Below are 72,089 nucleotides of genomic sequence, written 5' to 3'. Positions count from 1 at the left end.
ATACTAACAATTATTTCACATAAGAGACAACTAAATTCCAGGAAAACTAAATTTTCAAGACCAAAAAAGCTAGTAAGTATCAGACCTAGAATTTGAATCCAGGTATCTATGGTTTCAAAGCCTGGGTTTTTTCTTTTTTTTTTTCTCAATAGAATATGCTGAGGGTAAGTACATAGATTTTAAAAAAAATAGCAAACAAAAATGCTTTTAATTATGGAGATTATCCAATATCTTTTTTAATCCTAAAAGTTACATTTTATTAAGTTATAGTTAGTAAGCAAATTTGAGTCACTAGAAATAAAAATGTGCTGGTCACAAGAAAAAAGTGTTAAATTTAAATGTTTTCATCTTTCCAGGTTTGCAATTTACATTTTTACCAGCAGGTGGAGGTGTTGTTTCTACTATCACAGTAAAGATACTTTGCTTTCAGAACCTTTTCCTTGATGGAGGAGTATTACTGGTTTCTTGATAAAAATTGTATTTGCATTTTTTATTACATTATACATATCCTTTTAGAGATTTTCCGAATTCTTTCTTTATTTTCAGATCATTGAACGGATTTCTACTTACAACAGAAAGTATAAGGTCTACCGGAAAGTTCTACCTGTTTCTATCACAAATTTCGACATGTAAGCACATGTTTATTTGGCGCACGTGTGCCTCTCTATTTTTATCACTTAATGTATACATACTGACGTAGCAAATTAACTAAAACAAAGTTGATTCACGTTAGTCTTATGTGTGAAGCGATAGTGTACCCATGGCTACTGATAAAGTTCATTTACGCCACTGTATATTGTATATGAATTTCAACAAGGAAGAAATGCTACAGAAGCATGTAGAAATTTATTGAAAGTGTTTGGTGAAGGTACAGTTTCTGATAGGACATGCAGAAGATGGTTCAAAAAATTCGAAACAGGTGATTTCGACCTTTCTGATAAGCCACGTTCTGGGCGACCATCTTTGATCGATGACGATGTTGTTAAGACCATGTTGGAGCAAGATCCTTTTCTGACAACATCAGAGATATCAGAAAGGCTTAATTCAGCTCAGCAAACCATTTTGGACCATATTCGGAAGATAGGATTGGTGTGGAAATATATTATTTAATAAAGTTTATTGACAATAAGAAAAATTTGTATTTTGTTTTATTCCAAAAACGGACAGAACTTTCTGGTAGACCTTATATTTAGTAACCAATGAGAATTATTTGCCAGTGCAATTTTCACTCTTTCTAACCCCACCCCCCTCATTTAGAAAGAGAATGGCACACATTTTTTATTTCAGGGGTGTTCTTTCCAGATATTGGCCAAGAGTGAATTTTAGATAGTCTGGGTTTTACTTTAAACACCAAATAGCTATTTAAATTATTTTTCATTAAAAATGTTTTGTTTCTTATAAACATACTAAAGAAATACCAAAAATAATACATTTTTAAATTTTGACCAGGTTGTCTCTCTGCTGGCAAGAATGAATTCAATACTCACTAAAATTATTAACTTTTTTTAAATATTATACTGGGATTTTTTCCCATTTGTATCTATAAGACCACCTGAAAATAGTATTTAAAAAGTGAATCTGAATATATAGATAACAAGTTATCATATTTATTATATGGTTTTATTATATATAATATTTTTATAATTCTCAAACCCTTTTTGGTTAGCCAGGAAATACAATATGTTCTATAGTTTTCTTATAAAACTGTCTCTCTCAAAGTTTCTTTTTTAATCCATTTGGACATTATCTTATTTTATTTTAAGGAGTTAAATGTAAAAATAATTTTAATTCATTTTTTTAAATTTAATGAGTTGACATTGGATAATATAATCATATACATTTTAGGTATACATCTCTATGATACATGATATGTGTATTACATTTTGTGCTCATTATCCAAAGGGGTGGGGGCTTTAACATGCAATACTATGACTTAATGTCCTCAAAACTTATCATTTGCCTGACCAGGTAGTGGCACAGTGGATAGAGCATCTGACCTGGGACGCTGAAGACATAGGTTCAAAACCCCAAGGTCAATAACAGGCTCACCAGTTTGAGCGCAGGCTTACCAACTTGAGTGTGGGCTCACTGGCTTGAGCACAGGATCGCTGGCTTGAGCATGGGGTCATAGACATGACCCCGTGGTTGCTGGCTTGAATCCCAAGGTTGCTGGTTTGATTCCAAAGTTGCTGGCTTGAGCAAGGGCTCAATGGCTCATCAGGAGGCCCTCCCCCCACCCCCTGTCAAGGCACATATAAGAAAGCAATGAATGAACAACTAAGGTGCTGCAACTGAGTTGATGCTTCTCTTCTCTCTTCCTATCTGTCTGTCCCTGTCTGTCTCTGTCTCTTTCTCTTGCTAAAAACAAATAAAAAACCCCACAACAACAACAAAAAACTTAGCATCTAATTGGTGAAATAAAGCCTAAGTATGAAAAGAGTTAACAAGTAAAACAATTCAAGATTTTAATAAAAGTCAAAATATTCAGCTTCCAGAAACATTTATTGGCCTTTTACTAAATGCCAGGAACTATTTTGAACTCCAAAAATTGTTGTTGGGGTCCGTGGAGAAGCTCTTTATTTCTTCAGGGTCTTAAGGACTTTTGTAAATAGAATTGTGATTAATTAATTATATTAAAATATGGTTCACTTTTCTCCCAGGCTTTTTATATAGAAGAGTTTGGTGTCTGAAAATACAGAATGTAGATCCCACCCTTTCACTGCCCCTCCCAGTTGATGCTTACAGCCAATAAATCTGTAAAGAAATAATATGGAGTGTTCAAATTGTTACCAGAATGCACACTGGGAGTGACCAAACAACACTATCTGGAATTTTTGTGCAGCACAATGACAGCTGTGTTAGCAATTTAGAAAGTGATGGATTGACATAATGTTATAAAGCAATGTCTGATCACAAGTGACTTGCACAATTTTATGCCCAAGCTGGTTTAGTTAGAGCTAGGTCCGTAGTGAAACAGATATCAGAATCATCCTACATTGTTTTTCTGCAGATGACACTGCTTTTTGTTTTACAGAAAAAAGTCATTAAATAGGACTCTTTCCAGCTCTGTTTACATCTCCTCACACCCTGTTTTCACATCAACATTTATCTGTTTTTCATACCATCTCTGGGAAAGGGGCCCTTCCGTTTTAAAGATAATCTACCAACCTAGTCTCTTCATCCTGTTCTGTAGAGCACATTAAACTCTTCTTCCTCCTTTATAGCTAAAGAATTCAAGGTTCTCTCTTCTCTGGAATATTCTCTCTCCCTCTTATGCCTTTTAAATGCCCAGCTCTCTCCCTGGTTTGCCTCTCCATATTCAAGCACATAGATACAGACATCTCCCTTTGTCTGATTCACAGTCATCCTAAACTCTGTCAGCAGCTGAACTCACCGTCTACCCCACCTCCCCCAAGTCTGTTTCCTTCTCTTGTTTTCCCTATTTTGATTAATGGCTGTACCCAGCTGACACCCAGATTTCCTCTGCCTTTGCATTTTAAACCCATCGGCGATCCTATTCTAAACCCATAAACAATACCTGTCTGGACCACAGGCTATAAACCAGCAACAAATATTGTATATAATGCCTGTAATTTCAAGGATAGGATAACATATAAACATAGATTAAAATTTCATCAATAAATATGTATTGGGTTTTACTATGTGAAAACCAAATTAACAGAATGCCAAATCTAGATCTAGACTGAATTTTTATTTCTCCATTATCTACATGGAGTGTCAAGAAACAATTGAATTAAGGAAAAATGAAGAATGATAAAACACTAAATTTAATTACTTGGCTTAATTTTTATTTTCAAACATTTCTTTCATGTATGATAAGTTAATAATCTGAAATTGAGTCACTTGCTGATGTAAACTAAAAATGGAAATGTTTATTCTCCTGAATTCTTACTTTTCAGCTCCACAGCACTCAGCTGGCTGGCCAGAGCCAGTCCTGGGAAAGCTATGAAATAAAGTAAGTGGTTTTAAATATTTTAAAAATGATTTTATCTGGCATTAGGTGTCAAAGCAAAAAATTGCACTGGACAAATTTGAACAAGTAAGAAAGACTTTATTCATAAGAAACCAGAACTCAGTCTGAACTCAACTCCACAGAAACAAAAAGTAGTGTTTCTTTTAAGAGGTGGTGAGACCTTGGCTGGTTGCTCATTAGTAGAGTGTCAGCCTAGCATATGGATGTCCAGGGTTTGATTTCTGGTCAGGGCACACAGGAGAGGCAAACATCTGCTTTTCTCCCCCTCCATCTCCTCTTTCCTTCTCTCTTCTTTTCCTGCAGCCAGTGGCTTGATTGGTTCCAGAGTAGGCCCTGAGCATTGAGGATGGCTCTCTGGGTCTGAGCGTTGGCCTCAGGCAGAGGATAGCTGGGTTGAGGAGAGCATTGGCCCCAGGAGGGGGGTTGCTCGTGGAAGGGAGGTTGCTGGTCCAGGCACATATGGGAGTCTGTCTCACCATCTCCCCCCCCCTCTCTTAAAATAAAAAAAGAGGTGGAGAGAGGGAGAAATCATAGTTCATCAGTGTTTGTCAACTGGCTTTAACCAAAAGAAAAGAAACAGAGCCAGAAACCCACTGAAGTGAGACTCCTGTCCTTCTACAGATGGAGGTGCTGGAGAAAGGGGTGCCGTCTTCCTTTCTTGCTGACAAGATTTCACAGGAATGGTATCCAAGTGCTTGGGAAAGACATTTCTGGGTTGTGAAAAGAGCAAAAAGCTTTTTAAAATATTTACATCTCAAAAGGGCAAGGAAAGAATTTACAGTGATCAGGTTCCTAAAGTAAATGTTCTAAGAAAAGCGAGGTGGAGGGTAGTGTCAGGAAAAGCCTTTGCTAAGGGTTAGTCATGCTGGAGGGGCATGTGAGGCTGCCTTGGTGAAGGGGGTGCAAATTCCTTGACTTCATTTCAATTTGCCCTAATGTCTCTCTGAGCCCATTTTCTATAGCATATCTTTGTGGTTGCTCAATATTTGATTTTGGATTTAGAGAATCTATACTATAATAGCTCTGCTTAAGTTTTAGAATGACTTGTCCTATTACTTTTTAATTAAGCATACATCTGTCAATGGATTTGTGTTTTTAATCAAAAGGGTACAATAGAGCAGTTAGTTGCTAGAAACTGTGTAAAACTAAGCCACAGTATTCTTAAAAGACATTGATCCTATTTTGACTCTTAAATTCTGATGTAAGAACACTCATAAAAGACTGCCGTGAACAGAACAGGCAGAGATAACACAAGCTCAGACACACAAAAGCTAATTATGTACAGTAAATGGTTTGAATGTGAGCCAATAGGAGATTGGGGAGTAAGCCTATTAAAGCCATTATAATAGAAGACATGAAATGAGACAAAAGAAATGAGGGATGGAAATGTAATGCATGGAAGGAAAGTCATATGGGAGATTAAGAAAATTACATTGCTATTGTATTTTGTTCTAGTTAAAGTGAATGACCTTCTTTGGCAATGGTTCATGAATCCAGTCTTTATAAGAGAACACAGACACGTACAATGGCATACAGGTCAGCTCCTTTTGGCTTTTTTTCTGTTTTTTTTTCCCCCGATTCTTTTCTTCTTAATGCTTATGTAATTACCTACATTGCAGATATGCAGTCTAGTCTATGCACATTAAACCTTAAAGAAGGGAGATGCGATAAGCTATACTTATCTAGCTGGACACTTTTCCAAGATCATATCCTTTTTACAATCCATTAATGTATTGGATTTATACATTAATAACTTTAATTGATGAAGAAATGTGTTGTTATGATACCAGACTAAAGGGGTCCATTTAACTGCATGTATCAAAGCCTGATAAGACATGAACAAGACCTTGCAGCAAAAAAAGTGAGGGTTTATTTCAGGATGTGGCCCATGATGGGAAACAGGTTAGCTAGTGCTCAAAGTACTGGCTTCCAGGGTATGGGTTTTCTAGGAGAAAAACCATTCAGCATGGTGACTAAGGGAGGTAGTCTGTACTGGTTGATCGGTGCTAGGCGAGGGGTAGTTGATCGGGCATCTGGTGCTGATGTCAGTCATGCTGTCACTTTACCTGGTTTTGCAGCTCTTTTGGGCCAGGAGCTAAGACACAACAACATAACTGTGGCCCACCTGTTACCTCTGGTTTGACTGGAACTCTGCCTCTGTGGGCAGCAGACCAGAGGCTTTCCTCCTAAGACTCTTTGATGCTGCTCAGAATTTCATTGTCCTGAGGGCTTAATGATAAAGGAAGTGGTTGTACAAGGGAAGAAGAGGCAGGTGAGTCAGAGTGCTGGATAAGGTCAGTTTGAATCAAAAGGAAAGAAAGGAGAAAAGGTCTTATTACAGAAATGAAATTTCTACATGGTTACAGTCAGAGCATTTTCCCAACTTTCAGTGAACTGCTAGGCCCAGGAGTACTGGCCCTTACTTTGTGGCTGTCTCCATGTTGGTGGAAGGTGAAAATTGTAATCAATTCTCATGCTCCTAAATATGAATAATATGATATATTAGTCCTATAACAAGACATCAGTAGACCCTGGGGATAGGGAGGGGAAACAAAACATAACTTTGGTGCCATCTCTGATCTGTCCTAGATAAAAGATTGTCCTAGAATCAATTCCATGTTAATGAATGTGCACTTAACTCTCAGAGGGTGGGAGAGAGCACATACCTCTCTATCAGAAAGTGATAGGAGAAGGAGGCACAGAATGGGGTGAGTTTGATGCACTGCTATGTTACATAGTAGTTTTACAGAGATTAGATACTGGTCCAGGGATTCCCCAACTTTCTTAGTTCACAGCAAACTTAGTGCTCAGGAATTTTTTTATGGCATATCTAGACCCAAGGAAATGGTAAACAGTTGTGTTTATTAACTAGATAGGTCCAATTTTTAATAAATATTTATTTTAAAAGTTAATAGTTATTTGAAAAAAGAATACACCTAATGTGAAAAAAATTATATTTTTATTTAATTTTAAATGATTAGAGTTACTAGTGTGTACATCGCTTGGACACCTTGCACCTCCTCCAACCTGAGAATCAGACCAACGCTGCCATCCTCGTTCCTATCCCACACTGATTACCATACACACTTGGCTCTTTATCAGCATGGTTGCCGAAAACCCAACTTTCAAAGATATGACATCAGAGAAATATCTATAGTGCAGTCAAATAAGACTAAATTCCTCCAGCTAACAGTTTGTAGAGAGTAAAACAGATAATCCAGTGTTGCTGTGTTTTCTTAAAAATTTAAATATCCCACAGGGCCTTCTTGAGTTGACTATGGCATGAATAAGGGCAAATACAAACGTAAAATAAGAGGCTTAATTCTCCCTGTGTAAAATAAAGACACATTTCTCTTTTTACTTTTCTTAACAAGTATTTCCTTTAGAAAACTTGTAACTTCTTTCTGTTGGGAGGGAGTTCTGGTTTTTCTTTTGGGGGAGGGGTGGATTCTGTTTTTAATTACGTTTCCCCAAGCTTTTGGACTTAGTCTCAGAATATGATCCTAGACACAAAGAATGTAATCTTTTTCAGACATTTTTACTTTTTTATATGAAATGGTTTGTATGACACAACATTACCACAACCTTCTAAACGTTGGAAGGCAGGTGTCACATTCCCTTTTAAAAGTTATTTTTAGATACAAAGAGCAATCTGACAGGCATACTGTGTGTTGCCCGAAAATGACAAGGTTAGTACCGAGGCTATATGTAAATATACTGCTCACAAAAATTAGGGGATATTTTATTGCTTCATATTCATTTTGAAATATCCCCTGATTTTTATGAGCAGTATATTTTTTACATTGTTTTAGCAGACTTAGAGTATGTGGTTTCCAGAGAGTCAGATTTGACACCTACATGCCAGACTCTCATCCTAGTTCCCTTAGCTTTATGAAAGAAGTGTTTTTAAAAATTGACTGACAAAGAGGATATATGATTAATTTGTGAGAAAAAAAAAGTCTTTGTGTGTGTTGTAAGATTTAGGAATCATGGGCTAGTAAGGTTCTAGGCTAGGAAGTTTCCTTTTGGGAGATTTTACTTTATGGATACTTTTCTGTATTAGTTAAATTATAACATTGTTATATGACAACTGAAACAAATAAAATATCCTTCACCCTTTCACTATTCCTTTATCCATCTTCCCATCGCCTCACAATCTTACTCCCCTAATTAATGGGGGTGACAGTGCACATTGGCTTCCTTTTGCTTTTCTGCGCACACACACACATTCACAAAGAGAGTTTTCTTCCTTAGCCTTTACAAAACTAGAAAATGCAATTGTGTTATACAGAATTTTACAATACAACCCCCCGACTTTGATTTACTATATCATGGGCATAGCCAAAGTCTCTAGATGATCTACCCCAGTTTTTAACCAACCTATAGATTTCTAATGGATAAATACCATGATTAATTACTATTATCTCCATAATTTAAAATATAATATGGCAGACCAATATCTTTACATAGGCTTGAATGCAAGTCTGGTTAGACATGAGGGATAAATTTGATAATTTAATCTGTCAGTTTCCAAGAAACTAAATAATTTTACATGGTAGTATAAAATACGTACTATCCGGTATTTTTCTGAAGTGAAAAACTGGGAGACAGAGAGACAGACTCTCGCATGTGCCCAACTGGGATCCACCCGGCATGGTCACTGGGGGGGCGATGCTCTGCTCAACTGGGGTGTTGCTTGATTGCAACCGGAGCCATTCTAGTGCCCGGGTCAACTTTGCTCCAGTGGAGCCTTGGCTGCGGTAGGGGAAGAGAGAGATAGAGAGAAAGGAGAGTGGGAGGTGTGGAGAAGCAGATGGGCGCTTCTCCTGTGTGCCCTGGCCAGGAATTGACCTGGGACTTCCACACACTGGCCCAATGCTCTACCACTGAGCCAACTGGCCAGGGCCAAGAAGCATCAATTCTTCGTTGAGGCTCCTTTAGTTGTTCATTGATTGCTTTCTCATATATGCCTTGACTGGGGGGCTACAGCAGAGTGAGTGACCTCTTGCTCAATCCAGCGACCTTGAGCTCAAGCCAGCGACCTTGGGTTTCAAGCCAGCAAGCTTTGGGCTCAAGCCAGCAACCATGGGGTCATGTCTATGATCCCACGCTCAAGCCAGAGACCCTGTGCTCAAGCTGGTGAGCCCGCACTCAAGCAGGATGAGCCCTTGCTCAGTCCGGCAACCTCAGGTTTTGGAACCCGGGTCCTTTCCATCCCAGTCTGATGTTCTACTTACTGCGCCACTCCCTGGTCAGGCAATGGTGCACATATCTTTCCTGATAAATGTTTTAAATTTTTTCAGATGTATACCCAGGATAGAGATTGCTGGGTCATATGGTAGCTCTCTTTTTAATTTTGTGAGGAACCTCCATACTGTTTTCCATAGAGGCTTATCCAATTTACATTCCCATGAGGGTTTCCTTTTCTTTTCTTCCTCCAACAGTTATATCACGTCTAATTGATAGTAGCCATTCTAAGAGGTGTGAGGAGATATCCCATTGTGGTTTTGGTTTGCATTTTCCTTATAGCTAGTGAGGTTCAGCATCTTTTCAAACTCAGCATATATATTACTTATATAAAGATTAAATTACAGTTTAAAAAAACCTCTCAATTCATTTAGGAAATTAATATTTTCAGGAAAAGAACCCATTGACTTACAAAGAGTTTGTGTGTTTTTCAGTGGCATGTCTAAATATTTTCCTTCCATTACACTTCCTAAATTTGATGTATTTTTCATAACATATCCTCTTTCACTCTCTTCCTCCCACATAGTTATAAAAAAGATACACAGAAGTTGATGGATCTCAAAGTGAATCATACAGTGTGAAGATTTTCTGAAAGTTTTGATTTGTCTACAAATTTAGAAAGATACTACCAGTATGGCTGGCTGCACATGATGTCAGAATAATCAGCTAAAAAAGGAAAAATTTAGTAATTCAAGGGAATGCAAAAAGTCTTTTGACCCATTGCCAAGTTTTTTCCATCTTGTATAGACACAAACTCTGTGCTTTTTAGCATTTATACAAAAGTGCTTTAGATACATTTCTATGGAATGGTTAAATATAACTCAAGCTTTTGTATGCACACAAACACACATTCTCTCTCTCTCTCTCTCTCTCTCTCTCTCTTTTTCTTAAAGAAGTCAAATCCTGAGTTTGAAAAGTTTCTTGATGACAGTAATAGAAATACATGGGAACAAATATTAATTTATTTTTAAGACAGACAGGAAGAGAGAGATGAGAAGTATCAACTCATAATTGTGGCACCTTAGTTGTTCATCAATTACTTTTTCATATGTTCCTTGATGGGGGGGGGTTCCAGCCTAGCCAGTGACCTTAGGCTCAAGCCAGTGACCTTTGGGATCAAGCCAGTGTCCATGGGGTCATGTCTATTATCACTTGCTCAAGCTGGTGACCCCTCTCTCAAGCCGGAGGAGCCTGTGCTCAAGCTGGAAATCTTGGAGTCTTGAACCTGGGTCCTCAGCATCCCAGGCTGATGCTCTATTGACTACGCCACTGCCTGATCAGGCCAGAACACTATTTTTATGCTTAGGAGCACAGTTTACATTTTTTTTTATTAAAAACTAAATACTGGTGGCTTATAGCATGAAAATAATCAGGGGTTGGTCAGAAAGGCAAGCTTTGTGAGTCACTCATATGGGATACATTTTAGCTCAACCTGCGCCTTAATAGTTATGAGCTCCAAAGGCCTTTGTTCAAAAATCTGTCTGTAAGTAACCGTAAAACACTGTGAAAATCAAAGTAATTATTCTTTCTTTGTTACTTATAAGCAGCATTAAGCTATAAGGCTGAGAAAATGAGAAATAATCTACTACAGTTATCACTGAGTTCATTTAATATCTAGATACCAGAAGCTTTAAATGTTAAACTAATCATAAGAAAAGAGTTCATTACACCACTAAGATACTACCATGAGAGATAATCTCTGAAAAGGGACCTCACAGTCTTTTCTTGCTGGTAGTAAGTTTCTGATAAGCTTTTATTGTATCATATTTCCCTAGCCACAGAAATGCTAGGCACCCAGAGCTGAAGTATGACACTGATTAGAAGAGCAACACTTGCTATTGCAGAAATGGCTAACTTTGCAGTGACAGTATTATTTTAGGTTATTGCTAAATTACAAAAAATTAAAACAACAATTTTTATTAAATAAAGGCAAGGGAAAGTCATTCGACCAAATGACTATGTTATTATGGGGTGTGTATAATTAATATAATAACTAAGGTCACAAACTAGCTTTCCACAAAATACCTTGTTTTCAATAACTTTGAATTAAATAAAACCTAGTTTTTGTTTCAGTTTTTGGACATTTGTTCTCAGACTTTCCTGAGGATAAAGCTTCTGAAAGTAGAAGAAGAATCTTTTCAGCACTTATTAAAAACTGAGGTTTGGGGGGAATGTCTACTTTGTCACTGTTAATTCACTGGGAAACAACATTTTTGTTGCATCTACAAAAACACTTGTTCTTACCTAATTTGAGTGTGCTGATCCCAAATCTGACATTAGTTTTTCTCTGTAAGATACAGTTTTTTTGCAATTCAAGATTTTAGGTTTTTATCTTATTGTAAAATTTTCAACATTTAGTTTAACATAATGAAGTAGAATGTCTTCTTGGGCATTATCTTTGTGAAAATATAATAATTTATATGATGCAGTAAATACACTAATACACTAAAAGATATGATTGCATCAGATTTTGTCTACAGTTTCAAAATAGAACATCTTAAAACACTTATTTTAATCATAAAATTTGCACAAAACTTATTTAAATTCTATTCAGGCAAAAATTTGCGTTTGTAGCTCTTGCATTTGTGTACTTGTTGAGGACAATCTTGTTTGATGCTCCAGCAGTAGTCTGCTCATCACTAACAGCTCCAAGATTTTCGGGAAACTTATCAAGATGACTGTTCAGTGTTAGATTCGGGGAGGTGTGCTGTGGCTGCCAGAGTGTAACTATTGAAGGAGCAGGAACAGGGAGGTGCTGATAGGGCCCCTGTGAGGCTGAGAACAAAGAATATCAGTGTGCTGTGGCTGCCAGAGTGTAACTATTGAAGGAGCAGGAACAGGGAGGTGCTGATAGGGCCCCTGTGAGGCTGAGAACTAAGAAGATCAGCACAAAGGAGGACAAACATCCTGCATTCTATTGGTCAGAAACCCTTATCAGAAGTTTATGTTTGAAATTCGCCACTAAGCTAAACCCTGCCCCTGTTGCTATGCTACATGCGACCTCCCTAGCGAATAGCTAACTGCCACATCTGCTTCTGTATAATGCTTGCTCACTTAGGATATATATAAGGACCTAGTTGTAAGCACCAGGCACGACTCTCGTTTGCAGCTCCTTGTGAGTACGGTGTCTCCGGACATCTTGGGAGTTCGCCCCTGCGCAGGTTAAACTTGGCCAATAAAGTACGATCTAAGCTCCTGAAAGTCTCCGACATTCGTTCTCGTGCCTGGTGGATGCAACATTCAGGAAGTGAATCTTAATGCTCATGTTACATTCAATGTCGCAGAAAGCCAACAGCATCCTTTGAACCAGAAGTTCATAGTTTTCTGCTTTTTTTGTTGCCAAGGAAGTTCTTTGTAACTGCCACAAAAGACTGCCATGCTGCTTTCTCCTCCTTATTCATCTTCCTGGCAAATTCTTCATCACATCTGAGGGTTCGAATTTGAGGTCCATCGAATGCACCTGCTTTTATCTTCTTGAAAGACAAGGCAGGAGAAGCAGAAATAATATTTTAAAAGCTTTCACTTTCTCTATTCAAAGCCTGAACAAACTGCTTCATTAAGCCAAGTTTGATGTGAAGTGGGGGAAAATGATCCTGTCTCGATTAACTACAGGTTCATTCACAATATTTTGCATCCCTACTTCCAGAGCTTCACATTTTGTCCATCCTTCTGTGTCCAGTGTTTCTCCCGAGCTTGGCTGTCCCACAAACACAGAAGCAAGTATACTTTGTGAAACCTCTCTGTTACCCTAGCAGGAAATTTACTATTTTAAGATCCACACAAATGATCCAGTTATGCTCCTCATACTTCAGAAAGTCAAGGACAATTTTTATATCATTATAATCTTCTTGAAGATGAGTTGAATAACCAGTTGGAACTGCTGCATAAACATTACCGTTGTGTAGGAGAATACATTTCAAACTCTGTTTAGAGCTGTCAAGAAATAGCCGCCATTCTGTTGGACTATAAGTGGTAACACCTGGCTGGCTGAGAAGACTACTGATATCATGACAGTAAACAAAGTGTTTGTCTTCGGGGAAAAAAGTCCACAAAAACTTGTTCACACTTCCTGAAATGGGATACTTACCTGACTGGTGAAGTACATTCTTTTCTTGAAGTCTGGAGGCTAATAACTCAGCTGCTTTCTTTGATAGGAAAGAAAGCAAATCTCATACTAAGTCATTCAATTCGGGTTGGCTAAACTGCTGAGGGGTAAATGACTGCTTGGCATCAGAAGAAGACCCTTCAGATTCTACACCCATTTCCTCAGGCATTTTATCAAAATACACTTGATCGCCATGTTCACTTTCTTTATCCTTAGAAGAAATAGAACCATTGAAAACTGGAACCGGGAGTGTCTCAGAGTGTGGGATAGGTCGTATTGCTGAAGGAATATTAGGATATGCGATCATATGCCATTTTTTCTTGCTGATGCCCTTTTTATGGATCAGACAGAAATAACAGGCACTGCTGTGGTCCTTAGGTTCATGCCAAACCATGAGAATACCAAAAGGCATTCCTTTGCATTTTCCTTTTGTCCAGTCACAAAGCATTTCCTCACAATTATGGCACACAATATGAGGAGCCCAATTCTTGTCTTGATCGCCAAGGGGAATAAAGTTGGTAATGTATGCACGTGTCACAAATGATAAAATATTGCGCCTTTGACATTGAAGTGTATAACAGCCACATATATAACAGAAGGTGTCAGGACTATTCTTACATATATGCCTACTTGAAGAAGCCATGATTCAATCTTAAAACAAAGTAAGAGGGTGTTTTTATCAGATAATAAATTTTTATATTTAAAAACAACTACAATTATGTAAAAGTGATGTTTGTAAAACATTAATTGCCTTGTGGTTATGTTTCACTCAAGAGTCATTGCCCTTTAACTTCAATTTAAAAACCAATGCATGCCATTAACTGTAACAAAAAAAATTAAAATTGCATAAAAACTAGAGCATGCACTAAAAAACGGATTTCAGATTTGGAATCAGTGATGCAGAAATATATGGAAACAGTTCTAAAACTTCATGCAACAGAAAATGAAAAAAATTTGTTCCCTAATGAATCGGTACATTTCCTTATGTAGCCACTCTTAAATCAGTGATGGACAAAACTTAACATTGTAAAACCAAATATTCTATAAACCTTTGGTACATCTCCAAATTAATGTTAGAAGCAAATTATCTTGGTTAAATAATTCTAATATTGCAAAACTGGCATAATCCTGTTAGTATAATGCCAATAAAAATAACAATTTAGTAATATCTAGTTCTTCAAACATTAAGCTTATTTTTTGGGGGGGAGACTCTGTTCTTATTGTCTCCTAGTTATCAGTTTTCCTCCTGTTCCCAATATTGCTGTTTATGCTGTGTAAGGGTCACCCCTCAGTTCTTGAGTTCCAAACATGTATTTCTTTTTTTTTAATTTTTTTATTTTAATTTTTATTTATTCATTTTAGAGAGGAGAGAGAGAGAGACAGAGAGAGACAGAGAGGAGAGAGAGAAGGGGGGAGGAGCTGGAAGCATCAACTCCCGTATGTGCCTTGACCAGGCAAGCCCAAGGTTTCAAACCGGTGACCTCAGCATTTCCAGGTCGATGCTTTATCCACTGCGCCACCACAGGTCAGGCCCAAACATGCATTTCTGATGGTCCCATTAGCTTCACATACCCAGTGCTACCAAAACTGTAGAGTCTACACATTGCTCTGCTTTCTGACTATATTTCTTCTATTACTTGCTTTTGAGTGACACATATTAAAATCATCTTAATTCTTTGGCCTTTTTAGCATCCCTTACTGTACTGAGATATTGCAATGCCCTGCCACAACCCCTCAGTCCATCCCACGGATGTTACCACAGACAGGTGCCATACGTGCTGGCATATGGGAAGTCTGTGGTCATGGAAGCAGTTGTCACCTATGTATGAAGCAAGATAGAAGTGTCAGCGAGTTGATTGGTTATAATTTAAACTAGCAATTAAAATATATGAAATATACAGACTGGAAATACTTTAATTAGTCATCTAAAAAAAGTTTTTTTGGTGATTTTGCAGAAACTACATAATCACAATTTTATAGACTCAACTACTGATTTATGGAAATATTAGAAAAACTTACAAAACAACTATCAGAAAATGAAAAAAAATTTCAGAGCATCCTCACAAGGCTAGCATAAAACATACCTTTCTTTATCATATGGCCCATTCTTTTAAGAAGATGTGGAAATCCCTGCCTTGTACAAATTATACAAATTACACTTCTTGTCCCATAAATCGAGTGAATGGGTCCCCTATCCACTTTGTTCCTTTACCAGAGCATTATCTGCCAGTCATTTTGTTTCATGACATATTTATTGTGAGCTTGCTATTTTCTATGTGGCTTATCTATGACCTATTAGAAAACTCCCTAGGCAATAAAGCAAGGTCATGACTACAATGATGATGGAGCACCATGAGTGGGGAGAAGAGATGCACATTGGAACTTTACCCACGGTGCCTGACACAGATGTCTAGCCCAGATGACTTTAAATCTCCTATACTGCAGACAAAGTAAGAATTCTGGGCTCCTGGTACAAAGCCTCATAGTGGTCCAGGAAGGAAGTATGTAAGGGACTTCTCATAAATCATTGTCAGGGACAGAATGTTAATATGTAATAAGTGTATTGGCCATGCTTTAAGGTCTGCTATTGACCTGGTCATGAATGTGCCTCAGAGTTTCAGGATAGAGAACGTGCATCCCAATTTCTTATCTCATCACTGGCACTTAAATCAACAAAGTTTAGATATATTCAGAACCTGCTATGTTCTTGAAACCAAAGCAAGTATCTTCATATGTAGTAACTTTTTTGTCCACACAACCTATTGGGGTGTATTTAATAGGTGAGGAAATGGAGATTTGAAAAGGTTAAATGACTGCTTTTCAATCTATAAAATGAATGGATACACTCTAGAGCTGTATAGACAGTATTAGAAAGAGTCTACTCCTTCTTCCTTGCACATAACACACACACAGAAGGTATCGTTCTTGAGGCAGCCTTAGACCCAGTAAATAATTGTTCTGAACAGCTCTATAACTAAGCATAGAACAAGAAATGTTTCAATACTTAGAGAAAGACCATGCATTGTAAAATTTACTTTGTATTAGCAGAAACCCTTGGTAAGTAGAAGACCATAAAAAATTATCTAGGTTATGTGACCTTAGACTATTTTAATAGTCTCATAAGTAAACTGAAAGAGCAATATTAAATACATCAATTGTAATCAATAATTGCCTTTTATAACTTCTCTTCACAAAATAAATCAGAAGCAAAGTTATTACGTAAACGATAACTAGCCCAGCACTGCCAGTCTGGGAATTTAGAATGAATGGCAAAGGAACACTGCTCTCCACTCCAGATGCCTCTTCATCTTCCTCTAATCTCCACTTGACCTTTGTCCACATTCTCAATCCACTCTCTTGGCTTTTATCACTGTGGGCAAATATGAAGAGTTGGGGAGTGTTGAACAACCCTTAGAGATACTCTACAGGATTGCTGTCCTCTCAAAAGAAAATTGTGTTAATTCTATTCCTTTTCGTTTGCTTTACTTTCTGATATCCTGTTTCCCAGTATTGAGGTTTCATAACCCTATGAAAGATTTTGTTCTTTTTGTTTCCTTCATCATACTTAAAAGAATCTCTTTGTTAGACTAATGCTTTTCAAAGGACAGAGAAGAGACTTGGCTGCAAGATTTTGTTTTCCTATCCTGCAAAACTGTCTTAGCAAAGAAATACTGAAGATCTGGTTACAGCCTTGAAATTGGAGAAGGATAAATTATAGAGTTCATTTACATTAACCTGTTTTTTCTTACTCCTGACAACAAAGTTGCTTGAAAATTTCTTATTCAAAACTTAAAAAGAAAGGCCTGATGATTTGCCTTTCTTTTTTCATGATTAGATACATTATATTCTGTGGAATTAGGTAGTTAAAAAGAATACTAGGAAATAGAAATCTCAATTAATGGTACTCTTATTTTTAATTAACTATGTCTTTAAATAAGAGTCGCTCTTAAATGTAGTCATTATTCTTTATTTCATGGTGAGATTTAAAGAATTTAAATGTAGCCATAGATCAGAACCTGGATGCTTGCATTCTACTCAACTACCCTTCACTTAGAGTGAAATTATGAAAAAAAATAGTGGATTTAAATAATTAAGTATGATATTAATTCTTTGTAATAATGATTACCATAATAATGTATTCATTCTTCGTTTTGAATATTTGACCCGTTCTTTTATATGCTATTAGTTATCTGTAATTTTAGGAATCCAAGTTCTTGTTCTTTCCATTTTCACAATATTCTAATGCTTAGAGAAACCGAGTTAGAATTATGTACTGCTTTCAAAAATGAGGCTTCTCTTTGTGTAGCAAAAAGGTAGATAAATAGCAGGGGAAAGGGTTTTTTCAAAAGCTTCATTATAGTATAAAAATAACAGAACATAAGGTTTCTGGAATATTCTTGACATCACTTTCAATCTTTAAAGGATTATTCTAGTAGAAAAGTCTTAAAATTAATGAAAAAATAAAACAATTTTAGTTTTAAGATGCTGAGAAACTTCTAGATTCTTGCTGCTTATCTCTGTCATTGATGTTTTACAAGAATTATATGGGAAAATGGAGCTTAATTTTTTTTGGCAGGGATGAGAGGAGGGAAGGTAGTGAGACAGACTTCTGCATGCACCCTGACTGGAATCCACCCAGCAGCCACCATCTAGGGCTGATGCTTGAATCAACTGAGCTATTTTTAGTGCCTGAGGCAGACACTCAGATAAAAAAATAGTGCTTAAAAGCCACTGACTGCAAGAGGGGAAGAATGAGAGAAGGGGAAGAGGGAAGGAAAGAGAAGCAGATGGTCACTTCTCCTGTGTGTCCTGACTGGGAGTTGAACCCAGGATGTCCATATGCTCTATCCACTGAGGTAGCCAGCCAAAGCCAAATAGCTTACTTTCTATATTCAATTGTTATATTTTAAACCAGCTCAACAGTGAATAATTAGATTGCCTTTAGAATAATATGAATCAACTTTGTGTTTTTTTCCATAATATCACCATGGTACAAAGATGACATGGGATGGCCATTAAGAACAAGGACAAGTCTTTTTTTAATCTAAAAGCAAGGGCAAAGTGTCTTCTTAATGCAGTGGATAGCATGTAAATGTCATAAAAGCAAGTACAAGCCTTCTGAGAATGAAAAATCCACTTTAACCAAATCAAATTTTCTACCTCATTTTACCATCATCTAGCTTTGAAGTCATGTGCTTAAAAACCCCTTTTGCTCATCCTTAGTATTCTTGAGTTTGCATTTTATCATTTGAAATTTAGAAGCTAATGTTAAGAAAAATTGAAGCAAATTTTTAACCTTACAAATAAATCCAGCTATTTGAATATATATATTTTTATTCTGTTGGACTATATTATTTGTTTGGTTTTTCTCTTCCTATTAAAGTCTAATCCTTGTATTGATCTTTGATTTATAGGTTAATATTTGCATTGGTTTTCTTCTTTTTCATCTTGATTATAGAAAATAACAGAATTATTAGGCATTGTACTAACATTTTTCTCATGAAATAATATTTTTAGAAATAAGAAATATACTGTGAAATCATGTAATAGGGTTGAACATTTGTATTTTGATACTTGTCTCTTCAAATAAAAGTGTTTCTTTTTTTCCCTTTTGATTTGAGTGAGAGGAAGGGAGAGAGAGAAAGAGAGAGAGAGAAGCATCAACTCATTGTTCCACTTAATTGTGCACCCATTGATTGCTTCTTATATACATGCCTGACTGGAGCTCAAACTGGCAACCTTGGGATCAAGCAAGCAATCCCAGAATCCAGCCAGCAGCCTTGGCACACTCTAGGACCACACTCTATCCACAGCACCACGAGCCAGGGCGAAAAGTGTTTCTTTACTTTCAGTAACTTTCCTGACTTTCTGTACAATGCTTGAACTTGTAAGGAAGAACAGAGCTCTCATGTCCTCTCACTCTTACTTTGGTAAGTGAACTTCCAATACAGTAGACTAATTCAAATTCAGCAATTTAAATAGTTTTTTTTTTTTTTCATTTTTCTGAAGCTGGAAACAGGGAGAGACAGTCAGACAGACTCCCGCATGCGCCCGACCGGGATCCACCCGGCACGCCCACCATGGGGCGGCGCTCTGCCCACCAGGGGGCGATGCTCTGCCCATCCTGGGCGTCGCCATATTGCGACCAGAGCCACTCTAGCGCCTGGGGCAGAGGCCGAGGAGCCATCCCCAGCGCCCGGGCCATCTTTGCTCCAATGGAGCCTTGGCTGCGGGAGGGGAAGAGAGAGACAGAGAGGAAAGCGCGGCGGAGGGGTGGAGAAGCAAATGGGCGCTTCTCCTGTGTGCCCTGGCCGGGAATCGAACCCGGGTCCTCCGCACGCTAGGCTGACGCTCTACCGCTGAGCCAACCGGCCAGGGCTTTAAATAGTTTTAATTTAGGTATTTGGTAATTGATTCTTTTGGGTGTGATACCATATTTCAAAAAAATTATTGTCATCCCAAGCTGTTTGCTGGGATGCCATGTGGTGCGTATGATGTGGGGCTTATGCAATGGTCTAGTGGATTCAGAAGCCAAGGTCTGTGGAATCAAGTGATTTTACCTGAGCTCTGCTGTGGAGTAACTGCTCCTGCATATTCCTTGAATTAATGACTATTGTGGTGATCCATGGGTGTTTGTTACGTTATAAGATAAACTAAGAGATATTAAAAATTTTAAGAGTTTATTTGAGCAAAAATTGATTCCGATCAAGCAGTGCCAAACAGGAGTAGCATGATACTGCCCCATAGACAGGAGCTGTGGGAGAGACTTTTATAGTAGAAAAAAAAAAAGAAAAATAAGACAATTATTGATTGGCTAAAGCCTAGTTAGGTGTTTGAAATCTTTTGTCCTCAGGTTTTAATTTTGTAGCCATAAGGCATTATTGGTTAAATTTTGGTCTGCTTACATAAGCTGCCATGGCATTAGTGCCACCTTAGTCTAATGGCCTCCTTGGCTAATTAGTATAACAGGGCATTATGCTGAAATTTTCTATTGGAATATATACCTCCCACGTTTCGCCACCAGTCATGAATCCCTACACATGGCATTCCCTTGATTCCAATCCCTTACACTTATGATAATCCACTGTATCTCTTTGCCAGGTACAAAAAAACTATCAACACCCCTCCATAGCTCCCACAGTCTGGGGTCAACCTTTGGCTATTTCTCTAACTACTTGTCTTCTAATATGACATGATCTTGACATGCCCTGTTGGATGTGACCAAATGCAAGTCTTTCCCTAGAGCCAGGGTAAGCAAACTACTATCTGTAGGCCAAATCCTTCTGTCACCTGATATTGTAAAGAAAGTTTTATTGGAACAGAGCCACACTTATTCATTTGCGTCTGTGGCTCCTTTCATGCTACACAGGCAGAGCTGAGTAGCTTTGACAGAGACAATATAGACCACCAAGTCTATATATATATTTGAGAGAGGCAGCAAGAGAGAGACAGGAGCATTGAGCTGCTCCTGTATGTGGCCTGACCAGGGAATCAAACCAGCAATGCTCCAGGATGTTGCTGCAACCAAGATATACAGCCAGGGCTTAATTTTTTTTTAAATTTTTTTATTGACAGAGACAGAAAGAGGAAGGTGGAGAGAGTAAAGGAGTAAGGGAGGCATTTATTTGTTGTTTCACTCAGTCGTGCATTCATTGATTGCTTCCCATGTCAGCCCTGACTGAGGATCAAACCCACAACCTTGTCATTTCTGGACAACGCTCTTAACCAATTGAGCTAATTGGCGTGGACCATAAAATATTTAATATCTGGACTTTTACAGAACAGATTTGCTCACTCATGCATTAGAGGCTTGCAGTCTTACCAGAGTATCCTGGGTTAACATGTCACTATCTTCTCTCCCTCTAATTCTCAAGATCCACCATTCCCAGCAGGAATTTTTAGAAAGAAGAAATGAAAACATAAGTTGCCCTCTCTCATCACCTTCCTGTCTCCTCTATTTACCATCTCAGGGGACATGGGGTAGGGGTGGGGTAGGGGTCATTCTCTTCTTGTTTGCAAGGTGTTCCCTTAATATCTCCTTTCTGTAAAGATCTTTACACTGCTTCCTATCTTGAGTACTTAGTGGCAGGAAGAGATTTGGATGGAGAAACAAACTTACAAAGAGGAGAATATAAATCAGGAGATGTTTAACAAACAGTGTACTTGTTATACATGGCCTGCTTTTATTTTCCTATTTGTGTAAATAAATGCCAATAACTAGGCACTTGAGTTGTTACTTTTTTTTCCCCAGTAATGCTAAAATATTCACTTGAATTTGTAATTATGAACGATCTAGATAAGTGGAAAATAAATCAGAAAAACATTATAAGATTAATATTGTGATATTGGAAAACATATGAAATGTACAAACTGTGTTTCTACCATACATGGAGTTCTATGAGCTCTTTCTGTTCTTATACATTTGGAAATAGATTATATATATATAATTTCTATTTCTATCAATCTAAATTGTATCATGCCATACAAGTTGGAAATGAATATTCATCTATATTTAGAGTAGGTAGAGAGATGAGAAGCATCAATTCTTTGTTGTGGCTCCTTAGTCTCCTTAGTTGTTCATTGATTGCTTTCTCATATGTGCCTTGATGGGGTGGGGGGGCTACAGCAGAGCGAGTGACTCCTTGTTCAAACCAATGACCTTGGGCTTAAGGCAGTCACCCTAGGCTTCAAGCCAGCGACCTTTGAGCTCAAGCCAGAGACCACGGGGTCATTTCTATGATCCCACGCTCAAGCCAGAGACCCTGCACTCAAGCTGGTGAGCCCACGCTCAAGCCAGATGAGCTTGTACTCAAGCCGGCCACCTGGGGGTTTTGAACGAGGGTCCTTTGTGTCCCAGTCTGATGCTCTATCCACTATGCCACTGCCTGGTCAGGCTGTTCTTATTTTTTCACCATAATTTTATGCAACACAGGATCAAAACCAACATTCACAGATATTAGGTCTAACTTAAGTAATTTTTTATTACTTGTTAGCTAAACATGGCCAGCTTTAACAGTGAAATTCTTAGGAATATTGTGTGGAATTAATATTTTTAAAATCCATAATTAATACTCTCCCATAAAACATGTTTATTTATGTTATTCTACCTCCTATCAAAGTGGATTCCTTGCTGTTTACATTATTATTAATGAGGGTATGGTCTGGTCATAATTGTTATATCATTGATTATTCACGTATCTTATTTGTATTCTTTTTTTTTTTTTACAGTGACAGAGAGAGACGGACAGACAGGAACAGAGAGAGACGAGAAGCATCAATCATCAGTTTTTCGTTGTGATACCTTAGTTGTTCATTGATTGCTCTCTCATATGTGCCTTGATCATGGGCCTTCAGCAGACCGAGTAACCCCTGGCTTGAGGTGAGCCTTGCTTAAACCAGATGAGCCCGTGCTCAAGCTGGCAACCTTGGGTCTTGAACCTGGGTCCGCCGCATCCCAGTCCTACATTCTATCCACTGTGCCACCGCTTGGTCAGGCTCTTATTTGTATTCTTGAAATTATATAAGTTCCCTGGTTTCCAGGATTTCCATGGTCTGATTAAAAACTATTTTGATTTGTCAACCAAATGTTCTATGTTCATCTCCATTATGAAAGTTCAACTTAAAAATGATTTTAAAACTTTGAGAAGTTTATATACAGCAAGGGCAAATATCAAGAACATTGATGAGAATATTTTTGACCCCTAAATTCTATGCTTATTTGACGTGTGTGCATGTGGAGATGTGCACATGTGTATACACATGCAGGGAGCTGAAGGATAGCAGGAAAACTGGTGATGGGAAACTGAGAGACCCTGAAACAGAGGGTCGCCTAACTGCCCTGCTCTTCTACCAGTTGTACTTATCTAGCAAAACACCAACCTCTTTTTTTTTTTTCTTTCTTCCTTTTTCCGAAGCTGGAAACGGGGAGACAGTCAGACAGACTCCCGCATGCGCCCGGCACGCCCACCAGGGGGTGATGCTCTGCTCACCAGGGGGTGATGCTCTGCCCATCTTGGGGCTTCACTCTGCCGCAATCAGAGCCATTCTAGTGTCTGAGGCAGAGGCCACAGAGCCATCCTCAGCGCCTGGGCAAACTTTGCTCCAGTGGAGCCCTGGCTGTGGGAGGGGAAGAGAGACACAGAGAGGAAGGAGAGGAGGAGGGGTGGAGAAGCAGATGGGCGCTTCTCCTGTGTGCCCTGGCTGGGAATTGAACCTGGGACTCCCGCACACCAGGCCGACACTCTACCACTGAGCCAACCGGCCAGGGCCACTAACCTCTTTTTTATCCGAATTTCTAACTACTCACTACCTGCACCCAACCAGCTGAATGTAGCTGCAGAAAACTATCCAATTTATGGGTCACATTTTTAATTTAAGACCATACATCTCAAGTGACCAAAACTGTTCCTCAGGTCAGGATAAATTAAAGATAGACTAATTCCAGGAGGGTCTTGATGTTAGAGTGGAAGCTATCCAGTGGTCAGATGGTGGGCAAGCCTTGAACAGGAGCACCAGTTACTCAATCGTAGTGACAGAAGAGTGGGCAGAGTGTCCCCTCACTCTCTCTTCCAAGAAAAACTCTTTCCCTCATGACTATCTCATTCTTAACCTCTACTTAGTCTCCCCACTCCTAACTTAGTTTATCTCTGATTTTGCTGAGAATATTGGAGCAATCCAAAGAAAACTACCTTATCTTTCCACCTGCAAATCTGCACACCTACTTGCTTCATTATACTTTTGTCCTGCCTTTTCATTTTTTTATTTACCTTTAAAAAAAACCCTCCTAGATTCAGATGGTGCTTTTAGCTACTGTTGCATGATCTATTTTATGTGAAAATCTTCCAAAGACCTAAATATACTCATTCTCTTCCCATACTCACTTCCTATTCTCTCCACAACCCTCTGCAATCAGTTTCATTTCCACTACTTCATTAAAAGTGCTCTGTGATCTCTATCTTTGAAACCCACAGTGTTCTTTTTCTACATCTCTTAAAAATATTTTAACACTATTGGTATATATCACCTTTATAAATGTTTTGTTTCTTTGGCTTCTGGGCTACAACCCTCTTCAGAATCCTGTACACTTTTTCTCTTATTTCATTAGTAGCTACTTTTCAGATTTGTTTTCTGGTTTCTCCTCCTCTCCTGCATCACTAAATATTGGAGCTTTTGATGCTCATTTTGTCTTTCTTTTTTAAATCTATTTATACTCACAGCCCGCATGATCTGACCGAATTTCATAGCTTCAAATACCATCTCTATACTTGTAATTCCTACTTTATATCTCAAGCATTCACTGTGTTCCTGAACTCAATAACTGTAAATGCTTGCTTGACTTTCTGTACTTAAATATCTAATAGAGCTCTCTGTCAGACTTTATTATCCTAAACTCATTCCCCTAAAAACTCGATAGTCCCTCAGTATCAATAAATGCCTTCCATTTCACAACCAAATCATAAGCAGTAAAGTCATCTCAATTTTAAAAACATACTCATTTCCACTCTCAATTCCTATACTGCTACCACACTGTCCCAGACCCAGCCTCTCACCCTAGTACTATAATAGTTTCAGCCCAATTAATTCACCACAGAGTTTCAAGTAAGTCTACTAATTGAGGAGGAAGATGTAAGAGTGAGGCCAAGGCAGGAAAATAAACTTAGAGGGGACAGGGTCTTTTGTGATGACATTTATTAACTTCTGGTGTTATATGTATGAGAACTCAGGCTATAAGATTGTTTTTCTGACTTAACTTTAGATTGAAAGTTTTGGGTATTACAAACTATACTATAAGCCCTAGAAAGATATAAGACAAAAATTCCATGCAATGACAATTTTCAGTGTTCTAAGCAATTTAAGTCATAGAGTTGAGTGGAAGAAATACTACTTCATTTATATTACATGCAGGAAGACAAGGCCTCTGGGAAAGTAAGATGCAAATGTGAGGTATCACTTTAAAGTTAATATGAAGTGTGGGCAGTCTGTTGGAGAAGGTCATTACGAAGATGTGAAGGCTGGTTTGACTTGCAAACTGGGCTGGGGCAACCGGAGGCTCCCCACTCTCTCTCCGCTGTGCTTGGAATGTGCATTCACCACACTGGAAGCCGCCCAATGACACAGTCTTGAGACAGAAATGTGGTGATCCAGACTAGGTACCTGATTAAACTCGGTTAATTCTTCTATAAAACTTTTTAAGATTTTGCAGATGAGTGCATAAATCTCCTTGCCTATGGCTTCATGAGTTCCCTTGCTTATTCAATCTGCCCCCTACCAACCTGCTTTTGTTTTTGTCTCTCCCTGCCCCTGATAATGGGCCAGTCTCAGATTACACCTGGGAAGCTCCCAAGGAGGTTGCCACCCAATGTCAGTCTATACATTTCATACATTTTCACTTATGTAGAGTAACTTTTCCACTGTAAGGATGATAGCCTCACACAGTTACACCCAGTGTGTAATATCTGCATTTCTTAGAAAGCTCTGCTAGCCCAGTTCCCCCTCCAGTGGCAGGAATGGTTCTGATCCCATCTATTCACATGCTGATACTTCCACACATTCCAATTTATTCTGAATGATCCCTCTCTCTACTGGAAACGAGTCAAGATAATGAGAAATACAAAGCTCTATTTGCTAGATCTCTGATGAGGATTGTTTGGTTGAATCGCTCTGATGTCTGGAGGCAGTGGTGAAGAAATCAATGAGGGACAGCTTCGGAAAACGTCCCGGTGACTCTCTGCTCCTTCAGCGTATATGAGCACTGAGCAAGGAACTCGGACTTTTCCTTCTTGACTTCATTTCCTCCTATAATCGTAAATAGTGTCTTTCATTTAAAGCTGCTTTACTTCTCGTATATTTCTCCTTGAGCTTCTTAGACTAGATAATGGATGGCAAGCAGCCATGACAGAAATAAAACTGAAAAACAAAGTACAGGTATGTGATAAGAACTGAATTGCAGGTAACAAAAAGCATCAATAACATTTATGAAAAACGAGGACATATTTTACTTCAGAAACTAAAGAGGAGGGAATTTTGTTATTGGAACAGCTCATCCCCATGGCTGTTACCATGTATGCTGTCAATGTAAAAAACGTCCAAACCTGGAGAGAATTTTTATGAGTTTATTTGAGCCAAGCTCACTATTGCTGGGAAGCAAAATCTCAATGGATTGAGAAAATGCTCTGGAAAATGGCAGTTTTGCAGTTTATTTTATACATTGGAATCAAAGGAGGAGACATAAGGAAGAGGACATGAAATTTATTGGTTGTAGATTAGAGAGACAGGAGAAAGCAAAGCAAGGAAATCTATGGGATTGAATAAAAAATAAAACAGACACACATTCTTCTTTTACATTGGTGAGTATGGGATAGTTAACAACATTTACAACACGTAGAGATAATATTTGGACAACAAGATAGAAACGAGGGACTCTGGTCCCATGCTCTGGTGCAGAGCAGGTGCCCTGAGGAGGCTGGAAAAGGACATTACTCCGCTATTCCAAGGGTATGTTATCTTAGATGCAAAAAAGGCAATAGACAGTCTCAGTTAAGTTGAAGATTGACCTTTGTCAAGAAAGCTACAAGCCTGGAATGTGACTACTCACCATGACTTGCTTTTAGTTAGGAATTTTTATGTTCAGACCACCATGCATGGTTACTTTAAGTCTCTGAGGTCGCAAAGTTTGCTATGCAGGTTTCCCCTGAATTTGTCAGATTTAGCATGTGGCCCATGTTTTATCCACAGTTCTACAAAGAATAACCAGTTTAACCTAATAGCTTAATATTACTTCCAATTAAGAAACTGTTTATAGCCTGACCAGGCAGTGGCGCAGTAGATAGAGTGTTGGACAGGGATGTAGAGGACCCAGGTTTGAAACCCCGAGGTCACCAGCTTGAGCCCAGGGTTATCTGGTTTGAGCAAAGCTCACCAGCTTGGACCCAAGGTCACTGGCTTGAGCAAGGGGTTACTTGGTCTGCTGAAGCCCCCCAGTCAAGGCACATAGGAGAAAGCAATCACTGAACAACTAAGGTCCCGCAGCAAAGAATTGATGCTTCTCATCTCTCTCCCTTTTATATTATAAATAAGACTGTCTGTCCCTCTCTTTGTCTCTCTCTGTCTCTGTCAGAAAAAAAGAAGAAACTGTTTATAATAATCTTCTTTGTAGCAAAGTACTGTACTCTTCATTCATCCAATAGTATTTATTTGAAATTTATTTTTTCACTTTAATATTTTGTTTTATATCATTCATATCACAAAAAAATTTGACCATTATATTAATCCAATAATAATTTGTTATGGAAAGTGAAGAAATCTTTAGAAAACTATAGGAATTTTATAAGTAAGAATTGTGTTATTTAATTTATAGCAAATTTTATTTCATAATGATGTATAACTAACACTATTATCTGTGTGATATATGTGTATGTGTACATGCACGTTTTATTTAGTGACATTTATACACCTTATTATACATGTTTCTTTTTTAACTTATTTGCATATTGCGTCATTATGTTTGTTTCATTCTTTTTAATATTGTGTCATATTTCACAGTAATGGCATACCACAGATTAAATAATCTACTGTTGACCAATATTTTTGATTAAGCTACTTTAAAAATATTTTTCTATTATAAACAATATTGAAATATATATATTCTCATAGGTATGATATTACACCAAAGGGTGAGTAGATCTGTAGGATGAATTATAGAAGTAGAATCGCCAGTAAAAAGACTGACTACATTTACATTCTGGTAAATACCGACAAATGAACAAACAATGATATTCTTGTAGCAGCAGGTGCTCCTGTTATTCAGATAATCTGTGGAAGGCAGGTATGAACCAATATGAACAAGGAAAATTATTTTATCATTGATACTGTGTTTAATTATATCTCTACCAAAAATATGTAAGTGTCAACACTTCCTCATAACTTTGTGTATTAGTATCTCAAGAAACAGAACTAAGAGAAGAATACATGAAAAAGATATATAGAGATATATATATCTTTAAATATATATACATATATATATATAAAGGAATTATTATACAGATATAAGGATTATAGAGGCTAAGAAGTCCCATGATCCCATACTCTGCTGCTGTTTGCAAGCTGAAAACCCAGGAAAACCAGTAGTATAGTTCTCGTCAAAGTCCAGGGGTCTGAGAACCAGGAGCACTGAAGGTGGCCATCTGTCTGAGGGCAGAACGTGACCAATATTCTAGCTTGAGCAGTCAGGCAGAGAGAAATAGAGATACAGAGAGAGAGAGAGAGAGAGAGAGAGAGAGAGAGAGAGAGAGATTGAGAATTTTCTTCCCCTCTGCCTCTTTTGTTCGATTGAAGCAGATTGGGTAATGTTTACTACTTTGGGGAGGGCCATCTACCTTACCAGTCTGCAGATTCAAATTCTAATCTCTTCCAGAATCACTCTCACAGGCACCGCCAGAATGATGTTTAGCAGGATAACTGGGCACCCTGTGCCCTAGTGAAGTTAAGCACACAATTAGCCATCACACCTTGCAACTTAAAAATGAAATCAGAGATTTTTAAGGGATTATACAGCAATAAATAGTAATATTGATTAGGACTTATTCACTTACAAATAACAAATAGTTTGAACTCTAATAAACAAAGAAAAATAATTAAAATGAAGTAAAACAAGATTTATTGGGAAAGAAAACTGGAGGATACTTGAAGAAATAGTTATCGAAAGCAGGAAAGCACTGTTGTCTTCATAGACTCAGATGAAGAAATGTATGTAACAAGGGTCCTCTCTTTGTATCTCATCACTTCTTTTCTCAGTGTGCCACCTGCATTCCCTCAGGCCTCTGTGCTGGATAAGGGGGTGACCTTGAGCATCAGCGGGGCTTTGTCCTTTCAGTGCACATCCTGAGAGGAAGAAGGGCTTTTTCATCAACAACTACAGAAAATTCACCAGGGAAGTATTCCATTGAGTCTGGTCTGTGTACCTTGCCCAACAAACACTTGGCTGAATGTGGACTGAAGAGTGAGGTGTTATCATTGGCAGCCTTGTTCATATCGGCTCATATTTATCCACCACGGGTTATCTGGAGAATAGAAACTCCGGCTGCTGCAGAAGTGTCAGTATTTGTTCGTGAGTAGCTTCTTCTTGCCCGTAAGGTAACATTGTATGGCTGGAACAAACTTCTTGAAGTCAGGCTCTGGTCTCTTTATGTGCTATGATTTAGAGACAAGGGAGGAAAAGAATGCTTGTGGGTTTATAAGAGGGAGAGAGGGAAACAGAAAGAAAGGCAAGGTGGAAGGAGAGAGAGAGAGAGAGAAGACAATGAGGCAATACCAATAAATAAAGAGAAGAAGGAGAAACTGGACAGAGCAAAGCAATGAGGATCTCTCCGGAAGCAAAGAAAGAAATGATGGGGATGGCGGGGACTAGGGGTTTAGGAGGCCCAGTGCAGGGTGGAGGGATTGAGCAGAAAGAAAAAACAGAGAAAAAACTTGGAAACCCAGACAACAGTATGGTGATTGTGGGGGAAGGATAGGTTATAAGGGGGATGAATGGTGATGGACGCAGTCTTGACTTGGGGTGGTGAACACACACCGTACAGATGATGTTTTGTAGAATTGTGCAACTGAAACCAGTATAATTTTGTTAACCACTGTCACCACAATAAATTCAATAAAAAGGACAAAAAATAGAAAAAAATGATGGGGGTGGAAAGAATATGAGTTGTTAACAAATTCAAGCTACAGACTAGCCTCAGAGATCGGTGCCTTAGCAAACTTGTATGTCCACAGAAAGTTTTTACTCTACTTAGAAAAACAGGGCTTTAGATAAAAGCATTGCTTATTTGGACGAACAGGAATAACATTTTACTAAAATCAGTTTTGAATATTGCTGCCTGACTGGATATAATTGAAAATGGTTAGATGTTTTGGAATGTTTAATGAAATATGCTCTGAATGGAATCCCTGTAGCATTTTATATAAAAAGTAAAGCTCCAAGCACATTTTGTACTTTTGACTTTAAAACCACACATGAAAAAGGGAGAAATGGCCTGCAGATCAGAATTCTTTGCCTGAGGCCACATAGAAACATGACAACATATAAACCGGCAAGCCTTCTCAAATTTAAATCAATTAAAGGATCAACAAAACCATTCCAAGGGGTTGAGATCTCGCTTCACTAATTGACTTAATTTCCAACTGTCTAATGGGTTCCTTAGGATGACATATACAGTGTGTCCGTAAAGTCATGGTGCACTTTGGACCGATCACAGGAAAGCAACAAAAGTCGATAGAAACGTGAAATCTGCACCAAATAAAAGGAAAACTCTCCCAGTTTCATACCTATTCAGTGCAGTTTGATGTGGGCTCACGCAAAAATTTTTTTTAGTGCTCCTTAGGTAGCTATCCCATATAGCCTCTACAGACTCGTCACTGACTGATGGCCTACCAGAACGGGGTTTCTCCACCAAACTGCCGGTTTCTTCAACTGCTTATTTCACCAAGTAATGTTATTCCTATGTGGTGGCGCTTCATTATAAACACGCCAACATTCACGTTGCACTTTGGTCACAGATTTGAATTTAGTGAGCCACAGAACACACTGAACTTTCCTCTGTACCGTCCACATCTCGACTGGCATGGCCGTGGGCTGCTCCTCTGTATACACGGTGTTACGTCATCATCTGCGCATGCACACATGCTGCCACATCATCCTGCAGAAACTGAGAGGGTTTTCCTTCTATTTGGTGCAGATTTCACATTTCTATCTCTTTTGTTGCTTTCCTGTGACCGGTCAAAAGTGCACCATAACTTTATAGACACACTATTTACCTAGTGGTTAATAGGAGCTCAGTTTCCATAATTATAAATGTGTTGCCTCCTAGAATGGAGACTGGAAATCTGTGTGGCATTTGGCTTTATTGACATTTTGACAATGAAATATTTCTGTATAAATGTACTTTGGAACATATTGCAGCAAGATTTTTGGCAGGGTGTTCCTTTTCAAATATCAAGCTTAATCCTACAACATGTTTTGTATCACAATACTCTGCAGCGAAAACATGGGCACTGTTTCCTTATAACTGATTAGATGACTCCTAGGTATGACCATCTGTATCTATAGTACCGATAATGTCTTTTTTATTTGAAACGGTTGTGACTTCCTTGAAAGCAGGGAGATTATTTTATATTTCATACACTTAAAAAATGTTCAGCATAGATCTAAGTGTATGGCATTTGCTTTATATTATATATTTGTTGACTTGATTTGGTATATCTTATTATGGCTGCCTGCAAGATGGTGTGAGTCAGCCTACAAAGTGATTTCTTTACAGATTTTCAGATTCCCAAACCCTTCTGTCCTTAACCTTTCTTCCAGAATACCCTGTATGTTATCCCCGACTCTAATCTGGGCCAAAGCCTTGAGGAGGGCCTATGAGTGTGTATGTTATTGTTTGTTCTTTCTTCTTCTCTCTCTTTTTTTCTTTTTTGTTTATAGGGTCACATTTTGTGTATGTGTGTATTTTCCCTGTGCTGAATCACTGAGACTTTACATTATATTCCTGGAAAGATGTGTTGTTTATGGCTTCCTACTTCCTCATTGCTGTATTCTTATTCCTGAATCCAGGCTCATGGCTCTGAATCATATTTTTCACATCTAATTTGGTAAAGCAAGTCACATGTCTGGGCCCAAAAATCAGACTGAACTGTGTCCCTTCAAAATTCATATGTTGAAACCCTCACCCCAATGTGGCTGTACTGGAAGATAAGGCCTTTAAGGAGATAATTAAGGTTAATTGAGGTCATTAGGGTGAAACCCTAAACCAATATTACTAGATGCCGTTATAAGAAGAGAAAGAGACACCAGGGCTGCACACAGAAAGTGAAGACACAATGAAAAGACAGCCACCTGTAAGCCAAGGAGAGAGGCTTCAAATAAACCAGACCTGCTATCACCTTGATCTTGGACTTCCAGCCTCCAGAACTGTGAGAAATATATGTCAATTATTATTTTTTTAAATTTTATTTCTTGATTTGAAAGAGAGCGAGACAGAAACATCAATCTGTTCCTATATATGTCCTGACCAGGGGTCAAACCCACAACCTTTGCATATTGAGATGATGCTCTAACCAACCGAGCTATCTGGCCATGGCTAAATATCAATTATTTAAGACACCCGTTTATAGTATTTTGATATGGCAGTCTTAGAAGACTGACACAGGTAGGATCATCAAAATTTCAGAGCAAAAAGCAAAGATACAGATAGGCTATTAATATCATTCATCTACAAAGAAATCCATAAAAATTTATTTTAGAATATACTTTTTAGTATACCATAATATGATGTATAACATATAAAGAAAAGTGTACAAATCAAGAGAATAAAGTATGATAATTTTTTCCAAAGTGAACACATGCATGTAGTCATCATCCAGACCAACATATAGAACTGATTTCTGTGTGTGTATATGTGTATTTTGTGAGATAGCAATCAATTAATAAATACAGCAAAATTTACTAGAAAGTTGTGTGTTATTTATTATTCTTCATGCCAAGTTTGCTATAACTTTATCTTTATATGGTTCTATCTGGATGACACATTCTAATCTAGTACTCTTATCTGCACCAATATCAAACAGTCTTAATTACTATAATCTTACCAATGTTTGTTCAGGAATGTCTTAAGTGTCCTTGCTTCTTTGACTTTTATAAACACTTAAAAATCAGCATGTAAATTTCCATAAAACAAATGGCTTGTATTTGAACTGGGGTGGCACTGAACCCATAAATTAATTAAGAGAGACATAATATCTTTACAGTATTGATGTTTTTGTTTTTGATTCACAACTATTTTATTTGTCCACTATTTATTTATTTATTTATTTTTATTGATTTTAATTTGTGTTTACATAGTTACAAGTGTTCCCCCGAATATATCTCCCCCCTAGTGCTCCTTGATACCCCTTTTCTCCCTTCCCTTACTGCCTTCACCCCTTCCCTCCATGATTTACTATCCTGCCCTCTATCTCTCTGTGTTATATGTATATACATTCACTAATGTCTTTCCTTTCCTTGTTCCCCTCCTCTCATCCCCTTTCCCTCTGCCTGCTCTCCCTCTGGACTCTTTGACCCCTTATCTGCCTCTGTTCAGTTTCTCATTTCACATTGTTTATTGGATTCCTCATATGAGTGAGGTCATATGATATTTTTCTTTCTCTGCCTGGCTTATTTCACTTAGCATAATAAACTCCAGGTCCATGCATGTTATTGCAAAGGGTAAGATTTCTTTTTCATAGCTGCATAGTATTCCATTGTGTATATGTACCACTGTTTTTTAATCCATTCGTCTACTGATGGACACTTGGGCTGTTTCCAGATCTTGGCTATTATAAACTATGTTGCGATAAACATGGGGGTGCATTTCTTCTTTTGAATCAGTGATTTGTTATTCTTAGGATATATGCCTAGAAGTGGGATAGCTGGGTCAAAAGGCAGTTCGATTTTTAATTTTTTGAGGAATCTCCATATTGTTTTCCACAGTGGCTGTACCAGTCTGCATTCCCACCAGCAGTGCAGGAGGGTTCCCTTTTCTCCACACCCTCACCAACACTTGTTATGTGTTGTTTTGTTAATGAGCGCCATTCTGACAGGTGTGAGGTGGTATCTCATTGTGGTTTTAATTTGCATTTCTCTAATGATTAGTGATGTTTAACATTTTTTCATATGCCCATTGGCCATCTGTATGTCCTCTTTAGAGAAGTGTCTATTCAGTTTTTTTGCCCAATTTTTGATTGGATTGTTTGTTTTCCTGGTGTTGAGTTTTACAAGTTCTTTGCACATTTTAGTTATTAACCCCTTATGGGATATACAGATCAATGGAACAGAATAGAGAACTCAGAAATAAATCCACACCTTTATGGTCAATTGATATTTGACAAAGGAGGTAAGAGCATATAATGGAGTAAAGACATTCTCTTTAACAAATGATGGTGGGAAAATTGGACAAATACATGCAAAAAATGAATCTAGACCACCAACTTACATCATTCACAAAAATAAACTCAAAATGGATAAAAGACTTGAATGTAAGTCGTGAAACCATAAGCATCTTAGAAGAAAACATAGGCAGTAAGCTCTCCAACATCTCTCGCAGCAATGTATTTGCTGATTTATCTCCACAGGCAAGTGAAATAAAGGACAGGATGAACAAATGGCACTATTTCAAACTAAAAAGCTTTTACACAGCAAAAGACAACATGAACAAAATTAAAAGACAACCCACACAATGGGAGAACATATTTGTTCATTTTTTAATGTTTTAATTCTACTCAATGATGGTTTGTAAGTTTATGTTTGGTGGTCTTACAGGTCTTTTATCAGTTATTACTAGATATTTGATCATTTCATACTAGTTTAAGTTATGTCATTTAAAAATTTAAATTACCTATAGAGTCTTGGATTTTTTTTCTAAGTGTATATAATCAATGACAAGTTATTATGTTTGTTTGGTTCGTTTTTGTATTATTATATATCCTTCAGCATAATATTGAGTGAAAAGAATAACAGTGGTCAGAGATGTCTCATTCACAATTTCAGGAAGCAAGCTCTCAAAAAGTCACCCTTAAATCATTAAATATGACTTGTTGTAGGTCTAAAAGATACTCTTTATATATAACTAAACTACTTCTGTTTATACTTTGATAATAGTTTTTGTATTGAATAAATTTCATTAAATAGTTCTTGTGTCTATTGTCAATAATATGATTTTGTATAATCTAATGAGATGATAAATTGATTATCACTGTAATTTTCTACTACCTCTAATCCTTGGAATAAAATCCAGGTGAAGATTAGATATTCACCTGACTTGTGGTGGCACAGTGGATAAAATGTTGACCTGGAATGCTGAGGTTGCTGGTTCGAAATCCTGGGTTTGCCTGTGTACTTGTCCACTGGTGTGAGACTTTATTCATCAAAATGGCCCAGTCCTTCCTGGCTCCGTAGTTTTTCTACCATCTGCCCGAATCCAAGGTAAAGCAGCCTGGCTTGGGTCAGCAGCATTACAGGAATCCATGAGAGGAAGAAGAACACTTCAACAATTTCTTGATGAATAGGTTTGGAAACCACACAGTATGTCTCTAGTTGCATTCCATTGGCTAAAACATGTCTCATATCCTCCTGTACACAAGGTGTAGGAAAAGCTTCCGTGTTTGGACAGGAAGATCTACAGAGTCAAATTGTAGCTGTAGTGGGTGCAAATGGAAAGAGAGTAAAACTCTCTACCACAAATAATCTTACCATTCTACCACAAATAATCTTAAAACCATTCTACCACAAATAATCTTAAAACTTCAAGCCTTGCCTGCTTTTGTAGGCCCTTGATGTTGTCAAAGAGATTAAAAAAAATTTTTTGGTAAAATTTTATTTACATATATTTAATACATAAATATATATATATATATTTATATTTACTTAATTTTTAATTATATTTTGGGGAGTGACATTAGTTAGTAAAATCATATAGGTTTCCAGTGTTAAAGTATTTTATCTATATTTTTGTTCTTATCCTCTATAGTTTAATCCTCTATAGTTAAAGGTAGAAATCCTACAATAATTTTAAAATATGAATTTTGGAGGAGGTGGTATAAAAAAATACAGGCACAGTGAGTAAAACCAATGGCCATTGAAATAGTAATCAGTAAATATTGTGCACACACCAAAGGACAGCTCATGAACTGGGAGAACTCAAGTCAGAACAAAGCACGAAGCTCAAGGGTTTATTGTTACAGAGAGGCTCATATAGTGAGAAAGAAGTGACCGTTTATTCTTCACAATGGTTGGCTATTCTATTGAAGGTTTTTTAAGTGAAAGAGAATTGGTTAGTGGTTACCTCATATCAATCATAGGGAACAGCTTAAGTTTTGCATCTATTTTCCAGAGGCATAAACAAGAAATCACACAGGTCAAGGTAACCTTGCAGAATAAGCTAAATCAGCTGTGTTTGTATATATATCTAAATTGTTTTTCTTTGCTCAGGGAATTTTCAAGACTGGTTTCCATTTGTTTTTTAATTTAACAGTAGAAGGAGTACTTATTTGCACTTTGGAAAAGGTAGGCATTGTGGGGAAAACGGCTGTGTTCTGCTTGCTGGCTGGTTTACTGGCTGCAAGCACTTTTCCTGATTAGTGCGAGGGTGCGATTCAGCACCACGTGTGTAAGGTCTCTGTAAGGTTATGGATGCTTACTCTCAGGGTGGATGGTGGATTGTGGATTGCCTGCCCACCATTGTGAGGGGTTGTTTTTGCTGTTTGTTTGCCTGAGGAGAGGTTTTCTTCTGCTGGTTTGCTTGTCCACCACTGTGAGACTTTATTAAACAGTCTGACCCACCCCTTTCCGGCTCTGCAGTTTTTCTACCGTCTGTTCAAATCCGATGTGGACCTGCCTGGCCTTGGCAAGTAGCATTACAGGCATCTATACCAAAGACTGTAAGTGGTATAAACTCTTGAAACAAAGTTCAAATGCTTTTGATTTCCTTTGTGTAGGATGAATGGGAGAATTAAGATAATTTAGCAACAGCTGCCTAATCAAGATAGAAATAGGCAGTAAGAAGAACATGGCAATCATTGTCATGAGAGAAAATAGAATATAAATGGGGAGTCAAGATAAAGCAATAAATCTGTGTCCAACATCATGACTAAATAGATGAACTTATATGTTAAGAACGATGGTAGACACAAGGACATGTGGAAGGTAGAGTTCTTTACAATGCCAATGCTCATGGTTTTTGCTATTGCAATGGAATTATTTTCTATGGATAAAGAGCCACAAAGAGGCAAATCACACATCCCTAAAACTATATAGCCTGAATTTATCACAGTATTTTTTTCACAACATCTCTGTTACAATATTTGACAAAGCAGCTTAATTCTTGACAGTGGCCTTTAATGAGAGTAAATTAGAAGTTATTTTTCTTATTAGATTATAACAAATATACAACTTATTGAAATATTTGTAAATTGTGTTTTAAAATAATTCTTAGTTAAGAAATCTAGGATAGAGTGACGTCACGGAAATGGCGCCGTGAGCAGCGCGTCTGACAGATCTCCCCAAAATCACAACAAATTTATCAACTAGAAACAGGAAAATTTATCCTCGGAGCATTCCGGAGTTCCACACAAACTGAAAGCGAAAGGACTGTTATCACTTGAATCTGAGAGACGAGGGTGTGGAGGAAGCTACCGCAGGGACGTTCATTCAAGCCACGAGGGAGTGCGCCTGTGGTGGTGGTGAGTCAGCCCTCACTCGGGAGCCGCGAGCAGCCGCAGCGAGCAGCTGCGAGCAGCAGCCGCAGGCGCACCCGGTTCAGTTGCAGAGTGAGCACCGCCCACACTCCGGAGCGGCGAGCAGCCGCCGCTGGCGCCCGCCCGGTCCGGTTGCAGACCGAGCACCGCTAACGTTCCCAGCGGCCCGCGCACTGCGAGTGAGAGTCGCCAGCCACCGGTGCCCAGAGCACCCCATTCGCGCGTGTACCCTGGGCATTCCACGCGCCCAGAGCACCCTGCTGGCCCGCACACCCAGGGTGCCCCATCATCCTGTGCCCGGTGCGCCCCAGCCGCCAGCAGCGGGGGGAGCGGGAGAGGCCCCAGGGCGGTATTCCCTACTTGGGAGATTCTCTCTGCGGGCGGGGCACCTCACCCAGCCATTCAAGCTAACAATCAAGCGTTGGGGGAAGGGCGCGCGCAGGCAGCCTGAAATACCTTCGGGAGCACAGCTGTGACCCAATTACTGAAATTAACTTAACCCGTGAAATCTGCGCACCCTCGGTTCTAATTGATAAGATCACTCTCAGTTCAGCGACCCAAGACAAGAGGCGTGATATTTTTTAGTGCCTCTCGCTAAAGGGGCGGGGGCAACTTCTGATTGATAGAACCTCCATATTCAGGGATAAACGCTAACAAGAAGGACTTGGCAGATAATAAGATCTATACTACACTAGTCGCAAGCAGAAACTAGTGCCTCTTCTTCCCAGCCAAAACAGGCTACAAAGTGTGGAAAGCCTGGGTTGAGAGGTCCAACTGAATGCTAGGCGCTGAACAGTCACCTTGACAACAATTGACTCCCACCCCCGCCTGATTACACTGGAGGCCCTGTCTGCCAGAGCCTTTCCCAAAGCCTTGCACTGAGTGGGGATAGAGTGGGGATTTCCCAGCTCTTTGAGCCTCTTACTCCCCAGGCAGAAGCAGTGGCAGCCTTATAGCTGGATCACCAGGCTGCTAATTCAGGAAGGGGGGACTAGGAGAGAGAATCCAGGAAAGCAAACTCTCTCATCGTTGGACCCTGCAAACGCCAACAAGGCTTGACTACCAGCAAGACTAAAGCCAATTATATGACATTGCCATAGAATCCCATCAACTGCAAATCCCTACCTAAGTGTGACACAGGGGCAGAGCCTGGGGTACAGAGTCACCGACCAGGAAGAGGGAGAGAAAAGAAAAAGGAAGAAGTTAACATCTCAAAATCAAGAAAAATCCACAGACTTTACAACTTGTTCCACTAATTTTTTTTGTTGTTGTTGTTGTTTGTTTCTTCTATCTTATTGCCTTTATTTCCTCCACCTCGGTCCTTCTATTCTCTGCCCATCATAGGCTTCCCTTTTCTTGAACTACACTACCCATAAGTGTTACATTTTATTTCTCTTCTCCATCTCACCCTCCTTTAAGGTTATACTCCAAAACACTTAACTCTCACTCTCTCCTCTTTTGTTTTTTTTTTGTTTTGCTTTATTTTGTTTTTTTCTCTTCCTTTTTTATTTCTTCCTTCGTTTTTCTCTTTTTCTTATTTTTTCCTTTCTATTCGTTTTTTCTTTTCTCGTTTTACTTTCCTCCCATTTAATCCTCAATCATGAACAAAATAGTTAATTTGGGACTCAAGGCTTTTTTGGCTTTATTTTTCTTTTTCACTTTTGTTTTTGTTTTTTTCTTGTTTGTTTATTTTTGTGGCATTTTGGGTCCTCCCAACCCAAGGTCTCCATTGTATTTAGTCTTCGCTCCACTTAATACAACAGATTTTTACTTATTATTTTTATTTTTTTCTTCTTTATTATTCCTTTTTTTGTCCTTTTTTCTGGTTCCCTCTTATCCCTCTCATTATATCTCTTAGTTGACCATCACTCACAAGCAAATCATCTTATGCTTGTCTAAGATTTCCTTCCTTTTTTTTTTTTTTTTTTGCATTTAGTAGGTCCCTACTCCCCTTTTTTTGCCCCTTGAACTCTTCACCGCAAATCAGGCCCTCCATTATAGGCACGATATTTCCCTGAGGAGGGGAGAGGAGGGAAAGAGAAGAAAGAAAAAAAGAAGGAAATAATAAATTATTACTGTTTTTTTTTGTGGGGTGTTTTACCCTTTTTTTTTTTTTTTTTTACTTTTTACTCTTTATTAATTCTAATTAGTGCTATCAACAAGACCACCCTCAGATGCCGATAAGAAAGAGGAAATCGAATATTATGGATACAAAAGAAAGAGAGGTAACACAAATAGATGTGGAAAAATCTATGGAGAAAAGACTTAACATATTGGAAGCCTTGGAGCTAAATGACAGAGAATTTAAAATAGAAATCTTAAAAATACTCAGAGATATACAAGAAAACACAGAAAGGCAATATAGGGAGATCAGAAAACAACTCAATGAACACAAAGAATATATTACCAAGGAAATTGAAACTATAAAAACAAATCAAACAGAAATGAAAAACTCAATTCACGAGCTGAAAAACGAGGTAACAAGCTTAGCTAGCAGAACAGCCCAGATTGAAGATAGGATTAGTGAAATAGAAGACAAACAACTTGAGGCACAACAGAGAGAAGAAGAAAGAGACTCAAAAATAATAAAAAACGAGAAAGCCCTACAGGAATTGTCTGACTCCATCAGAAAGAATAACATAAGAATAATAGGTATATCAGAGGGAGAAGAGAAAGAAAATGGAATGGAGAATATACTCAAACAAATAATAGACGAGAACTTCCCAAGCCTGTGGAAAGAACTAAAGCCTCAAATTCAAGAAGCAAACAGAACACCGAGTTTTCTTAACCCCAACAAACCCACTCCAAGGCACATCATAATAAAGATGACACAAACCAATGACAAAGAAAAAATTCTCAAGGTCAGCCAGGGAAAAGAAGAGTACAACATATAAAGGAAGGCCTATTAGATTATCATCAGATTTCTCAGCAGAAACTCTACAAGCTAGAAGAGAGTGGACCCCAATATTTAAAGCCCTGAAAGAGAGGAACTTTCAGCCAAGAATACTATACCCATCAAAGCTATCCTTCAAGTATGAAGGAGATATAAAAACATTCACAAATACAGAAAAGATGAGAGAATTTATCAACAGAAAGCCCCCACTCCAGGAATTACTAAAGGGGGTTTTCCAACCAGATTCAAAGAACAAAAGAAAACAACACCACAAGTAACAGCTCCACCAAGAACACAATAAAACCAAACTTAAACTGTGACAACAAAGGAAAAAAAGGGGGGAGAGAATGGAGATTAACAGTAGCAAAGGACGATGAAGTGCAGAAATACTTATAAGATAGGGTACTACAATGAATATGGTAGGTACCCTTTTCTTTACTTAATGGTAACCACCCTAGAAAAAACCACCACAAAAACACTTGACTTAAAAAAAGGTAGCAACAGAGGAAAGAAGTATGGAACACAAACAAACAAAAACAAATGATAGAAAAACAAAAGAGAAGAATCAAACTAGATACAAAACTAACAGAAAGCAATTTATAAAATGGCAGTAGGGAACCCACAAGTGTCAATAATTACACTAAATGTAAATGGATTAAACTTACCAATAAAAAGACACAGAGTAGCAGAATGGATTAAAAAAGAAAATCCAACTATATGCTGCCTACAAGAAACACATCTAAGCAACAAGGATAAAAACAAATTCAAAGTGAAAGGCTGGAAAACAATACTCCAAGCAAACAACACCCAAAAAAAAGCAGGTGTAGCAATACTCATATCTGATAATGCTGACTACAAGACAGAAAAAGTACTCAGAGACAAAAATGGTCATTTCATAATGATTAAGGGGACACTGAATCAAGAAGACATAACAATCCTTAATATATATGCACCAAACCAAGGAGCACCAAAATATATAAGACAGCTACTTATTGACCTTAAAACAAAAACTAACAAAAATACAATCATACTTGGAGACCTCAGTACTCCGCTGACGGCTCTAGATCGGTCATACAAACAGAGAATCAATAAAGATATAGTGGCCTTAAACGAAATACTAGAACACCTGGATATGATAGACATCTACAGGACACTTCATCCCAAAGCGACAGAGTATACATTTTTCTCTAGTGTACATGGAACATTCTCAAGAATTGACCATATGTTGGGCCACAAAGACAATATCAGCAAATTTAGAAAAATTGAAATTGTACCAAGCATATTTTCTGATCATAAAGCCTTGAAACTAGAATTCAACTGCAAAAAAGAGGGGGAAAAACCCACAAAAATGTGGAAACTAAACAACATACTTCTAAAAAATGAATGGGTCAAAGAAGAAATAAGCGCAGAGATCAAAAGATATATACAGACAAATGAAAATGAAAATACGACATATCAGAATCTCTGGGATGCAGCAAAAGCAGTAATAAGAGGAAAGTTCATATCACTTCAGGCCTATAGGAACAAACAAGAGAGAGCGGAAGTAAACCACTTAACTTCACACCTTAAGGAACTAGAAAAAGAAGAACAAAGACAACCCAAAACCAGCCGAAGAAAGGAGATAATAAAAATCAGAGCAGAAATAAATGAAATAGAGAACAGAAAAACTATAGAAAAAATCAATAAAACAAGGAGCTGGTTCTTTGAAAAGATCAACAAAATTGACAAACCCTTGGCAAGACTCACCAAGGAAAAAAGGCACAGGACTCAAATAAATAAAATCCAAAATGAAAGAGGAGAGATCACCACAGACATCATAGATATACAAAGAATTATTGTAGAATACTATGAAAAATTATATGCCACCAAATACAACAATCTAGAAGAAATGGATAAATTCCTAGAACAATACAACCTTCCTAGACTGAGTCATGAAGAAGCAGAAAGCCTAAACAGACCAATCAGCAGGAAGGAAATAGAAAAAACTATTAAAAACCTCCCCAAAAATAAAAGTCCAGGCCCAGATGGTTATACTAGTGAATTCTATCAAACATTCAAAGAAGACTTGGTTCCTATTCTACTCAAATTATTCCAAAAAATTGAAGAAGAAGCAATACTTCCAAACACATTTTATGAGGCCAATATAACCCTCATACCAAAACCTGGCAAGAATGGCACAAAGAAAGAAAACTACAGACCAATATCTCTAATGAATACAGATGCTAAAATTCTAAACAAAATACTGGCAAACCGAATACAACAACATATTAAAAAAATAATACATCATGATCAAGTGGGATTCATCCCAGAATCTCAAGGATAGTTCAACATACGCAAAACGGTTAACTTAATACACCGTATCAACAAAACAAAGAACAAAAACCACATGATCTTATCAATAGATGCAGAAAAGGCTTTTGATAAAATACAACACAATTTTATGTTTAAGACTCTCAACAAAATGGGTATAGAAGGAAAATATCTCAACATGATAAAGGCCATATATGATAAACCATCAGCCAACATCCTATTAAACGGCATAAAACTGAGGACTTTCTACCTTAAATCAGGAACAAGACAGGGTTGTCCACTCTCTCCACTCTTATTTAACGTGGTGCTAGAAGTTCTGGCCAGAGCAATCAGACAAGACAAAGAAATAAAAGGCATCCATATCGGAAAAGAAGAAGTAAAGGTATCACTTTTTGCTGATGATATGATCCTATACATCGAAAACCCGAAGGACTCCACAAAAAGATTATTAGAAACAATAAACCAATACAGTAAGGTCGCAGGATACAAAATTAACATACAAAAGTCCATAGCCTTTCTATATGCTAACAATGAAATACTAGAAAACGAACTCAAAAAAATAATCCCCTTCACGATTGCAACAAAAAAAATAAAATACCTAGGAATAAACATAACAAAGAACGTAAAGGACCTATATAATGAAAATTACAAAGCATTGTTAAGAGAAATCGAAAAAGATACAATGAGATGAAAAAATATTCCTTGTTCTTGGATAGGAAGAATAAATATAATCAAAATGGCCATATTACCCAAAGCAATATACAAATTTAATGCAATTCCCATCAAAATCCCTATGAGATTTTTTAAAGAAATGGAACAAAAAATCATCAGATTTATATGGAACTATAAAAAACCCCGAATAGCCAAAACAATCCTAAGGAAAAAGAATGAAGCTGGGGGCATTACAATACCTGACTTTAAACTATATTATAGGGCCACGATAATCAAAACAGCATGGTATTGGCAGAAAAATAGACACTCAGACCAATGGAACAGAATAGAAAGCCCAGAAATAAAACCACATATATATGGTCAAATAATCTTTGATAAAGGGGCCAACAACACACAATGGAGAAAAGAAAGCCTCTTCAACAAATGGTGTTGGGAAAATTGGAAAGCCACATGCAAAAGAATGAAACTCGACTACAGCCTGTCCCCGTGTACTAAAATTAATTCAAAATGGATCAAAGACCTAAATATAAGACCTGAAACAATAAAGTACATAGAAGAAGACATAGGTACTAAACTCATGGACCTGGGTTTTAAAGAACATTTTATGAACTTGACTCCAATGGCAAGAGAAGTGAAGGCAAAGATAAATGAATGGGACTACATCAGAATAAAAAGTTTTTGCTCAGCAAGAGAAACTGATGTAAAAATAAACAGACAGCCTACTAAATGGGAAATGATATTTTCAAACAACAGCTCAGATAAGGGCCTAATATCCAAAATTTACAAAGAACTCATAAAACTCAACAACAAACAAACAAACAATCCAATAAAAAAATGGGAAGAGGACATGAATAGACACTTCTCCCAGGAAGAGATACAAATGGCCAACAGATATATGAAAAGATGCTCAGCTTCATTAGTTATTAGAGAAATGCAAATCAAAACTACAATGAGATACCACCTCACCCCTGTTAGATTAGCTATTATCAACAAGACTGGTAATAGCAAATGTTGGAGAGGCTGTGGAGAAAAAGGAACCCTCATTCACTGTTGGTGGGACTGTAAAGTAGTACAACCATTATGGAGGAAAGTATGGTGGTTCCTCAAAAAACTGCAAATAGAACTACCTTATGACCCAGCAATCCCTCTACTGGGTATATACCCCAAAACCTCAGAAACATTGATACGTGAAGACACATGTAGCCCCATGTTCATTGCAGCACTGTTCACAGTGGCCAAGACATGGAAACAACCAAAAAGCCCTTCAATAGAAGACTGGATAAAGAAGATGTGGCACATATACACTATGGAATACTACTCAGCCATAAGAAATGATGACATCAGATCATTTACAGCAAAATGGTGGGATCTTGATAACATTATAAGGAGTGAAATAAGTAAATCAGAAAAAAACAAGAACTACATGGTTCCATACATTGGTGGAACATAAAAATGAGACTAAGAGACATGGACAAGAGTGTGGTGGCTACCAGGGGTGGGGGGAGGGAGGACAGGGGGAGAGTTAGGGGGAGGGGGAGGGGCACAGAGAACTAGATAGAGGGTGGTGAAGGACAATCTGACTTTGGGCGAGGGGTATGCAACATAATTTAATGACAAAATAACCTAGACATGTTTTCTTTGAATATATGTACCCTGATTTATTGTCATCCCATTACCATTAATAAAAATTTATTAAAAAAACAAACAAAAAAAAACAAACAAAAAAAGAAATCTAGGATATTTGCTTTGTACAGAATTAAAACGAATATAAATATATTCTAGTGCATACTCTGAAGACAAAAATTTTTAAAAAGTCAAGAAAACATGTATTAAATAAGAAAACCAAAATAAATTCAATTGTAATAATTATGGCAAAGAGTAAGTGATCTAAACTTTTGCTTAATGGTAAAAAAAAGTCTCAGATTTGATTGTATAAAACAAATGTAATTCAAAATCATGGCATTTGCAAGCTAGAGATCTTGAAAAAAAAAATTAGGTAATTAATGAAAGATATAATGACCTGAATTCAATTAAAATAAAATTAAGGAAAGCATGGATAACAAATAACAAATACGATAACAAAAATATGTAAAAACAAACAGAAGTCCTAATGTTTAATAATAGAAAATCAAAATATAGAAAATGAAATTTCTATAAGCAAAATAATTGATATATATATAAAATTGGGAGACTAAATAAAAACGTTGAATCTGTGACTGGGTCATGTATATAAAATTTAAATAAGAATCTGCCATATTATAGCCCCATATTAATTTTTATTTAATTAAATTGATATAAATAATTCAGCAGAAAAGTAAAATCTATAGTTGTGCTGCAGTCAATAGAATTTTTCATGTGTGTGACTGTTTACCCCCATGACTAAGTATTGTATCGTAGGCCACAAAGAAAAGTTCAATAAATATTTAAAAATACTGAAGTAAAATATATATAAACCAGAATAATGAAGAAACTGTGGCAAATAAGGACACGGAAGGATTATGGAGTAGATTGTGGAATCTTATTCCTTTTAATATTTTTCAAGATCATCGCAGATAGCCAGCATGAATTAAAATATATTTTTAATAATAATGTAAAAGCACCACTTTTTATCACAAGCCAATTAAAAACAGAACTGCAATGAATATTTTCAGTGGAAAATTATATGAAATCTCTAATTTTAATGACATAGTAAAAAGGAAAATTATAGTTATATCTTAGTAGAGCTCAGTTAAGTGCAGTTTTGCAAGTGAAAAATATAATTGTCATCTTTACACAGAAAATATCAGAATGACAAAGCAGCGATGAAGAGATTGCAACAGAACTTGAAAGTAATATGTAGTTTTAATTTCATTGAATATGTCTTCAGAACTACAACTGACAATGGTTTTGATATTGACTCTGAATAACAAGAAAAATGTATCCTCAAAAAGATCAGAAAGATCTAACTGGTAAGAGGAAAAGGTAAATTTTTCTATATTAGATGGGAATGAGAAAATATTTCTGCTTTTTTTTTTTTATCATAATGGAGTACAATTTTTACTTATCTTAGACTGTGCTTGATATTCTCTAAGGCAATTTAGAGGCTTAGATTTTTTCTTTTCTGAATTATTTGGTTGAATGATTCATATTTAAATATATCTTGAGTAAAATTTGGAAAAAAAAATGGTTGTGCTAGTTATTCCCTGTGGAATTTGGTAAAATGAGGGGGCCTGTTGAGCTTGGGTTGGGAGGAGGGTGGACGGGAAAAGGAAACTGTTCTCTCCGACCAGAGTTGAGAGCAACAGCAGACAGGTTTCTGTAGCTTCCCACTGACGTAGGTGCATTCACTCTTCACCTCCAGTCACACCTGCCTCCGCACACCATTTTAGTGGTTATCTGTGGTTAAGCTCACGTTTCTCCCACTTAAATTGTCTTTCTGCTCAGTCTTGGCTTTATTCTTCATCCTCTACTTACTGCTTTCTTGCTAACCCAATTCAGGCTTCCTCTGAGAAAAAGGCAACATGAAAAGACAAGACACCAGGATTACACTTTCATGTATTTTTAGAATTTCCTGAGCCAGCTAAGAATTTGCAGAGTGACTTTTTCAGACCCGTTTACCTTATGGCTTGAGGAACGTTGGTCACCAGTATGGAGCCAGAACACCAGCAACCTCATGCTTATGTCTAGGGCAACCATCGATGTATATATTCCTATTATTCTCCGGTTTATTCGAGCTAGTGTTTCTATATTTCCAGTTTTGGTAAATGAAAGTTCAAAATGAAGAATATGTGATAATAAAACTAATGGAAGAAAACTAAAAAAATATTCAGGAAAATGAATGATATCTAAGTGTTCTGTATTCGTTAGCCAATTATCATTTTGATATCAATTGCACTGTCATACCCAATTCCTAGCAAAGGACATGAGGTGGGCTCACTCTGCCGCCTCTGCAATGAAATAACAGAAATATGCACAAGTGCATCTTAAGTTTGACCTAACTTGGTAACTTGTAAATTTTGTAATATAAATATTATAATTGGCCCAGTGGTCTCACTTTTCAGAGTTTGTTCTTTTAACTAACTATTACACCCCAATAAAGACATCAGTTGAGACTGGAACTAGTGTTTTAATTTCCCAGAATATCTCCTTATAAATTACTTTCAACTTCTTTAAGCCAAAAATTTCTACAATACTACTTGCTTTACAAGGATTATCTAAAACAAATTTTCTTCAGAGGATTGATATTTGAGATGAGTAGAATTCCTATTTATAGTAAAATAATTTCTTTTCATATATTCTTCTATTTCAAGAGCAAGTCATTTTTTTTGTTGTTATTGTTGCGACACCTTGGTTGTTCATTGATTGCTTTCTCATATGTGCCTTGACCATGGGCCTTCAGCAGACAGAGCAACCCCTTGCTCAGTCCAGCGACCTTGGGTTCAAGCTGGTGAGCTTTGCTCAAGCCAGATGAGCCTGCACTCAGGCCGGCAACCTCGGGGTCTCGAACCTGGGTCCTCTGCATCCCAGTCTGATGCTCTATCCACTGTGCCACTGCCTGGTGAGGCGCAAGTCAATTTTTTAATTTCACTTCCAGATGTCTCTAGTGATATGCTGACCACTGTCAAGCAATTATCATAGTGATAAAAGTCTAAGAATTATCTAAGATGAGGTGATAGCTCTGCTGACTTCTGAAGTGAGCATCTATACTCTTTACTTCTGTTATAACCTTTACATATTCTCTTAATAGTAGGCAATAAATACAAGGGTCAGAAATCACTTATTGAGGTGGAGATAAAAACATATCTTTGTTGTTTATGAAAATCCACGTATCTTGAATCAATAGGAGATTGTAGTAAGAAAACATAACATTTTTAAGATTGTGCAAATTTATAGATTCAAAGGAAATTAAAAATGCCACTTCAAGCCTAATAAACAGTTTAGGTCTTTTCCATAGTTTGATGACTAGTTGGGGCAAGTTGAAGAACAAGAACTATTTTTTGCCTTGAAGTTATTAATCAGTAGAATTTCCCATGATGACTATGGTTTTAGAAATAAATATCATATGTGTGAATCAGCTACTCTGTGTTTTTGGTGAGATCACTTGGAGAGGAGCTCTACCTGATAAGCTGGAGGTTCATATGTGTGAATCAGCTACTCTGTGTTATTGGTGAGATCACTTGGAGAGGAGCTCTACCTGATAAGCTGGAGGTTCATATGTGTGAATCAGCTACTCTGTGTTATTGGTGAGATCACTTGGAGAGGAGCTCTACCTGATAAGCTGGAGGTTCATATGTGTGAATCAGCTACTCTGTGTTATTGGGGAGATCACTTGGAGAGGAGCTCTACCTGATAAGCTGGAGGTCTTTGAGCCTCTTCAACCTGTGGTTGCTCATTCTGGTTATAATGGCAGCTTCTTAGGAACTGCTATTTGCTCTCTATTAAGTATTCTTGGAGTGTCATAGAGACAGTGATGGGTCATAGATTGCAGAGCAGGCTCAAAGTAGGCAGTATAAAATACAGTCTTCCAGACTCGAACTGTTCTCCAGATGCCCTGCCCTGCCTTTTGTTTCCTTTTCCTCCTATTTTTCCTGAGCCATTATTTATATCCCCTCTCCCAGGCTAACTTAGCAGGAACTGCTTACTTGGTCACCCAGATACATCATCTTTCTCTTAAAATTTTCCCTGCTCTGGAACAGTCTAGAAAATTTCTGCTTTATGAAATTTATTATTTCCCTTATAGATCCCAATACTAAATTTGAAAACTTTTGATGAATGAATGAACCCACAGTCAATATTTTTACATGTTAATATGCTGCCATATATGTTTCAGATGAAGACATTTTTAGAAAAAAATAACTAAAAAATAAAAGAGAGTTGGCAATGTGAGGCAATAAAATAGGCATGGGGATTATATTCATCTTGATACAGGCTTTTGTGTAGCTTTCGAATGAACTAAGCAAGCAGTCTTATTTAGAGTGGTCTCTGTTTTAAACCTGGTCTGTGGCTACACGAAGTGGGATCCAAACTGTTATGCCTCTGAGATCCATTCATTGTGCGGTCGTCCACGTCGGAGAAAATAGTACAGGCGTCTGAGAACAGAACCTCATTGTCCTCCTTTGGAGAGCTATATGATGTTTTATACCAAGACCAGTTCAGATTTTGATTTAGTTTATACTTAATTTATAAGATGTCTTTTCCTGCTCAGCAGGCCCATCCTTGTATTATATAGAAGGCCTGCTGTATTCTGTCTGATCTGATAGCTAGCTGCCAGTCAGAGCAACAAAGCATCTTTAGTTTCCCCTGACTCAGGCAGTTGGGATGATACCATGCAGAGGCCTCAGGGCCTCCCAGTGATCTTCGGTTTCTTCTTCTACCAACTACCTCCACAAGGTGGCAGTATGATAATCTTAATGAAACCAGGAGTGTTTTATTTTAGTGTGTGTGTGGGGGGGGGGGAGGGAGGTCAAGAGTAGAATCCACTTTAAGTACTAAAGTTGAGCTGGCAACTATATCTCACTATGTATCAATGTTTGTGCTGTGGTTCAGGAGATGGGTGACCTCCAGTCAGTGATGCTGGCTGGGAGAACATATGACTGTATAACCACACAGCTTGTCTTCTCCTTTTCTCCTCTAATGCACTTGAGTGTAATGGTTGATGCAAGTCTGTGCATTCAGCCTTCACATAGTAAGAAGAAGGTTTCAAATGACATTGCCTGGCACTGGAGGATAATAGTAGACATGCTAGTTTTATTTTTCTTCCTGTAAATAAAGTAGATGAAGACAGAGTAAATTCCACCAACGAGTTTGTTTTTGTAGGGCAGTAAATCCTATTTTTTATAGCTAAGTCATCTAACAATTCCTCAAAAGTTCATCATTTTTTTTCAGAGAAAGACTATATGGTGAGCTTCATTTTATGAAACATATATTATATAGGTACTTGTACAATATGAGCCATTATAGAGAAATGTTTAATATATTTTAGGACTGTACAGTTTGAAATATAAGTTTTGGGCTTGTTTCTTTCTGTATGGTTAATTATGTATCAATTATATATATAATACAATAATATTTTATAATACTATTATATATATGGTAACTACATAATAGAAATCTTGTGAAAATTAAGGAAGTAATCTATGAAAAACACTAGGCACACAGACATTATACAACACATGTTATTTTAATATTTTTTGTTTAGTGATCATGGTCAATATTACATTGGCAAGTCTACACAGGGCTCAACCTTGCTCTGTCACAAAGCCACAGATAAAATTTCTTGGTTATGTGTTTTGGAAATGCAAAGACAATAATATTAATAGCTAATTCATGTTGACTAAAACATAAAAATGTATGTTTTATATATGTATCCTTTCCCCTCCCTCATTCTCCCTTTAAAATGCCCCAATCACCTCCACATAAATGGGAATGGAGCTCAACCCTCTCCCTGCTGTCAGTAATTGCTGAGTAAAGTCTGTCCTTACCACCTGAGCCAATGCTCAGCTGTCCTTATCATTGCCAAACCAAGAGTGAGAGCAGGAGTGATCTCAGTTACTGCTACTCGTATTGACCCGAGTGGGGCTGTGTGCCTCCTGTTCCTGCCCCTCTAGACTGTGCAGGGTTAGATGTTCTGGTCCCCAAAGGGAGCACACTCTTACTGGGCTCCCACTGACTACAGTTTACATCAGCCCGCAGGGCACTTTGAACTTCTTGTGTTCAGAGACCAATAGTGGGGATGCCGTCTTGTCAGGAGTGACTGATCCTGATCGTTAGGAGGACATAGGAGTTTGGACCTACTATTGGGGATGAGGAATACTTAGGAAACCAAGATGAACTACGTAGGCATGCTTGGGGTTCCTTGTTATGGATTAAATTATCTCCTCCAAATCAGTATGTTGAAACCCTAATATCCAATGTGACTTCATTTAGAGATAGGACATTTAAAGAGGCAATGAAGGCAAAATGAGGTCATAGAGAGGAGCCCTAATCCAATAAGACTGGTATTCTTGTCAGAGGAGGGAGTGAGACCACAGTGCCCTCTTTGCACGTGTAGAAGAGAGGCCACGTGAGGGTACTGTGAGAAGGCAGCCATCTGCTAGCCAGGAGAGGCCTCACCATAAACAGCCCTGCTCAGTCTCGATTGTAGCCTTTTAGCTTCCAGAACAATGAGAAAATTTCAGTAGTTTAAGCCACCAAGTGTATAGTATTCTGTTAAGTCAGCCCAAACCTACTAATAAACTCCTGTTGCCCATTTTTACTGTAAGTGAACAATAATAGCAACTCCAGCCTGAAAACAGCACACTTGAGACCCAGTCTGCTCTGGAATGAAAGTTTGGATCATGTCATGAAATAATATCCTAGACCAACAGAGGTGGTAGCAGAGAGCCAGCAGAATCCAGTGCAGGCAGTGGAGGGTGGTGAAATTCAACATCAGCTGTGGACAGGGCTGCAGTTCCTGTCTACTATTACATTTCCCTGGAGAAGTGAGGCTTATTAGATTCCCGAAGATGCTGTTCCCTGAACATATATGCACAGGTGGGTCTCAGTGGTGCACAGGGGTCTGTGTGGACGGGAGTATGTGCCGTCCAGGTCTGTCTTTAAGGAATGACTTGCTACCTCAGGGGCTGCAGGTAGTAATAGTCTTCACCTGTTGAGTGTTTCTCTTAACTGCAGAGCTGTCTCACCTAACGGCATGTCCTTCCAGGGTCAGTTCACATCTGATGACTGATTGAGGCAGGAGGATAAAGGCCCATTTGTTTTGTTCTGAGGCAGGATGACTCCAAAGGGGCACTTTAGCTCCAGCTGTTTTCTGGGGTCTGGTGAGGCTGTCTGAACTGGATAGCAGTTTGACCTCCTTCTCTTCCTTTTTTTTTTTTTTTTGTATTTTTTTTGTATTTTTTGTATTTTTCCAAAGTGAGAGGTGGGGAAGCAGTCAGACAGACTCCCGCATGCACTGACCGGGATCCACCCATGCCCACCAGGGGGCGTTGCTCTGTTGCAACCGGAGCCATTCTAGTGCCTAAGGCAGAGGCCATGGAGCCATCTCAGCACCAAGGCCAACTTTGCTCCAGTGGAGCCTTGGCTGCGGGAGGGGAAGAGAGAGACAGAGAGGAAGGAGAGAGGGAAGGGTGGAGAATCAGGTGGGTGCTTCTCCTGTGTGCCCTGGCCAGAAATTGAATCCAGGACTTCCACATGTCAGGCCGCCGCTCTACTGCTAAGCCAACTGGAGAGGGCCGACCTCTTTCTCTTCTCAATTCCAAAATTTCCCCTTCCCTTCTATGCTGTTGTTGATCCTAATGATGCTCCTTTATAAACATCTCAGACTCTAAACTCTGAGAGTCTGCTTTCTGGAAAATTTAACCTGTAACATTCACTAACAACTGTAGGAACCTTATTAAAATGGGAACTGTCTGAGGCCTCTGGTTTTCATTTTGGGAGCCTGGTCACCAATTTTATGACAAAATGCAAAGTCATACTCAATCTTCTGTTACACTAAACCAATGATTTTCAACCTTGTCCATCTCATGGTACACATAAACTAATTACTAAAATTCTGCAGCACGCCAAAAATATATATTTTTGCCAATCTGACAAAACAGATATAATTTTGACTCATTCACACTGGATGGGTATTGTATTGGCTGTTGTTGTATTTTTAATTTGACAGTCTAAGGGAAAAAACATCAATGCCCCTGACTAAATAGTCAGGTGTTGGTTGCATGTTTTAAAAATTCTTGTAGCACACTGGTTGATAATTGATGCACTAAACAATCGCCATTTGACTTAAGCTTGTGTATGATCAAGAAAGTCCTAAATGTAACCAATAGATGAGGAGCTTGCTTATACATGAAAGTATGTACTGGTTTTATTGTTTACTGATGGGACTTTGATGCCTCCTTTGCATAGATGGCTATAAATGTTGAAGGCAGATGGAAAAAAGACTAGTGTAATAGAGCCGAGAAACATTGAATTTTTCTTTCATGGGTGATATATAACCAGGTATAATCTTATAATCTTTGTGCTTAAATTGTGTCAAACTGACAGTCTTTGCAATTGATATTAAAAAGGACCAAAACAAATGGGACAAACTGTGTGTGATCGGCTTCTTTTGAGATTAGACATTCATCCTGGGTAGACAGCCTATAATTCTGTAATTATGTTCTGCAAGCTAAGTGAAACGGCAGCAGAAAGCATGGTGTTTAGTTTGCACATCACGATGGGAACAACACAAAGTGAGTGCATCCTACTCTATTGATTGATTGTTTTTCTGAGCAGTTCCTATAATGTGATCTTTCTTTGGTGTATCAAATCTGTGAATTGCACTGAGCTCCTCTGCTGAAACAGGTTTTTGCAGAGGAGAGAAAGGAAAAGGAAGTCTTCAAATACTTCAGTAGAAGAAAAATTCTTTCAAGAGTTAAATTGTCTATTTTATATTAGAAACAAGTTATTAAAGAATAAATTTGAATATTCAAGAGACTTTTTACTTTTATTTTGGTATAGTTACTTAGATATAAATTAATAAAATACTGTGATTCAAACGCATTTGAAAATTAAAATTCTGTTAGTATATCATACTTACTTTTTTTCTATAGCTTACATTTTGAAGTCTTTTAAAGTTTATTATTTTCTCTCTTCACTAATATATGCACTTTTTTGTCATTTTCTAATTTTTAAAAATGATGCTCTGATTTCAGTGAATATTTGCTGTTTCACATAGTGGCTTTCTAACCTTACCTCAGCATCTAGTCTCCCTTTTATTCATAATGGCACTTGATTTCCTTGTAGAAAATTCTGTTTTCCCCATTATCACAATCTTAAGTGTATCTCCTAAAGCTCTTCACATGATTAATTGACAGTGATAAGAGAAAAGAATTGGAGTTGATAGATTCCAAGGGTGTGATGTGCGTGAGAAACTTTAGCAGCTCTTACTTAAGTTTAGCAAAGTCTTTTGATATTACTAATCTTTGATTTACCTGACAATTTTCGAATAAATTCCTTTTTTAGACTTTTTAGCCAATCACTTTATGTTGAAGCAAAAACAACAAAACCTGAGTCAAAACGTTAACATTACCTAAAAATGTTGATAGTGAAATAAGCCGGAGCTGGTGCTGCCTGTCACTGTGAACCCAGTCACACGGAGACAAGGACTGAATTGGACATTGGTGTCTTTAATTGAATTACCAGCAAACCTAAGAAGGGAGGGGCCTTGATGCATCCAAAGCCTGCTTTAACATCCTTAGTTTCAGGCTTTTTTAGAAGGTGGTCAGGGCTAGTTAGGGACGGGACAGGAATGTGGCTACGTGTCCTTTCTCAGGTCCAGGTTCCATTCTTTTTTTTTTTTTTTTTTTTTTTTTTTTTTTTTTTTCTGAAGCTGGAAATGGGGAGAGACAGCCAGACAGACTCCCGCATGCGCCCGACCGGGATCCACCCGGCACGCCCACCAGGAGCAATGCTCTGCCCATCAGGGGGCGACGCTCTGGCCCTCCGGGGCGTTGCTCTGCCGAGACCAGAGCCACTCCAGCGCCTGGGGCAGAGGCCAAGGAGCCATCCCCAGCGCCCGGGCCATCCCCGCTCCAATGGAGCCTCGGCTGCGGGAGGGGAAGAGAGAGACAGAGAGGAAGGAGGGGTGGGTGGAGAAGCAAATGGGCGCCTCTCCCATGTGCCCCGGCTAGGAATCGAACCCCGGTCCCCCGCATGCCAGGCTGACGCTCCACCGCTGAGCTAACCGGCCAGGGCCCAGGTTCCATTCTTCATTAGGCCTTGGCATGTTGACTATCTTTGGAGAGCAGGTTTCTGGCCTTGTTACTTTTTTCAGGGACTTGGATTGGGTCTCAACACTTTGCGGTCAGAGCTGTGGACTCTTGTGTTTGATCTGGTTTTCAAGGCCTGCTCTCCAGGCTAGGGAAACTGTTCAGCTGGCATCTCTAGGCCTGAAAATAAAAACAAACCTCAGCCAATTCTACAATATAGAGTGTAAGGTTAGTATATTGGGAATATGTCTACTATTCACTTTTTTTTGTGACAGAGACTGAGAGAGGGACAGATAGGGACAGATGGGGACAGACAGATTGGAAGGGAGAGAGATGAGAAGAATCAATTCTTTGCTGTGGCTCCTTAGTTGTTCATTGACTGCTTTATCATATGTGCCTTGACCTGGTGGGCTACAGCAGAGAGAGTGACACCTTGTTCAAGTCAGCGACTTTGGGCTAAACCAGTGACCATGAGGTCATGTCTATGATCCCACACTCAAGCTGATGAGCCTACACTCAAGCAAGTGACCTTAGCGTTTCAAACCTGGGTCCTCTGTGTCCCAGTTCGATGCTCTAGCCACTGTGCTACCACCGGGTCAGGCTGTCTACTTTCCTAATTTCTAGGTTCCTCCCGGATGCTTCCCAGGGGCTGCATGAAAGATAAGCTCCTCGCCACATTTCAAAGACAAAGGCCATGAGGAAATCAAGAGAGAATAAAATACAACTGTACTAATTAACTATTCTAACTCTTACCATATCAAATGTCAGATTTCTATAGAAGATATGAAACAGAATGATTGTATCTAAAGTGTAAACTAAAGAAGGTTTAAACTTTGCCATTCGATGAATATCTTACTCATTTTTTTCCACGATCACTAATCCACTTTCAGAATTTTTCTATTTTCTCTCTATATGCTTCCAGAATGCATTTGACCTAAGAACATATCTCCATTCTGCTAAAAGCTCTTTTATTTTGGAGGGGACATGACAGATTATTGTAAGAGCGAAGAGTCTTTCGGATATTTGAGTTGTCAAGATGATAGATGAGTCTAAAGAGGATGGTAGGAACTAGAGACAGCAAATTTAATTGCACATTCAAGAATTTGGTCTTCATCTATGAGCCTGTGAGGAGGTTGGGAACTACTAGGAAGGCATGAGTTTTCCGAGAACTCAACCTGACTGCAATACAGAGACTGAATTGTAGGATATGTAAAATCAAAACAGATACAGCAGTTGAGGTGCTAGAGGAGAAACCTAAAGGAGAGACTCACTACCATTAATATACATGCCCCTCCCAGATAATCACCAAAGAAAGGAGCACACTGACCTGTAGACAGATTCCCTCTCTCCCTCCCTCCATCCCTTCTGGAATTAAATGTTTATTATATGCCCTTATCATGCATTATACAAGCTACTTAGTATATGGTAGAGAATAAAACAGGTGTTGGGTAAATGAGTTTATAAAATCTGTATTTTCTGGTTTTGCACACTTTTATTGTTAAAAATGGCACTGCCCACATAAATGGCCGCTGCCAGGTGATACAGCTAATTACTTTTCTGCTTGGGAAGGGGTTTGGTTATGCTAATGTGTGCTGGAGGAGGGTTTTTACACTAAAAAGTTTTAAAAGGTGGAGTTAGGAGGCCATCTTGGGAGAGAAGACCACATTGTTGCAGGGAGAGAGGACACGTAGTGGCAGAAAGGAATCAAGCAAGATGGCGGGGAGCTGAAGGGGAACAGAGGTGAGGGGCTTTGTAAGCTCCGCAGCACTGGTGAGGTGGGAGCCTTTGATTCTAGGGAAAACCAGAAAGATTCTCCTGGTTGTGGAACAGGAGAACATGTGAGTGGGTTTTGGTGCCCTGTATGTTTGTTTTTACTCATTGGCCGGTAGAGTCTAGAATAAAGGATAGCCCACCAGTTCTTGGCTTTGTTGTTTCATTACCGTCTGTCTGAATCAAATGCGAACCTGCACGGGCCAGGCAGCTGTGGTGGTGGCCGCAACTACTGGCTTTACAACAGGTATATTGTCCACTATCAGCCACAGTTCCAGAAGAAGACAAAAACACACTCCAAATTACATAGATCAAGAATGGTTTAATAAAGGGCATATTTTAAGAAGTGGTGGAAGGTTGTATCCTGGGCCAGTATCAGCTGTTATCAGCTTTGACTTGAAGAAAAAAGGGAAGAGAGTGGTTTCTACAACTTGGATGAAGGCAGTTTTGTGGAGAGGAGCCACCTTGAGAGAATCTATGACTTTCAGTTGGCGTGGAGGGTACTGCCAATCCAAAGTGACCTCTCATAGAGTGAACTCTGCCCTTCCTTCCACTATCCAGCTGGGCTCTCAGTTGGTCCAACCAGATAGAAGGGCAAAGGCATAGGGGTGGGGTCTAGATGCTTTCTATTTAAGTCCTCATTGTGCATCAAAAATAAAGTGCCGAAATTTGAAGAGTTAACTGGGAGGAGCAGGCAGAAGGTATAGGGAAACTCTAAACCCAGGAAACCCCCAGGGTATGTGTGCATGTCTTTACTTTTTCAAAACTATATGTAATGTTTGTTTCAACTTGGCTTCATCCATAAGGAACCATGTAGATAGTGGAGAAGGATTGTATTTTGGTTTCTTCTGTCCTTTTCTAGTGGCAGCCTTGGATCATTTCCCCTTATTCGAGACAGCCTCTTCTTTGAAGTGGGCAGGTATTTTATAAATAAATAGAACTTACAAAGCTAAATATTTAACAGTGTATTCGGTGAGGTATGCAAATGGATTTGTGTGTACTTATCTAGTCTGTGGCATGTAGCACTGTAGGCAAACTCTAGCATATACATAGAAGTATTTAAGTAGAAAACACTTGTATTCATAGACTTTGCTTCCTGTTGCTGTGGCCTGTGTTAGCCTATGTGTGAATTATTTGGTATTTTTGCTTTCTACAACATTTTGGATCTCAGTGATGAAAAGCTTCCATGTCAGGTCTGTAAGATCCACTGCCCTCCATTACATTTTCTTATATAAATAGACACTAGGAGCTTCTGTCACTGGCAATTTTAAATTTATTATTCTGAACAGAACTGACATTCAGGTTCTTAGCTAGTCTGTTACAAAGGAAAAGATGTAAAAATGACAAGCAGAGTGAATTTACCTAGGGAAGGGGAATTTGTGGCTGTGTATTTACATTTGATATTGTCCAAAAGAAACTCTTTGACATTGTTAGCATTGTCAGTATTCTGGAAGACTAGATTTATATTACATTGAGTTAGAGACTTCAATCTTATTTTTGGATGTCTTGCAAATGGACATTAATAAAACACTTTTGTGAGATAGGAAAGGAGGCTGAGTCTGATCAACTGTGCAGATATTCACTGAAATAATATAGCCCCAAATAACTTGTTTTGCATTCTTTAGACTATGCCAGTGTTTTGTCTTTAGTGTTTATGCTTATGTTTATCTTTAGTACACTTTTTTTTTAACATTGGAGAATCACAAACATTAATAAACAAAGAAATACCACGAGAAAAGCCACTGCAATCAGATGACATAGTAGAAAAGAACAGTCTTTTTCCTTTACTCTCACTGGCCAAGGTCATAAATTAAAAGCAGTATCTTGGCATGCTGGGGCAAGGAGTATTCAAAAATAAAAAGTTGTATTGAGTACTTTGCATACGAATCAAGTAGAGATAAATTACAAGACTGCAACCTAAGTATAATCACCCATTTTAGAAAACGTGAAAGGTTAAGTCCTCACAGGCCTCCAAGGAGCACTGTCTATGCTGTACAGAAAAGCCTACCTTTTTCTGTGTGTCATACAGAGGGATGTTGGAAATCAGCCAGTGTGAGCCAGGAAGAGAGAAATACAAATATAAAATTTTACCCTGTTTTACTAAACTTCTCATAGGATCTAGAAAGCCCACAACATGAGGGGTGGAGAGAAGAAGTCAGGTGAAAATGAAAGAACATATGTTACCTCTCCCATTATTGGTTCTGAATAATGGTACCGGATATATATTGGAGGAGGAAACCTTTGGATTGAAAATATACTGCTCACAAAAATTAGGGACAATTTCAAAATGAATATGAAGCAATAAAATATTCCCTAATTTTTGTAAGCACTGTAAGACTTAAGTTCTGATTTAGAATGAATGAAATTTTTAGAACCTGAATCTTGTTGCACATGGCTTTTCATCTCTTAAAATGACTCAAAAATCATGTGGTATGTTTGAAATGTGACAAGGGAAATGGGAATAGAGGTTTTTGAACAGAGTGTGTCTGAAAGCAGGTTGGGGAGACAAAGTGATATTCTGTCCAGTTATAATATCTGGATAGGATTTTCTGTATGTTGAATATGAAGCCACAACAACCTAAGAAGTCAATACTGTGCTTTCTGAATAACTTTATTTCATTGGTAATGTAATAAACAGGTTGAAATCATTTGGTTTGAGTAAACTATGACTAGTATTCATTGTTCAATCAGAGTAAACTGAGTCACCGAGTCTTGGTCTACACAGCTGCTGCCTTTCCCTTCTGGTACTTTAACTTCTAGGAAAGTTTTCATTAAGACTGACAGCAATGCTTCATTACGGTATCAAACATCAGCTCTTTGGATGGACATGCAAAAGAGATAGACAAATGAGACTCTATGGTGTTGGGAGGAGAAAAAGAACAAAAACAAGTGAATTTTTTCTTTCTAAAAAGGAAGAACAACGAAAGAAGACAGTGGTGGAAAGGGGAGTGTGCAGGGGTTACGGATTTGGTTACTGGCAGACTTTAAAGAGGATTTGAAATGTGGGAAAGTTTAGAAAAGATAATAGACTTAGACGAAAAGAGAATTTTTTATTCTTCTTAAGGGAAAGATTGATAGAAACTAAAGTAGTAAAACAAACAAGAAAGGGCCAATTTCATGAATTCTGTATATGTAACTTAGGAGGGTAAAACATGAAATTCTAGTTTTTGTGAATTTGGTAAGAGTATTGCATATGGATCTATATCATCCTGGATACATTGCTGCATAACCCTTCCTTGTGTTCATGTCATTTTAAGTTTAAAGTTTTTGGTAACTAGAGAGGATGCCTCATTTTTGTCTCATGATTCAAACTGAGCATTACTCACAGAACCAAGGGGTGTTCACAATGAAGAATTGTAAGTTCCTCGAATAGATCTGATGAAAAACTTATTTAGGCAAAGAAATGCGTCACATCAAGATATCAATTGTCAGAATTGCTTGGATCCCACTCACCCAAGTGATGAATGAGTCAAGACACCATGCCCATGCTTCGCCATGTTGTCTGCTTATACCTTCCCCCTGTTCTGACCAGTCCATCTTTCTCGGCAGCTTTTCTAACTGGCACAGCAATAGTTTGCAGTTGTCCTGTACAGTCACTGGCCTGCTATTCAGAGCCAGTGCTGTGTTGATGGCATCACTGGCTGCATTTTCAGTGAAGATGACACCTGCATTTTCAGTGAAGATGACACCATACTTTTGATGATTCCTTAGCTAGCATATATATATATATATATATATATATATATATATATAAAATTTGCTTTGGGAGGGAAGCATTACTTCAGTAGTTGATTTGGGAAAAACTATAGCATTTACATTATGAAGTAAAATACCAAAAGCACTGTGAACTATTTGAAGAGCCAAATTTATAAAGTAATGTTATTTGTTCATAGCCTATAGATACAGCAGAGATGAGATCCACAGACTGTATTCTCAGATAATGTTTGAAAACATTGACTTTTAATAACCCAGGTAAAGGATGGGTAACCAACAATTTCCTTGGACAGTTGATATATATTCTTGTCCTCCTTACAAGCTTTATGCAGTCCCATAGTTTTGTATCTCATTATGTTCACTGGCATCTAATATAAAGTGCTATGAAATTAAGCTAAATTGTGTAATAAATTGTCACCCTTTAGAGTTTTTGAAAATCTTTTTAACTTTGTTGTAACTTTATTAGAATAAAAATGGAAACTTACCTCTTTTCACTTTCATGGGTATGAATGCACATGCATAAAGAGCAATTTTGCTTAATCATTTGAGGAATTTACTATTGAGTTTTTGTTTTGGGAAAATGTCTGTTCAGAGCCACTAAGTTTTTAATGCAAAAACAATTTAAAATATTATCCAGAATTCTGCCTCTGCCTGGGATACAGAAAATTGAAAAAGGTGAGTCACTGTCAACACAATATAAGAACAAACTGAATAAACTGAAAAATTGTGACTTTTTTTGTACCCATAAGATAGCTGAAGTCATAGGACAAGCAAGTTACCAGATAACTAATGAAAAACAACTCCCTCAAAGGATATAGAACCCAAGACAGTCTTTTACCTCACATCACAATCTCAACTGTGGTTAGTGAGGAAGGGTGAGGTGCTGGGCACCCTATGAGCATGCAAGTCTCCATTAAACTTTGTAACACAGGTCTGAAGGCTGAATGTGGACCATAGGGAGAGGTAACACCTCTCTCATTCCACAGACAGACGGGGAATTTGCACTCATTCTCAGGATTGTCTCCATGAACTTTATTATTATTATTATTGTTAATTGAATTTATTGGGATGACATTGGCTCACAAAACCATACAGGTTTCAGGTGTACAACTCAAGACATCATGTGCACACTGCATTGTGTGGCCATTGCCCCAAGAAGTCTCTTTCCATCCCCATTCCCTCCCCCAGTTCGCCCACCTCCACCTAGGGAACCCTCATGCACTATTTGCAAGAATGCAGACTGGTGCAACCACTGTGGAAAACAGTATGGAGTTTTCATGAACCTCTAATGCATACTCACAAGAAAGGTTGGAGGTGGGGTGGGAGACTAGGAAATGCCTGGTCCCCATGGTAGAGTCCGGAAGAGGAGGAGCAGTCAGCATTGTGTGAAAGGCTTTGGGTTCTCACTTCCATATGAAATGAAAGTCTTCGTCTCTGAGAGAAGAGCAGCAAACCCCGTGGCCCCTAGGACACAGTGAAGATCCATTTCAGACACAAAACCAAAATGTGTTTTCCCCGAGAGAGGAAAAAAAACAATTGGATTTCATCAAAATTAAAAATATTTGCTCTGGAAAAACCATTGGTAAGAGACTGCAGTGACAACAGACCATGAGAAGATTTGCAAAACACCTTTCTGTTCAAGGATTCATAACCAGAATATATTAAGAACTCTTAAAACTCAAAAACAGGAAAGTAAACAGCATAGAAGTGGGCAAAGGGTTTTAACACACTTCAAAGAATACACATGCATGGTTAAATACTGTATTTATTAAGAGATGCTCAACATTATTTATTGTTAGAGAAATTAAAATTAAAACAGCAGTGAGATGTCATTGCACACTTACTTTTATAGCAAAAACTCCCAAATCTGACAATATAAATTGTTGGAAATGATGCAGCACAACAAAACCAGCAAAACTTTCTTTGTTCTTAATTGCTCTAAAAAGAAGCACCAAAAGCAAAAAAGAAAAAGAAATGGTAGCAATGCCTTTTGATTTTATCTAGCATATATAAAAGTAATGACAACAGTAGCTCAAAAGATAGGGCACGGAAATAATAGCAATTAGCTACATCATGCTCTGGAGTTCTACTCGGAGGAACTAGTTTCCATACAGAAATGCCAGGGCTAGGATTGAGAATGTGCTGGGGGAGACTGGACTTCTTTTTGTACCGTTAGGTAAGGAAGTGCTCAAAAATAGTGGGTGTATATTGTGAAAGTGCATAGCAGCCGGCTTTGATGGGTTTTCCAAGGGTCAAACATGGAAAAGTTTGAACCTCAAATAATGAAAGGAATGCGTAGGTATCCTGTGTTCACACTGCTATAAACAAATTGAACTTGATTAGGAATGAGATTTTTCCAGTCTCAAAATAACTTCCGACAAAGTACTGACCTCTTACAAAAGAAAAACATGACTTTTTAGTGGAGAAGACTGGCAAATACTACATATTCATCAAAGTGAACATTATAAATAATGGGACAAGTTTAAATCCTGAGACTCCCTATAGGATGCAAAGGACAGAGTATCAGTAATATATAAATGTTAATTTACTGTTGTTGTTTTTTTCATTTTTATTAAGTGAGAAGCAGGGAAGCAGAGAGACAGACTCCCACATGTGCCCCAACTGGGATCCACCCAGCATGCCCACTAGGGGATGGTGCTCAGCCCATCTGGGACTGCTGCGCCATGGCTGTGAGCTGAGCTATTTCAGTGCCTGGGGCGAGAACATGGAGCCATCCTCAGTGCCTGGGTCCAAATTTCTCGAACCATTCAAGCCATGTCTGTGGGAGGGGAAGAAAGAGAGAGAGAGAAAAGAGAAAAGAGGGGTGCAGAAGCAGACCGGTGTGTCTCCTGTGTGCCCTGACCAGGAATCAAACCCAGAACTTCCACACACAGGGTCAACGTTCTACTGCTGAGCCAACCAGCAGGGCAATTTCCTGTTTTCATATTGACTATGTATCAGGCTGTCTTTATTCATAAGATACTCACACTAAAGTATTTGGGAAGGAGTAATATCATGTCAACAGTTCATACTCAAATAGTATAAACATTTTCGAAGTGTTCCTACAAATTTTCTGTTTCAGATAGTTTTAAAATAAATAAATAATTTTGATAGTTTTAATTGCAGTTTACTTTCCATATCTTGTTATTCTTGCTGTAATAAAGAGATTGGTACAAACTGTGAGGTCAATTAAATTAGTAATATTTGTTAAAGATTTTTCAGAGATTGTTTAGTGAGAACAAAATTAAATTTTACACACTGAATTGAGATTCAGGGTAGTAAGTTTCCAGAAATCATGACACTATATTATATTCATATTGTCTTTGAGAGTATTTAAAAATTTTTGTGACAACTGTGGACTATGAAAAATTATTTATTTTCCTGGATTATATTATTTCATTGTAAGCTTATTATAAATGATAGATTTAGTTCTAGATAAAAGAACATTTTTATTTTTTAAGTGTCATTAAATACCAATGAATATACATCTCCAATTGTTATTCATATTTAATCATTCTTCTGAAATAAGGGAAGCAAGACAGAAAGGTTATCTAATCCAGTGGTTTTTAACCACTGGTCCACAGACTTGTGGTTGAAAAGTCACTGATCTATAATCCATTTAAGGTCTTGATAGTACTCTCCAATTTATTAAAAAACAGTCACTTAGATATGGAAATTTTTATTTTTTCAGGATTACATCATCAATTTTCTTCTGATCTTTTCAGTGGTTTCTGAAACTCCTGTGTAACACAATCAGGTTAGCCTCAGGGATGTCATATTTGTATAGTTCAGCCATACATAAGGGTTTACTGCAGTACTTAATCTATGAAAGAAATGCCCTACTTTGTCGATTTATTGCTGCTTTGAATCTGAAGGTACCATTTGAAACGTGGATGTATCAGCTTACTAAATGGTTTCAAGTATTGAACTTCTGCAAATGAGCTATTATTTGAACTCTATTTGTCCAATGATCAGATTTCCTTTTCTTGGTCATTTAGAAGCTGGTTCTTTCAGAAATACATATGTTCTTGAGAAAGAGATGGAGAAAGGGAAAGTTTGAAAGAGAGAGAGTGAGTGGAATCATAAACTATTCTTTTAGTTTATAATATCCATTTGTGGTGGTAAGGGTTCTTTTTACACATCCAAGATTCCTGGATTCATAATTTAAGCAAGTATTATAAGATGAATTGTTGATATCTCAGGGCAATTTGTGACTTAGGAATACTTTTAGGTGATGTTAATGTGCAAATATTTTGTCAGAGAGACCTGACTTGTACAGGCAATTCCTTAGGTACTCAACAAACATGCTCAATAGGTGATAGCAGAGCCATTGCGTTCGTTATGAATTACTTCATATTTTACAGTTTAGAAAATGCCTCACATTGGTGCATTCAGAGCCATAGAGTATATTCCTTAGCAGACAATGAAAAGGCCCAGCAGTTTCTGCATTTTGTGAAACAATTACTAGAAATTGAGTAGCCTTAAGGAAACCTGAAGTCTTATTTTGATTTTTTAAGCAGGTCTGATATACATGCTAATACCTTATCTTAAGTGTTATGTGGAGGTCAATTGATGTTTCAGTATCACACTTATCAAAACAGGTCACATCCTAGTTCTCATAGGAAAGAAAATTATCTATTTTTCTTATTTTTTTTATGAGCAAGACTTATTATCTAATGTTCATGATCAATGTTGATTCCATAATTCAGAACACTATTGAAATACAGAATAATATAGCATTTCTCTCCTGAGGGCTGGGTCTGCAAAAGTGATTAAAATTTCAGAGTCTACAGAAATACCAAATGATAGGACAGAGTTTGATCTCTTTGAACACCTGCAGTAGCAAACTGAACAATGATTTATAAGCTAGACATGTTCAGTTTTTCAAAGGATTTTCATTTTCAAGGAGAGTCAAGAGTTAATATCAAAGTGAAGTTGACTGTGATGTTGAGCTGCCTCATTCTCAGAGGCCAGGCACTACCTTAGGCTTTAATATAACCATGATTTGTGTAGAACACTGAATTTCCAGAGGTCTGGGATGCTTTGAATGTCATAATGTATTAAAATGTAACCCAAACTCCTTGAGTTGAGTATCACCAACACAATTTTGACCATTATCTGCATATCACCTATGCTCCTGTTTATAGTTTTCTTTTAGAAAATAGATTCACCTTTATTATTATTATTATTATTATTATTATTATTATTAATTTTTTTAAATGAAAAGAGAGGAGATAGTGAGACAGACTCCTGCATTTGCCCCAACCAGGATCCACCCAGCAACCCCCATCTGGAGACATTGCTTGAATCAACTGAGCTATCCTCAGTGCCTGAGGCCAGTGCTCAAACCAAACAAGCCACTGGCTGCAAGAGGGGAAAAGAGAGAGCATGGAGAGAGGGAGGGGGAGAGAAATAGATGGTTGTTTTTCTTGTGTGCCCTGACTGGGAATTGAATCTGAGATGTCCATATGCCAGGCTGGTGCTCTATCCACTGAGCCAACTGGCCAGGGCTGATTCACCTTTATATTTTAAAAAAATATTTTAAAAGGAGACTTTAAATCACTATTGCACAATATCTGTCTCTTGCCCAAAAATATAGAAATTAACCATTCCAGAAACTGGTGAAAATAATCTCATTTCACAGTGGAAAGACATTGTATTTCTGTTACATAGACCTGGATTAAACCTTTTATGTTATATGTACAATTCAAATACATAAGTGGTGATTCTCTGGTAGTTTCTTTTATCATAAACTTAGTTTTCTAATTAGTAAATTGGATATAATTATACCTACCTTTTGTATTCTAAAACATAAGTACCTGTATAATGAAATTATAGGAGAAAAACAAACAGTGATCTTGGAACAAAGTAGGTAATCAGTAAACAGCAAGTCTTATAATCATCTTTTTAAAAGCTGTTTTCTATAGTTTTCTCATCATCTACTGAAATCTTACTCAATCTTTAAGACCTACGCTTAAAAATTACTTCTTCCTCCAAAATTTCTCTTATTTCCCCTGCAGTTAATAAAATTTTATTGTAACACTTTGAAATAATTTAAAAACATAAACATACAAAGTAAAAATGTAAAATGTAAAATTTTTTTATTTTATTGCATGTGATTTTATTTTTAAAAGCAAAGGGCTATTAGTATAAATATTGGATGAGTTTGGTTTTAGAGAAGAGCTGCTTTTATGAAACTCATTTGTTGTTTAATGAACAGAAGGGAGACTATACATTCTGTTATGATTTATTTTCAACTCATTATAACAATAACACACAAATCTCAGAAGAGAATTTTTAAAAAAGGTCATAGAGCTTAAGGAGGTTATAACTAGAGACTTTAATAATGGTAATAAAAAAGCTCCCCTGTGAACAAAATTGTGTTTATGCATATTCTTGAGCCTCACTTTAAATGGAATAGAGAACACACGAAATCTTGCTAGAGTAAGGGCTTCTCCCATTAATGACCCAAGACATGCTCTGTGACTGTGCAACTGGATACATTTCTCTCAGGGCAGCAGAAGGCTGTTAAACCTGAAGAGATCGGAGTACAGTACAAACTAGAATAATGGGGAATGGCTAATAAATGTCTTCATGCATATCACAGTTCTTCCTAGTATCATTAGGGCATTTTCAATATCTCCATATAATTCGTAAGCAGCTATTTAAGTTAGTTTAAAAATGAACCCAATATTTCTTGTTTTTAAAATTATTTTAAAGAAGAATGCTTCTAGTTTTTTATATATTGAAACCTTGGCAAATTTAAAAGAAAAGAATAGCTAAACGCCTTTCTTCTAAACAACTTGGACAAAAAGTAGACATACTGCTCACAAAAATTAGGGAATATTTCAAAAATGGATATGAAGCTATAAGATATCCCCTAATTTTTGTGAACAGTATACTAGTATAAAACTGATTCTTCCTTAAAACTGAATTAAAGAACAGTAAATACACAGATATAAATGGATGCACATAACAACCACTCTCACTGAAATATGGACAAATAATATACTAGTTTCATGTGTATAGCACAATGATTCGACTTTTGTATACATTGCAAAATGATCACCACAATAAGTCTAGTTACCATCTGTCACTGTACAAAGTTAATATAATGTTATTGACTGTATTCCCCATGCTGTGCATTACATCCTCGTGACTTCTTTTATGATTAGAAGTTTGTACCTCTTGTTCCCCTTCAGCCTATTCATCCCCCAAGCCCTCTTCCCTCTGGCAACCACCAGCTCGTTCTCTGTATTTGTGAGTCTGGGTTTTGATTGGCTTGTTTAGTTGTTTTCTTTTTTAGATTCCATATATAAGTGAATTCATATGGTATGTGTCTTTGTCTGACTTATTTTTCTGAGCATAATACCCTCATGGTTCAACTATGTCACAAATGGTAAGGTTTCATTTTTTATGGCTGAGTAGTATTCCACTGTGTGTGTGTGTGTGTGTGTATCATATCTTTATTCATTAATCTATTGATATAAATTTAGGTTGCTTCCATAATATGAAGTTTAAATAATGAAATATATGTGAAAGACCGAGCACAGTGCTTAAACCAAAATCACTACACAAAACTGCTAATTTCCTTATCTCTACACATATCCATTTAATTCAGAATCAGAACAATAGTAAGATGCAAAAATAAAAAGATGTTTTTTAGGGAAGGAGAGAAAATAAGAGGGAGGGAAAAGGGCAAGAAACGAGAGAGGTTTCTTTTTTCATTTGGAAAAGGACCATATAGGGTAATAGTTAATAGCAGACTTCTGGAACAAGGCTACCTGTTTTAGATCTGGGTTTAGACCAATATATACAAATACCAGTTTGAATCCAGTATCAACCCCCAAAATGTTTGGATATTTATCTTCAAAGGTACACAATTCCTCAAGTAAATCATAGGTCTCTTTGAGGAAGGGCTGAGGAAATCATTGTAGTAAAATCTTCACTAGCTTTGCTAGCTTCCTCCTCCTGAGGAACTGGCTTTTTCTTCAGTAATTGGGTTCAAATCTGAGAACTGCCTCTAGTATGTAACCTGGGTAAGATCTTTTACTGGGGTAACTACCTTAAGCTTCCTGACCATCTTTGATTTCTTTTGATTATATAAGTAGATTTGTACCTTGTTAGTTCCTCATATTTAGGGACAACATATTCCATTAATTATCTATCACTGATTAGAGCCCTCCATCTCTTCTGACCAGTTTTATAGTATGTGCCAAGATACTTTTGCATTCATTGTAAAACTGAGTTCATCTGGCTTCTCAAGACTGAGTGGTATCATCTTGTCTCTAATGTTTTAGGCTCTTATCATCCCATTGTGTATGTAGATCTGTGTCCAACTTTTCAACTCTGAGCTCTACCCTATAGGAAAAATTTATGAAGCTACATGAGTGGTATCTGTGAACTGTCTCTACTTTGCAACTCTTCTGAAAACTTTAAATAATTAAAAAATAAAATTAAAAGTTTGTTAAAAATGAAGAAATGTTCACCACTACTTAAGAATTGAGGGAAGGGGGTGTGAGGTAGCCAAGGGTAAAGGGAGCCAAATATATGGTGATGGAATATTTGACTTTAGGTCATGGGCACGTAACGCATATCTAGATGATAAATCACAGAATTGTGCACTTGAAAACTATGTAATCTTATTAACCAATGTCACCGAATACATTTAAGAATTGTGATAAAGTTTCATTTACATCAATCAGTGTAATGTTTTAATGCACAAATATTTTTTAATTATCTTTTTTGGCACTTTGATGTTTTTATTTAAGGTTTTTGCTTATAATTATCTTACATCTAATAGAGTTGTTACATTCAACATAATTATAATAATATTTTAAGTAAAGCCACTGTAGGCATTGTGATCCAATATTGAGACACAAGTTTAGAATTATAATGAATGTCTTTCAATCCTGGCAAGGGTTATGTCATTAAGTATGTGCCAACCTAATACTCTTGGTAAATTGGATTATAGAGATTCCAAAGTCACATTACCTCTTGGTTCATAACTAACGAGACATTTCAGTACACTACTGAGCCGCCATGAAAAAAACAACAATGCTACCAGTGATAACCAAAATGAAATCTTTTCAACTATACTGCCCATTAATGTACAACAAGAAGCAGCTGCTTAGCAACTAGGCCAAGGAAGAGAAAGGACATTAAGTGCTTCTGACAGTCTCATCTGTATGTTTGAAATTGTCCAGAAAATAGCAGAGAAAACAAATTGCCAATCAAGTGACTCATACAAGAATCCTTCTAAGGTCATTTCTGTATAAGCTGTAGGATACTTGTACAGAAAGCAAATAAATAAAAGGCTGATAATAGGTAAGGTAGAAAACAAAGTCAAACTACGGTTTATCTGAAAAAGAAAAATTTTATTGGTATGCTCATTCTTATTAGAAAACTATGGCTACCAGACGTTATCTTCTATCAAGAAATATGAGAGACTTAGTAGATAGTGTGAGTCATTCTGTGACCCTTAAGTCACTCGGCAGAACCTAAGAATGTGATATAATCTGGCAGAAAGCAATAAGAAAGAGATTAAAACATTTTTGATATAATCATCTTTGGCATTGCATTTTTACCTGCTCATTATGCTTTTTATTTTCTCTAAATAATAGAACTCCTGTTTTGCATCGGAAACTATTTTTCTACTTTATGGCTGGCTTTTCCCCAAAACTCAAGTACTTGAACATAGAGACTGACACTTCTAGTTCTGTTAATCAAAATATCTCACATTCTTTATTCACAGGATAGATTTAGGGATGGGCTTATGACCTAAGAAAAGTGAAGCAGTCATTTTTGGAAACTTTGCTGGGACTAATTTTCTAGCAATCAGTGCAATATAAGGCCATATGGTGTTGCTATATTTGTCACGAAAAGAAAAGAACATACCTGAAAAGGAAGATAATATAGAGGGAGAAAGATTTGACAGATGGAGGGAGAAATAGATTCCTAATCATTGTTTGATTGCCTTGGTTGAGGCGTGTCTGAAGTCAGTCCATTCCTTTGGAACTCCCAGGTTAATGGGCCTATTTATCCTCTTTTTATACTTACCTGTTTCATCTGAGGCCTGCCTCTACTCAGCAGTGAACCTAATCTGCACTATGTAATTAAAATTGTATCTTTCTTTCTTATCCTGTATGGTTGCTAATTATAAAGTTTTGGGCTTTTGGTCATTTTGCCTCCTTCGTATCTCAGACACTTATTCTCTCTCAACTCGAACTTATGGCCATTGGGAACTGTCTTAAGAATAGCTGGTGGAAGAGTATAAAGCCTAAGCTTTGCTTATGAATGCATTGCTGAATATGTGAGCATAAACTAAAAATAGAAAAGAGCTGCCCTAAAACCCCAGTTAGTGGTGACTTTGGTAGAGAGTAGAAAAAAGCGCAGATGCAAAATTCTCAGAATGGGCAGAGCTCTGGGGATGTGCCTGGTCATTTATCCACTTGGTATAGAGAATGTCTCAAAGTCAGAAAACACATAGACTAATGACCAGTGGCAAATGACAATTTCACTTAGTCAAGGAGAAATATTTAAAGATTGAGAATGGGAATATCTGGGATAGAGACATCTTCATGGACATAAAGAAGAGCATGAAGTATAGAGATCCTTGTGTCTTATGATAATGCCCATCAGAGAACACTCATCAGAGCAAAGGCATTACAATTGAGCAGACTAGATAAGTCAGCTGGCTTACATCAACCAGCCCATGTCATTAGTTATCCCACTTCTAGTGTCAAAGGTTTGTGATTGCAGTGGTTATGGTTGCAGGAATGAAGACAATTTGTGGGCCCATCACTATGGGATCTCACTTACTAGGTCTGATCTAAATATTCCTGCTACTGAACATCTAAAGCTAGAATTTCCTGTTTCATTAGAGCAAATTATTAAATGTTCAGGAAACTTTGTGAGCCAGTAAGGGCCATTGTTAAAAATTAAATGATATAAACTAAAATCATTTTAACAAAGTTAATAAATATTCTAAATTATTACTTAATCATTTTCCTACATTTTATTATCTGTGTTCTTGAATTTATTTTCATCTATTGTATGATAGAAATACAAAATGGTGAGATGGTCCTTTTCCTAACTTCTCACTCAGCAGAGTCACATTAGAGCCAGTTGGCCATTGTGGGAATGGTTACTCCATGGAAATTGACACATACTGCAAATCAAAGGCTCCCTTATTCTCCTTGAATAGCTGGTTGGTGAGCATTTTTCAGAGCATGATTGTAGCTAACTCTATGTAAAGCCATCTTCCATTAAGATGGGGAACCATTTTTCCTGTATTAACTTTAATGTAAATGAGCAGAATCATTTTTCTGTTATAGTTTTTATCTGTTCAGATTTAAAAAGTAATATTGGGATAGGAAG

This window comes from Saccopteryx leptura, chromosome 4 (genome assembly GCF_036850995.1).
Source record: "Saccopteryx leptura isolate mSacLep1 chromosome 4, mSacLep1_pri_phased_curated, whole genome shotgun sequence".
Classification (NCBI taxonomy): Eukaryota; Metazoa; Chordata; class Mammalia; order Chiroptera; family Emballonuridae; genus Saccopteryx; species Saccopteryx leptura.
This window is presented reverse-complemented; position numbering follows the sequence as displayed.